The sequence below is a fragment of the Hordeum vulgare genome, chromosome 3H, assembly GCF_904849725.1.
Source record: "Hordeum vulgare subsp. vulgare chromosome 3H, MorexV3_pseudomolecules_assembly, whole genome shotgun sequence".
NCBI lineage: Eukaryota > Viridiplantae > Streptophyta > Magnoliopsida > Poales > Poaceae > Hordeum > Hordeum vulgare.
In genome coordinates, this window is record NC_058520.1 from 606,300,813 (window position 1) to 606,372,901 (window position 72,089).

Below are 72,089 nucleotides of genomic sequence, written 5' to 3' on the forward strand. Positions count from 1 at the left end.
AATACTCCCACCATAAAGAAATGTAGCGATCTAAACGCTCTTATATATTAGGGAGTACTCCATATCGCCATCATGTGGTTCATCCGGGCAGGCTGTTCGTCCCTACCCTCTCGGACCTTGCAATTAATTAGTTATGATCCATAAAGACACATGATTAATTAATTTGTTAATTACGATCCCCAATTTCCCCATAGAGTTTTTTTTTGTGTGTGATGCCAACGCCGATGTTCATTACCAATCAAGACAGTGAGAGAAAAGGGCAGCATTGGAATTTATTAAAGATGGTATATATAGGTCACATGTCAAATGAACTCCAGAGGACCAGATAGAATTTTCAGATGAGATGTAGGCATCTGTCCAATTGTTTCTTTTAATGTATAGTGGTATTACAGTATCAAGTTCTCCGAATTTAACAGCAAGCGGCTAGTGTGTTGAACTTACTTGACCCACATAGCCACATTTGTTGAGAAGTCGTTGCTACAGTCCTACGACAGTTTTAAATTTGAATTTTATTTTCGCCAGGCACACGGCACTACAAGACCACTGTCTCCTTTTACCAGCGCAGACACCAAAATACATATACAACATATGACATCTCAAACAGGTTCACTTTTTAATTTTCTGTTCATTGCAACGAAGGCGATACCCAAAATTTCAAGAGACAAAAAATGGAACTTAAGAACATGGTCTGAAAGGAACAGCAAAACGCAAGCATACAGCCCACCGTGTCTCGCACAAATTCAGATTTTTCGTACAATAAAGCTTCAGGTTTTTACACATTGCAGAGTAGGCAATGGCAAAATAGACAGATTTTTTTGCATGGAAACAAGTTCTTGCACTGGTACTACACATGTAAGCAGTGCTTCCTGTAGATGTTAATCATGTTGCTCATGTAGGATTAGGAAAGAAAGCCAAATCGAGTCCTAGTAGTATTAGGATTCCTAGTCCTAGTCTATTTCCATAGTCCCTTGTGGACGTGTATAAAAGACACCCTAGGGGTGTTGATTGTAACACCAGAAAAACGAAAAGCAATACAAAGCAAAGGCTCGACACGGACCTTTAGCCATCAAATCCATCGATCAGTTTTATTCGTGTCGCTAGTTACGCAAGTTCTGTCAAGTAGCCGGCCGAAGCAAGAATCGCGTAGGCACGCCTGTACAGCTGCATACGCACGTTCAAAAGCCAACAATTGGTATCAGAGCCTCGACGATCTACGATCTACGATGACGGACAACGACGTTGAGTCGGTTAAGTCCGGCAAAGGCGGTGCCAAGTCGAACAAGAACGGTGACAAGGTGAAGAAGGGCGTCAAGTCAGCAACCAGTGGTGGAGGAACGAGCGGCACCAACGTCCAGGCGCATCGCAACATCCCCATCCAGTACCCGATGCTCACCGACGCCAACTATGGCGTGTGGGCGGTGAAGATGAAGATTATTCTCCGAACCCTTCGAGTGTGGCAGGCAATCACGGACGACGACGTCGATGACGAGTCCGACGAAGGTGCCATGGCCGCCATAGCCCAGTCCGTGCCGGATTCCGTGCTAATGACATTGGCGGAGTTCGAGACGGCAAGAGAGGCGTGGAACGCACTCAAGGAGATGAGGATAGGAGAAGATCGCGTCACCAAGGCTCGGGCACAAGTGCTGAAGCGCCAATTTCACAAGTTGCAGATGGAGGAAACTGAATCGGTGAACGACTATGCCATGCGTCTTACTACTTTGGTGGGAGAGATCCGCGCGCTTGGTGCAAAGCTCGAGGAGACCGAGATTGTGGAGAAATTTTTCAGTTCAGTGACTGACAAATTCACGTACATCATCGGCACGCTCGAGCAGCTTTACGACATCGATGACATGACCATAACGGAGGCGATTGGACGCCTGCGGACGTGGGAAGAGAATGCTCGTGGCTGTCGAAAAGGCAAAGGAGGAGGTAGTGACCAACTCATGTACTCGCGCGCAGATTGGGAGGCCCCAAGTAGCAAAGGAAGGCGTGATGGTGGCGAAGGCTCAAGCAACACGAAGGGCGATGGACAAACCGGAAAAGGCAAACCACAAGGTCGTGGTAAGGCGGGCCAATCTAAAGAGCAGAAACCACGGAACTTGGACTTGTCCGAGGTCTAGTGCTACAACTGCAATAAGATGGGTCACTTTGCGAAGGATTGTCCAAAGCCTAACAAGCGGGAGATCAAGGCAAATTTGGCAAAGTAGGAAGACGAAGGTCCAGGTCTTCTGATGGCCGAAGTTTGTGATCTCGCTGAAACGGTGGTTGTGAAACCAAGCCGGAAGGTGCTACTTCATGAGGAAAAAGTGACACCAAAGTTATCCGGTGATCAGAACGTGTCGTGGTATCTCGACACGGGTGCCAGTAACCACATGACGGGGTGCAAGGAGAAATTCCTCAAGCTGGAATACGATGTTGAAGGCTCGGTCAAGTTCGGTGATGGTTCAGCTGTGGAGATTTGCGGCCAAGGATCTGTCCTCTTTGAGGGTCTCACAGGCGAACATCGCATACTCACCGGAGTGTACTACATCCCACGGCTGCGAAACAACATCATCTCTATTGGGAAGTTTGACGAGAATGGATGGAAGGTGAATATCGAGAGCGGAGTGATGACGATCTTCGACAACCTCCGAAACGTGCTAGCTCGTGTTAATCGCACACGGAATAGGCTATATGTCCTAAACCTTGACCAATCTCAACCGGAGTGTTGGCTCGCCAAGAGTGATGATGATTCGTGGTTATGGCATGCTAGATTTGGACACGTTAACTTCTATGCCTTGAAGAAGATGTCAAAGATGGAGATGGTATCCGGGATGCCAGTTATCGACCATGTTCATCGAGTATGTGATGGGTGCTTGGTTGGAAAACAGCACCGCAGGCCATTCCCTGCTCAGTCTACCTATCGTGCAAGTGATGCACTCGAGCTGCTCCATGGTGATCTATGTGGCCCTATCACCCCGGCAACTCACGCTGGAAAGAAGTATTTCTTCCTTGTGGTAGACGACTACTCGAGATATATGTGGGTCGTTCTCCTACGGTCTAAAGATGAGGCGTTTGAAGCATTCAAGAAGCTGAAGGCTGCAACAGAGATGGAACACAAGCTGAAGGTTCGCGCTCTACGGACAGATCGCGGCGGAGAGTTTACGTCGAATGAGTTCAACGACTACTGCGAGAAGATTGGCATAAAGAGGTTCCTCACGGCACCTTACACGCCGCAGCAGAATGGAGTCATTGAAAGGCGCAATCGAACTGTCGTTGACATGGCAAGGAGTTTACTGAAGAGCAAGAACCTGCTGGGGACTTTTTGGGGAGAAGCTGTCTCGACGGCCGTCTATCTTCTCAACCGGGCTCCAACGAAGGCGGTTATCGGCAAGACTCCGTATGAAGCAATTTACGGACGTAAGCCGAATGTGTCTCATCTACGGACATCCGGGTGTGTGGCACATGTGAAGACGGCGGAGCCGCACCTCTCAAAGCTTGCCGATCGTAGCACCAAAATGGTGTTCATCGGATACGAGAGAAGTTCCGGCACCAAGGCATACCGCTTCTATGATCCACAAACCAAGCGTCTACGGATTTCACGCGACGTCGTGTTTGAAGAAAACCAAGCATGGAATTGGAGCGCCGCAGCCGACGATGCTCCAAGCAGTAACATATTTGCAGTTGAATTTCCAACTGATGATGATGCAGGGGAGGATGTCCAGGTGATTGGCAAGACGCCCAACCAAGGTGACCACAATGGTAGTGATCATCATGGTGCCGACACCGACGACGACGCGCATAGGTCGCAAGGAGATAGCGACAACGCCGCGCACGACACAGGCGGAGATCTCGACGACAACATCGACAACGAGGCGCATAGTGACGACGACAATCAAGATGATGGTCACGGTCACGACGACTACGCCGACGACACGGATGTCGATGACACACCAGGGTCTCAGCCGTCTTCCTCAAGTGCATCCACACCGACACAATTTGTGTCGCCTCCTTCGCAAGACACAACGGACTCCTCAGGGCCTCGTCGCTACAAGACCCTCAAGAAAGTCTACAAGTACACAAAGCCAGTTACGCTCGAGTACTCCAGACTATGTCTGTTCGGAGTTGAGGAGCCGGCGAACTTCGTAGAGGCGAGAAAAAGTCCTAGCTGGACGCACGCCATGGATGAGGAGATGAAGGCAATTGAGAGCAATGGCACGTGGACTTTGGTAACCCGACCTCCAAACCAAAAGACGATAGGTTTGAAGTGGGTTTACAAGTTAAAGAAGGACACGGAGGGTGCCATTGTGAAGTACAAGGCAAGGCTCGTTGCAAAGGGCTACGTTCAACGTCAAGGAGTTGACTATGATGAGGTGTTTGCACCGGTTGCTCGAATCGAGATGGTGAGAGTGCTCCTAGCTTTGGCAGCACAAGAGGATTGGAAGGTTCATCATATGGATGTTAAATCCGCTTTCCTCAGCGGCGATCTCACAGAAGAAGTGTACGTGGAACAACCCCTCGGCTACGAGAAGAAAGGCGAAGAAGGGAAAGTTTACAAGCTCAAGAAGGCACTTTACGGGTTAAAGCAAGAGCCAAGAGCTTGGAACTCAAAGTTAGACCGAAGTCTGGTCTCGCTCGGGTTCAAGAGATGTCCCCTCGAGCACGCAGTCTATACAAAGAACTCCAAAGGCTCAAACCTGCTAGTTGGAGTTTATGTCGACGATCTGATTATCACCGGAGATAGCGTACAAGAAATTGAACGTTTCAAGGCGCAAATGAAGAACAAGTTTAGCATGAGTGATCTGGGATTACTCAGCTATTACTTGGGCATCGAAGTGAAGCAAAGCTCCGGAGAGATTTCCCTATGTCAATCGGCTTACGCGGTCAAGTTATTGGACAAGTGTGGCATGTCAGATTGCTACGCGACACAAGTTCCAATGGACCAACGTCACAAGTTGAGCAAGCGTAGCTCAAATCCGCCGGTGGACACCACAATGTATCGAAGCGTTGTGGGCAGCCTAAGATATTTGGTGCATACCCGACCTGACTTGGCTTATTCAGTCGGGATCGTGAGTCGTTTCATGGAGAATCCGACAACCGAGCACATGAGCGCGGTCAATCAAATCTTGCGCTATGTGAAGGCACCATTAATCTTGGTTGCACGTACAGAAAGGGAAAGGAAGGATTGATCCTTCGTGGATATTCAGATAGCGACATGGCAGGTGATGTTGATGACCGAAAGAGCACAACGGGCATGGTTTTCTACCTTGGCCCGAATCCGATTAGCTGGAATTCTCAGAAGCAAAAGGTGGTGGCACTGTCTTCATGCGAGGCAGAATACATAGCGGCAAGCACGGCGGCTTGTCAAGCAGTGTGGCTGAGAAGACTCCTAGCTATTCTTGCAAAGCGGGAGGTGCAGAAGGTATCACTGAAGATCGATAACCAAGCTGCAATCTCGTTGTGCAAAAATCCGGTTCATCACGAAAGGAGCAAGCACATAGATACCCGGTTCCACCATATCCGGGAGTGCATTGAAGAAGGGTTGATCGAGGTTCAACATGTGAACACGAAAGACCAACTTGCCGATATTTTCACCAAGTCCCTCGGTCGACAGAAGTTCATCGAGATGAGGAGGAAAGTCGGAGTGCAAGAAGTGAAGTCAAGCAACAAGATTAAGGAGGTGAATGTAGATGTTAATCATGTTGCTCATGTAGGATTAGGAAAGAAAGCCAAACCGAGTCCTAGTAGTATTAGGATTCCTAGTCCTAGTCTATTTCCATAGTCCCTTGTGGACGTGTATAAAAGACACCCTAGGGGTGTTGATTGTAACACCAAAAAAACGAAAAGCAATACAAAGCAAAGGCTCGACACGGGCCTTTAGCCATCAAATCCATCGATCAGTTTTATTCGTGTCGCTAGTTACGCAAGTTCCGTCAAGTAGCCGGCCGAAGCAAGAATCGCGTAGGCACGCCTGTACAGCTGCATACGCACGTTCAAAAGCCAACACTTCCTTTATTCTAACATAATCAACTCCATATATAGGTTGATTCGCAAAAAACAAAAACTCCATATATAGGTTTCATGATGTAGGCATCAAGTAGAATTAGGCCACATCCACGGGCGGTTCCTTACTTCGAGCAAAACCAAATCTCAACTCCTGAATCTTGCACGCTCTCACATTCTACCTTGCATACAAACACAAAATCGTTTGAATTATAATTCATGCAAATCAAGTTAAAAGACAAATGAAAAAATGTATTGGTTTTCCTGACGCTAAGAGAATAATTACTGATACAAGATAGTAGTAAACATAAACTAGAAATGGTTTTGATAGGCAAACAATCATGTACCCATATTATTAATGTGGAGTATATTACAAGTCTCTAAATGCAATATTTCCTCATATAATCAAAGGTGAAGTGGTACCACCAGTACTCATTTTATAGATGGTCAATCCATGAGAAATATAATTGACAGCTTGTCAGCACTTTCATGATTATAGGATGAAAGGGAGGCCAAAAGACTTACAAAATATATTTTCTCCTTGTCTCACTAGGAGGAAAATGTTGGAGCAAAGTAGGGAACAAATCTCCCCGAGCAAGTCTGATTCCACCATTCTTCGCTGCAATCTATTTTGATCATATCGTGCTTGTACTTATGAGTTTGGATATCCTTCATCTTGTTGCACTGAGTTATACAAATGTAAGACAACTCTTCAAATTCACAAGCTTGCTTGCATATTATGGCTAGCTTGGGCATCTCTTCCAATTTAAGCTTTTTTAGTTGAGGAAAATTTATTGTCGCCGTTCGATTCATACTGACACCTTGTGATGATTCTCCAGTTTCAATCAACACTTCCATTTCCTTGCAGCGCGCAACTGTGAGCTGCTCAAGCAATTTAAGCTGATGAACCCATGTCACATCTTTTAATTTATCACATTTATAGATACTAACCACTCTGATCTCCATCCCTGCATTTTTCCACTTCACTTTCTCTAGCCTGAGAAGATTGTTCAGTTCAAAGATCTCCAAGTAAGGGAGTAGCCATTGATCACAATTAGGGCCACCTTCAGATACCAATACCTTCTGACTGTGAGAGCTCTCTACAATGGATAATTCTCGTAGCTCTTGTAGTTCAGATAAAATTTGCAAGTCAATAATATCTGGATGTCTCTCGTCTTCAAAGTGGTCCATGCAGAGTGCCTGTGTACACACCCTTTTCAATTGTCCCAATTGTGTTATGTCTCCTATTGTTTGCACAGTGTAGCCGAGCATATCCAGATCTAAGGTAGATCTTGCTAATTCTTGCAGGACGTTAAGGAAACTAGCACCAGTATGGAAAAGATCTAGCCCTCGAAGACTTTTCAGTCCTAAGATAAGCCCTTCTGGTATTGTTTGAAGAACCATGTTATTTCTGATATACAAGTACTTGAGTTTTGAAAGCGTTCTCAGTAGTAGAGGCAAGAGAACAATTGCTGTTGCAGAAAGATTGAGATGTTGCAGTTCGGTCAATGAGCATATCTCTAAAGGCAATTCGATTATTTTCGTCCCCTCCAAGTCTAAAAAGGTTATATTTCGGAAGGAATGAATGAGTTTAAGAGGGAAGATATGTTGAGCCACCAACACCTTGAGTTTTGGGAAACAAACCTTGGAAGACCATTGACACCATCTTGATGTATCTTCCTCTGATACCCAAGCCTTCTCCACAGTGTGCCAGTTCTCTTCGGCCAAGGCTGCTCTATATGGGGAATTTTGTAACCACTTGGTCTTGTATCCACGTTCATTTGCAATCCAAATAGCCATCAGTCGCATCATGGTGTGCATCTTGACATGTGAATTTTCTGTGGAGTCAATGCTGGTGTCACCTTTTTCCAACATGGATGCACGCACTAAGTCATTAATGAGGGTATAACCGACGTCACTAGCATTAGGACCACGTAACAAACCAAGTCCTATCCACCACCTTATAAGCATCTTCATTGGTATGTTGTTATTTTCAGGCCATAAAGAACATAACAAAAAACGCTTCTTCATAACAGCTGTCAGATTATTATAACTTTCTTGTAGATGTCCGAATAAATGTTCATGGGTATCAGTGATTTCATGGAGTTTTGAATTCCTCAGCAGATCTCTGGCGGTTCTCCACTCCCTGTGATCTTCCTTGGGCGACATAAATTTACCGAGTGTGCATAAAGCTATTGGTAAGCCGTTGCACTCCTCAACTATCTGCCGAATATATAGTTACATAAGTAAGATATGGTTGTACAAAGTGGATGTGTTAAGCTACGTTATTGTCTTATACATATGCAATTAGAAGAAAATAAAATTGTACTACAATCATAGGCAGAAACGTTGCTCTGCAGACACCACTATCAGGCACAAAAGGCCTACTTTATATGCATATACTCCCTTCATCACAGTTTATAAGACATGCACGTGTATCTAGATCGTCAATTTGACTTATATAAAATATATTGTTTAACATAAAAAATTATATCATTAGAAAATAGAACATCTAAAGTTTGTAATGATATATTTTTGTAATATATGCCTCTTATTAAGTTGGTCAAATTGATGACCAAGATACACGTGCCGGACTTATAAACCGAAACGGAGAGAGTAGTATTTTAAGTTAAACCCATTGTTTAAAGATATTAATTTATATAGTTTAATTAGCTTTAAAGAATTATAATATGTTTATATCCTTGGAAACCTTTCTATTTCTACAAAGAATCGTTAGTTTGGTCAGTGAAATCTTCTGCTGTAAAATGACATATATATTAGAAAACTTTGTCTCATAGCAAACCAGCGCTTTATAGATGTGTCTGCGCCTCTGCGGTACGTGATACAATATATACATATTTTTGTACGCAGTTCTTACATGTGCTCACACTTCATCACATTATAATATAGTGACTTTTGAGAAAATTTGAAATGTACAAGCACTTGATCAGACCAAATGGGTTTAGATATAGGACATCCAGCATTTAGGAAATTAAATTGCGCAACCAACTACCAGTACCCTCTCTCTCTCTCTCTCTCTCTCTCTTCACTTTCTATTTTCTTAGTTCTTAAAAATCCTGGATGTTGTTAGGAAAGCAACTTGTCTATATTGAAGGCCCAAGGGCATATATATATTACACATAACTAGAGGTGCAAGGAAAGTAAACATAGACTAATAAAAACTCCTAGACTAATACTAATACTAATAAGGACTCCTAGACTAATACTAATACTAATAAGGACTCCTAGACTAATACTAATACTTTCTAACACCCCCCTCAAATGCAAAGCGTATGCAATAGCATTGGATTTGAAGAAGTGTAATACTAAAAAAAATGATAATCCAAATCCGCGTCTTGAGAGTGTCGTCGTAGCATGAAGAGTCTTCAAAACTTGTCGAGTCGCTGAAGGAGATAACGAAGAGATGACACATCAGAGGTAGACACCGCATCACATGAAGATACAACAAAAGTATCAGGAGAAGATGGGTTGTCAAAAGAAGATGGCACATCGAGAGGAATAAAGCATTGTGCAGAAAATCATAGTCCACGACAACCGTCAGCGAAGGAAGCTCGGCGGATAAGGCATGATGGACGTAGATCGACAATGCAAAAGAAGTCCAGAAAATCCTATAGAAAACAACAAGGGCAAATAGGCCACAAAAGTTGCATAGAAAGGATCATGACCGGAGAAAGGCTCACGGACTAAGTTATGGTGGACTCGCATGGCATGAGAAAACACAAAATATCAACGGATTTGGTGGACGCAGCGAAAAATAAAGAGAACTAAAAAAACTAGGAACAACTGGGACATAAGCAACACGTAGTAGCAGGAAACATCAGCACGTATAGGAGGAAGCAGCTAGGAGCAACACGTATAGGAGGAAGCAGCTAGCAGCAACACGTAGCAGCAGAAAGTTTTTTTTTTTTTTTTTTAGGAATCAGCAGTAGCAAGCCGGATCCAATCGAGATCAGGACGGGATTGGGGCGGCGGCTGCCGGTTGCTGCAACAGGAGGCAGATCCGAGTCGGATCGCGAGAAGTAGCCGAGCCTCGATCTGGTGCGGTGGCTGCAGGGAAAACAGCTCCTCCCGATGGGACCCTGGAGCTGCTTCGATCCAGTCCAGGGGAGACAGCTCCTCCCGATGAGACCCTCGAGCCCCTGTCCAGCGACTGGATCGGGAGGAAATCGATTTGGCGGACGGGAAGCAGCCACCTCGATCTGGCTGTGGGGAGGAAACCGCCTCGATCTTGGTCGGGAGGGAGCCGCTCGAGGCATGGGAGGGAACCGCCTCGATCGGCCTCGATCTGGCGAGCGACGGGAGAAACGCGGAGGGAGCCGCTCGAGGCACGGGAGGGAACCGCCTCGATCTGGCGAGCGACGGGAGAAAACAACGGCGCTCGGGATCTCGTCGAGAGTAGAAGGAGATCGGCAGCAGCTACTAGACGAACAGCGGCTGCGTGGAGAAGATCGGAGCACGAGTTGCGCGTGCGAAAAAAAAACCTAAGACTCTAATACCATGTTAGGAGAGCAACTTGTCTATATTGAAGGCCCAAGGGTCATATATATATTACACATGACTTGAGGTGCAAGGAAAGTAAACATAGACTAATAAGGACTCCTAGACTAATACTAATACTAATAAGGACTCCTAGACTAATACTAATACTTCCTAACAGATGTAAGTCAAGCTATTATCATGTACACATACAAAAATTCATCCATAAATATGACTATTTGTGATCTAAACATAGCAGAGTACGCACAAAAAATATTGTAGTGGAAACTACTTCAGCAAAATCAGCTTTCACATTCTAACTTTGGCAGCCTCAACTAAAAAAAACTTTGTTGGCCTCTCTTATCATCTTATGTTCTCATAAATGATTAAATTACCAGAAGATCATTAGTGCATATGTAGACAATGTATATTTCACTGATCAATTAAATCTTCTACAACCTAAATTAATGATTCCACTATCATTGACAAACTATTATATAAAAATGCTACACTAGTTAAATTCAGTAACATCATTGACTTGGGCTGGAGTTAATGTGGAACGAACCTCTTTTGCAAGATTATGAATTTTCTTATCATCAAAGATTTTACTTCCCACCTTTTGCGCAAAGAGATTCCACGCGGCTTGTTTACTCAAGCACTTCATTTGGATGGTATCCTTAGGGCAGCAACATCCCATCTTGCTACACACATACATGCTTCTAGTTGTGAACACAACTTTGCGCCGGTGTGGCTGTACTACATCAAGCGAGGGGATGCCTAGTTCGTCCAGATTAAGATCCTCCCATAGATCATCCACCAACAATAAGAAGCTCTTATCTCTGAGGTGGTTATGAATGATATTTGCTTGGGAGATTTGGTTGCCTATCTGAGGTATTGCTATACTAATGGCGATAGCTTTTTGCAGATCAGCAACTGTAGAGCATCCCTTGCCAGCTTGAACAAACAGTACTTCGGCGAAATCATCATGATACTTCGAACGAGAATCACTTACCAGATTGATAAGGGTTGTCTTGCCCACGCCTCCCATGCCCCAAATCCCAAGCAATACAGACTGTGCATTATTGTCCTTAATGAAATCAAGCACCTTATTATACGAGCCCTCCATCCCGGGCAATGGAGCTTGCAGCTCTTGTGGCTGGACATGGCGGACAGGACGTGGGCTTGCCTTTACCTCTGGCATCAATTTGTCGCCTTGGATGATGAGTTCATTTGCTTTGTTGAGCTCCCTGTGGGCTTCCCTACCGATGTAGCACCTCTTAAAATAAGATAGGCTGTACTTGTCAAGCCTAATCTTGATCTCTTCCTCTTTGTTTTGCAATTCGTCCACGCCCTGGAGCCATCTGATGCGCTCTTCAGAAGATGGCAAGGGATCCTGGGAGCGGAGGTCGATTTGCATCGCGGTCAGCATGTTCACCTTTCTTCCAAGATCCTCCACATGGAGCTGAACGCCGAAGGAGTATCCAAGATAAACTGCTATGGGATTCCACCACTTGATAGCCACGAGAACCGAAGCACAGATAGCAGCAATGCTGATCCATGTTGCTGCGTCAAGCTCCATCTTCTGCAAACTTACTCCTTACTCTCCTCTAAATTCTGTTAATCAAATTTAAATATAGGGCCCTGCAAACAGTAGACTATGCACTTAAAGGAGAGTTTATACATCTATTGCTACTTCCAATTGTTGCATTCTTCTTGTTAGTAGCGGCTTGGCACCACTGTATTAGAAAAAGCACAGCTTGATACCAGTTTGGGTTTTAGCCCGGTGGTTAGGTTGTGACGGACAAACCGAGGCTTTCGCTGCATAATTAATTATTCCAGGGAAAATGAATGTTGCACCTTCTGTAGCAATAAATGAACAACAAATTATTTTTCAGCATCTCAAATAGACATACAATAATTACAAACACAAAATACAATTCGTCCTGACAGCTTCTTCATGGCTTAGGCTAAGCTACTTAATGGCCCAGCATATATTTGGGCGGCACATTGGTTTTGTCGACCAGGCCTCAGAGTTGGTTTTAAAAAATTGGTTTCAGAAAATATTTTGGCCATATTCAGCGATTTTGGTTTATTACAGATGGATTACAGTCTGTTCCCAGCCGAATCTGGCCTAACCAAACAATGCCTCCTACAGGCGTTATTTAGGCCTTGTTTCCCTCTTTTGTTTAGCTCGCCGGCCGGTCATAGGTCAGTGTCATGCCAGGCTTTCTTTCTTTCTTGATAGCATTTTTTATTTTTACAGCATGCATGGCTGGCTTCATTAATCTAGAGCCTGGCTTAATGCCATATTCCGGCCATCCGAATGCAAAGGGCACGATCGAGACCTGGTCGTACATTGTACAGAACAAATCATGCAGCAGGAGCAGTTGGTAACATATTCAAGTAAACCAGCCATAACACAAAAGCCACCAAGCATATCACCTTTCTCTTGTGAGAAAATAAGCAAGTCACCATAGACATTAGAGTTTCAAGAACTAGGTTGGATACATAGATCTCATCTTCTCCCAAGAACGTTCCTGATGCACGTAAGTATTACCTGCCTTCCTTCTTGCATATACGTCTCTTTAGTTGTCCCTTTTTTCTCGCAAAATTCCCACGCCTCCTCTGTCCAAGCTTGCCAATCTGCTTATTTGATTGCAGAATGCTTTGTTCGGCGCTTTGGCCTATGCCAATGTATGAACGCTCTGAGCATCAAGCAGTTTGAAGAAGATGAAGCCCTTTGAAGTCGACGAGGCGCGAATGTTGAGAGGAGAGAGAAGAGAATCAAGCAGTTTGAAGAAGATGAACCCAGCAGTGTGGGTCATCATTTTCGTTCTTACTCTCATACTCATCAACAGCATGTATGGGACGACTACAGGAATGGTTTACCTAGTAGGATGGAGCATAATTTTCGTTTCTGTTGTTATGCTTATCATCCGGATGTATGGGATGATTCCAGAAGTAGCACGGGACGTCCTTGCGAATACGTTCGGCTCCATTTTTGGCATTTACGGTCATACTCTTGTTGTTATATTCTATTATCGCTACGTGGTGGAGGATCTTGCTGTTGCAGTCGCGAAGCTATGTCTGATGCAAATGGCCATTCGTCATCTGGATCTACTCCCTTGTTCTGAACAATGCATTTATTGGCTGAAGAGTGTGGACGAGTTGCAACACAATGAGGGAGACATTGGGGTTGCGTATGCTCTGTGTGACTTGAATTACTTAGGCAAGAAAGCACGGCAGCTGCTCAACAAGGCCAATAGTCTCCTCATTCAAGGAGACAGCTTACTGCACCCGGAAGATAATTTGCAGGGAACAATGAACTTCTACATGAAGAAGGTGATTGGTTTCATTAAGAATACAGGTGACGACTCTGACGGATTGCTGGGGATTTGGGGCATGGGTGGTGTGGGAAAATCATCCCTTCTCAAGCTCATTAGTGATTCTCGTTCAGAGGATGATCACCATTCCTTAGAAGTTATGTTTGTTCATGCTGGCATTGGATGTACCGTTAGTCAGGTGCAAGAAGCTATTGCCACTAGTATGGGACTATCTATAACGCACAATGAGACTTCCCAAGCAAATATCATCCGTGACCACCTCACTGATACAAGCTTCTTATTGCTGTTGGATGAACTGTGGGAGTATCTTGATTTGGGAGTTGTGGGCATCCCCTTTCCACTGGGGAGGGTTGTGGTCTCCCTCCCGAGTGGTTCGGCACACAAAAAATGGCGTAAAGTTGTGTTAACAACACGGAACATGTACTTGTGTCACAAGATGAAATGTCGCCGTGAAAATATCATTCGAATGGAGTGCTTCAACGAAGAAAAGGCTTGGGAACTCTACCGTGAAGGTTGGCCTGCAATCATCAATAGGGATGATGAGATTGATATTTTGTTGCCACAAAAGGAAAATCTATCTCCCCGGAGCGATGCAAAGAGACAGGTGTTGCAGCTGCAACGGCGCACCATCTTCCCTGACCAGCCACAGTACCTAGAAGATGACGAGTTGCCTGAAATAAACTGCTCTGAGAAGGTGGGATGTTTCATTGAGGCCAACGACACCCAGTCCCTATTGATGGGGATTTGGGGCATGCGAGGGGTGGGCAAGACAACTCTGCTCAGGCTCGTGCGTGATTCTTACACAGGTAAAAGTGGCTTCGACCACATTATGTTTGTTGGGGCTGGAACCGGATCTGTGTTGAACAATGTGCAACATGCTATCGCCATCAATCTAGGCTTTGATTTGGCCATGATGTCATCACTAGATGAGTTGTCCCGAGCCACACATATCTTCAAGTATCTTCAGTACAAGAGCTTCTTGTTATTATTGGATGACATAAGAGAGCCCCTTAATTGGTGGGCTGTTGGTGTGCCAATATTATCGCATAGGCGGCAGAAGATTATCTTCGCGACAAGGAGTCAGGCTGCATGTGCCCTTATGGGATGTCATGCCACCAACATCATCCAGATGCATTGTTTGCAAAAAGAGGATGCATGGAGCATCTTCAAAGACAAGGTTGGGATTGGAATCATCGACGATCATCCTCAAGTTCATCATATTGCAAAGAAGGTATGCTGATCAAATACTTGTGTATTTTGTTTAGGTCTGGCTATTTAGTTTTTTACATTCTAGAAAATACCACTTTTGTTGCAACAATTGCTCCAGGACTTACTTGCAACTTGGGTTGTGTATCATAAGCAGATGGTTGCACAGTGCGGAGGCTTGCCCCTAGCCTTATGCACGCTTGGTCGAGCCATGTCGAATAAGAGAGACCTGAGGGAATGGAGAAGCGCTTGCAGTCAGCTCACGGCTATTAGCTTGGAGCCATGTGAAATCGACGACAAGATAAGCACAATAATCGCCGACCCTCCGTATAGATGGAGAGGCGACACCATCCTCCCAATTAAGCCTTTTCTAAGAAAAATCCTCCCAATTAAGCAGATCAAAGCCAAGACTGCTGTTGGACAGGAAGATGCAGAACTGCCAGCTGAACGGATCTAACTCAAGACCGCTGTTGGACAGAAAGATCTAACACTGCAAGCTAAAAGGCTCCGATTTCGAAAGGAACACTCGGCCGGGTTCGAATTGTGATCGTGTAGCCTAACATCGCAGCTGCCAAGCAGGAGAGTTGGTGTCCTGCTTTGTACATCCCTTGCATTGGTCTTCCACGAACTCAGTTGAATTCAGCATCGCCTTGAGGAGTTGAGGTATTGCCCGGCTGATCCTCTGTTTTGGGAGTATGTTCTTGATCTGCATGTTATGTTGTACACTGTTCGTTTCCTTGACAATCAATATATCAAAATGTCTCTGGTTTTTCATTTAAAAGGAGAATATATTATCCATCTGTCTGAAGTTTGGTTCAGTAATCCACAGATTAGTGTATGATTCAAAAATAGATGACACCTGGTTTGCCCCAATTAGATTATTGCACCTTTCCTATGTAAGTTACTTACAGCTATGCTGGCTCAAGATTTGATCAAAATCATTCACATGTTACTATCACTGAACCTTCTTTGACGGCCATAACACCCAACCATTCACGATAGAGCTCTATTTAGATGGTGGTAATTTTATTCCTTGCAAGTAGAGACGTAAAATACATACTCTCCCAGATCCGAATTCATTGACGCGACCTCTGTACAATACATCTATCGATCAGATGCAGTTGAAACTGCAGCATAAGAATAATCAACATTAACGGTGTTGCCATCTTTGGAACGGTGTTCTCTCCAGCTGATCTTCCACATCTGGAGTAAGCTTATTCTGCAGAAACGAAAAAAAAAAGATTAGTCGCACTCATACAGAGATGCAAGGCTTTCTTTTCTTTTAGAAAAGGAGGCGTAGCTCCGGCCTCTGCATCGAGGGATGCATGCGGTCATATATTGAAAACGATCTCAAGTCATCGAATAGTATAAAATATTTGAAACGAAAAAAGAAAAAGAAAAAGATACACGGCATCTAAAGCGTCACAACCAGGGATGCACATAGGCCTAGATGACTAACCACCTATCTATTAATATGACGCCATCGAAACCGGTTGAAGATAGCCTTTCATCGGACACACCCAGTAACCATAGGCTCCCTGGCTTTCACATGAGTGAGTAATGACCATGTGCGGATCAAGGCAATAGCCCTGAAAATGACCTGCAAAAAGTGAATATGTTGATGTTTGTTAAATACCAAGTCATTTTTACAATTCCATGTAGCCCATAAAAGTGCACAGGTTCTTACTCGGATAAGTTTAGCAGTTTTAACATCAACCCCCTTTAACCACATCCCAAATAATGTGTTTAAACTATTAGGTGGCTTGATGTTGAAAACAATAAGAAGCGATCCTCATAAAAGTTTAGCCATAGGACAATCAAGAAAGAGGTGCTTAATCGTTTCATTGTTCTGACAGAAGCTGCATCTATTACCTTTCCAGTTATGTTTTGCCAAATTATCCTTTGTTAGAATAACCCCCTTGTGAACAAACCACATGAAGATCTTAATTTTAAGTGGAACTTTGACCTTCCAAATACTAGTAACAGTGCACGTGCAACACACGTGTAATCAAATAAATTTCCTCATTCATTAGGTTGTCAACCAGTTAATATGGGATGGAAACAATGGATATCTAGCATACACAAGTAATGAGCTACCCTAGAAATTAGAAACTTAAGCCTAATGAAAATAAGCCTAAAAAGATGCATTGTATTAACATGAGGGACCCCTATGAAGGCCAGAACGGTCAGTGCAGCAGGAAAATTTTGAGTTTTTTGAAGCAGCATGGGGGAACCTTGGGGTCTCATGGGGATCACCGATTCCATTATAGTGGGTGTCGAGAACGATGGAGATGGGGGCGACAAAGATGTAAGATATCTGAATTTAAGTACAATTACTTCTCCCTTATATCTTCTGCAACAACATGCATCATGTAGTCTGAAAATTACTGCATTTATCTTTCGATGAGGTGAACTAAAAAAACCATCTCCCACGTATTACAGTTGAGAATGCAAATGGCTCCTTGAAAATTCGTTGAACTAAAAAAATACTGATTGAATAGAGGAAGCATCAGTCTAGTATCATGGATCCGTGCTGAACATACTGTTGCTCCCGTTCCTACGTTGGCCGGGGTTTCGTCCTCGTCTTGGCCTAGTGCGACTGTTGGGCAGACACAGAGTGGGAGAGACAACAGGGCGGGCCAGGCAAGCAATGATGAACAATATTGGAAAAATAATAATGGCTGACAAATATCATGATGCATATGAACCGAGCTTAACCATTCTCAAAAAGAAAACTGATAAGAACCATACTCACGCGTACTTCTGCAGCAACTGAACTAACCTCAAGCATCCACATTGCAGGGTTGTACTTATCTTTGATTTTAGGCACTCCAGGAATCGCCTGGTAGCATTGTAAGATTAGGCATAAACAATATTTATTTTAGTTATTTAGATTAGACATAGGAATGTCCTGAATTAGTTGGACTTGAGGGCGAGGAATTTCTTCCACTTGCGTGCGAGGAGATGTACCCCCAAATTCGAGATTTGCGAGTGTATTGTTCAAATAATAAGTAGTACACGACAGAACAGTCAAAGCGACATCTCAATTTAAAAATTCTAAATTCTAGCAGTGCTTTCCTTTAACCTTCTCATATATGGAGCACTATCTCACAAATTTCAAAACCAATCCATCATTATGCCATTGATTTTTGAAGTTTTCCACAAAAAATGAGAAAAATAAAATGCAAGTTTTTTCTTAAACACACGTCAAAATGCATGACATGCCAGAGTGCATGTCAAAGTGCGAGTGTGAAATCACCGATCATTCTAATGTCAAGTCAGCCTAGCTTACATGGCACTGCTGAAGGTTCAGTTCAAGCAATGGCCCAAACCAAAAACAGTAAATTTTGCCTCCATTTATTCTCACCTAATCATTTCAATACTGCATAAATAAAACATGTAAATGTAACAGAAGTCGGAACCGACAAGGATTATTCAATCCCACATTATGCTTGTCTACTAATTCAGGAGTGACACATGCATTACAATTGATTATTGAGTAGATGTTATTTCCATCTTCATAACCACCTAACGCCTCAAGTCACACTCATATAAATGACTTAGGCAGGAATTTTGCACTTCAACACTAATAGAAACAACAGCAATAAGGCGGAAAGCTAGAACCATATTTGTTTATATCATGTATGCACTATCGAGATCAAATTGATCATAGGGTACTCTGCAAGCAAATAAGCAAGAGATATTATCATTGATACTTCATACAGCATTACAAGTTTACAACAGGGTGCGCGGCATGATGCAAGGAACTTCCAAGCGACCGCACAAGGGCGCCTCATCGGGAATTTTACACATGTGTTGTGTGGATACTCACTTGCCCTCTACGGTGGACAACAGCCTTCTGCTGACCGGTGGAGCGAGCCCGGGGATGTCGGGAATGTCCTTGTTGTGCGGGTTCACAATCTGCAATGAAACACTCGTCATTATAAGGGCACTGCAAAACTGGAATGTGGTGAGATAAAAGCCCTATTAATGCAACACACACTAGTAGAAAAAGGGCCTTTTGTCCTGGTTCGTAAGGGTCTTCTGTCCCGGTTTCGGAACTGGGACTAAAAGGTCGTTACTAATGCTCTTGGCCTTTAGTCCCGGTTCTTACATGAACCGAGACAGATGGGCCTCCACGTGGCCTGTGCGGCGAGCCCGGGCAGGGGGGCCTTTAGTCCCGGTTGGTGACACCAACCGGGACCAAAAGGCATCCACGCGTCAGCATTTCAGGTGATGGGTTTTTTTAAAGGGGGGGGGGGTTAGGGGGTTTTGGGCGGTTAATTTAGGTGTTTCATATATTGTGTTAGCTAGCTAATGAATAGAGAGAAGTGTCCTCTCTTATCTCCGTGCTTGGTCGACGCTGCATACTATACGCATAGAGAGGACTAGACACGCTAGCTAGTAAGCAAATGAAGGAAACAGAAGATCGTCATGAACATATGCATACAAAGAGAAGTGATATCGACCACCTCTCCTTCTTTGAGAGATTGGTCGAACAACAAGTTCTCGTATATCTATCCGACGCTACTGGCTACATATATACAATATAATTATCTCTTACAATATAATCTCCTAATTAAAATTCAACTGATTAGGGTTCACATGGTATTCTCCGTCTTTAGCGATCACGTGGTCAAGAAAGAATGCCGCCAATTCCTCTTGAATTCCTCACATACGATCTGCTGGTAGGAGTTCATTCCGCATCCGATATATCTAATTTGAAGAAGGGGGTCAATACATATATATGAGTAAATGAAACTGAACACAAATGATGGTAATAAAATAAAATTGTGAATATTATTATTTACGCACGTCATATTGTTTGTCAGAGTAGCCCCGCTCACAGGTCACGTGGCGGATGAACTCGCAAATGTAGTATCCACAGTAATCATTCCCTGGTTCCTGCCACAACCACTTTACAAGAAATAGAGGTCAATCAAACTGATAATTAGCAAGCATGGTAAATGGTATTGATGAAACTAGCGCTTGAATCACTAGGAGATGCGTGGAACATGCTACTATAGTACTTACTTTCGGGTGTCTAAATTGCAGCTTCTTCGGCAGTCCCGGAGTTTTTGCGGTGAATTTTTTCAAAACCCTGTCAGACAAAGAAAACAGCTACTTGATATCAGGAAATGAACAAAGTTGCCGATATGGTGCGATAATGATCGATTTAACTTACTTCTCTAGAATTTCAGTCATGTCCGCATACTCGTTGGGATCTTTTCGTGTCGAGTCTAAGACGGTTACTAGTCCCTACTCAAGCTTAATCTCTAGGAGAATATAGTGAAAGCTGCGCACGCATGCATAACTCATCAATTACATTACTATAACCTTGACTAATAAGGGAAACCGAATATGCATAACACTCACTGGAATTCGTAAGGGAAGAGTATTATAGCTTTGTTTTGATTCAATACAAACGATTGTAGCAGGTTGGCCTCGGTATCTTTGGCCTGAGATTTAATCATAAATGCATCTACGAGATTTGTGTTAATGAACCCAATATCACCAATTTGTCTTTTCTTCAATTCGACGATCTTCAATCTGCATATAATATAGTGAGGATAATTAAAAATACATGCAATGAAAGAGCTGGCCTATATATAGAGACTTAATGACAGAAGTAGTACTACTTACAGGCACTAGCAAGTGATCATTAATTTATCGAGGGTCTTTAGATTGAAAAAGGGGAAGAACTCCTCAAATGGAACCATCAACAGTTCAAGTCCAACGAGGTCATGCTCCTTTCTAACTCTCAGCGTTAAAATATTACTCCCCCAGACTCTTTGCAAGTTTTCATGTATCAATCATGGAATCTTCGCATCATCGTTATTAGCGATCTTTCATCTTTGACGAGAGGCTTCCCGTACACGTATTTGTGTTCGTCCACCTCCAATAAATCAAAATGTGCATCATCGGGCAGGTAATCTACAGGATTGGTACCGGGCAACAAGATCCCCGGATGATTAGCGACGATATCGCTAGACACCTTGAGCGGGGGGAACGATTGGTTCGCTTGTTCGCCGAGCTGGGCAACTTTTTTCCCAGCTCGTTGTTCTGCTAACCTTTGATCACTGATAGTACTTCCCGATCGCTGCGCTTCGATAAATGACTTTGTAATAATGCGCTCATAGTTGCCTTTCGTCCGAGACTTTGGTGGTTTCTTCAGGGCAGCCAGAGTACGCTTTGCTTTTATCGGATCTATCTTCTCCTCCGTAGGTGGATGTTTTTTTGCTTTCACCCCTTCAAAGAAGTTCTTCACTCCGGCTTCCACGATCTTCTCGTTTTCCTTCGGGCTCCTCTCGTATGGTAACTTCTCTAGAGGCTTCATAGAAGGACCGTATTTGTATTGCCTGCCTCTGGCTGTACTGCTACACGTCGGAGCAGACGGAGCGGCTGCGACTGTCTTTCCTTTCTTACCAGGCGGAGGAGAAGGACTACGCGCCGGAGGAGCCGGAGCGGCGGCGGGTCTCTTCAGCCCTTGTTGACGAGGCGAAGAAGGAGGAGGCAGCTGGCTGCTCGGGCGCGCCGACGCAGGCGGAGAAGGAGGCGGAGTGCCGTCACGCGCCGGAGAAGGAGGCTGAGTGCCCTGATCACTCGCCGGAGGAGGCGGAGGAGGAGGCGGGCCCTGACTCGCCGGAGGAGGAGGAGGAGGCGGAGTCGTCCAGTTCGGAAGGTGGATGAGCTCCTTCCGCCATAGGCATGGAGTCTTCAGAGAAGAACACAGCCGAATTTCCCCTTCACCCGTAGGGTGGTCAAGCTCAAGGTCCTCAAATCCTTCCGTTATTTGATCCACCATCACCCTAGCATATCCTTCTGGAATCGGCTGGCCGTGGTAGGTTGAGCCAGGTTCATTAGGTATAACAGAGCCAACAACCGCCTTGACTTTGAATGTCATCCATTGCGTCATAAGGTGGCAATGTTGAGACTCTGTGATAGCATCCACGGGGTAGCACGTGAAGACAGGCTCCAACTGACTCGGTGGAAGCCATGCTGCTTCTCCGCTGAGATGGCGGGGTAGCTTCAGGGGAAGCTTCGGCAGGTCGTTTGCTGCGATCTGCTTCTCGTTCCTCTAGCCCTTGTACCCTTTCGTGCAGCGCCTACAGTTGGCTATGCTCCGCTTTCTTCCTCCTCTCCTGGGTTTTGTAACCCCGTGCGTCCGGAAACCCAGCCTTCCACGAAAGGGAGCCTGGCATGCCTCGTGTCCGTCCAGGGTGCTCAGGATTCCCGAGGGCCATTGTGAGCTCGTCATTCTCTCTGTCTGGAATGAATGCCCCTTCCTGTGCTGCAGCGATATAGTGCTGAAGCTTCCTGACGGGTATTCGCAGTTGCTCTTCCGTCCAAACGCACTCCCCTGATACAGTGTCCAAGGTTCCGTCAACCCCGAAGAACCAAGTCCGGAAACGGTCTGGCCATCTCAATGTCTCTGGTTCGACCCCTTTAGCAATCAGGTCATTCTCAGCCTTGTCCCACAAAGGTCGGGCTTTGAGGTAACCAGCTGACCCCGTGCGATGGTGATGCTTCTTCTTTGCAACATTTTTCTTGTTTGTCGCTGACATCTTCTTACTCTTTTCCGATGTCTTGTGGGCCACAAATGCGGGCCATTGATCTCTGATCTTCTCAAACCGGCCGGTGAATTCTGGTGTCTCTTCTTTGTCGACAAACGTTTTAAGCTCATTCTTCCACCTCCTGAATAGTTCTGCCATCTTCTTAAGAGCATGAGACTTGATCAATTCCTCTTTAACTGGCTTCTCTGTATCCTCCTCTGGCGGTAGGGTGAAATTTCCCTTAAGCGTTGTCCAAAGATCTTCTTTCTGTTTATCGGAGACATAAGACGTCGGCACCTCAGGGTCTTCCTGCTTTGGCTTTAACCATTGCTGGATACTGATCGGGATCTTGTCCCTAACAAGAACCCTGCACTGAGCACGAAATGCACCCCTTGTCCGGATGGGTTCAATCGGCTTGCCATCGCGCGCGATTGTTGTGATCTCAAACCTTTCATCCGAGCACAACTTTTTCTTCGGGCCTCGTTTCTTTACCGAAGTTGAGGTCGATCCGGAGGGCTAGAGAAAAAAGAAGAAAGACGAGAGTTAATTAATATGTGTACATATGAACACAATGAATGCATCAATTAACTAGTCAGCACGGGCCTAACTAATATATATATACCTGGCCGGACTCGGTTCGGTCAACGGAGCCGTCATGAACGCCCTCTTCTTCACCCGGTCCTTCCAGATCATCATGAACGCCCTCTTCTTCACCAGGTCCTTCCAGACCATCATGAACATACCCCTCTTCTTCACCCGGTCCTTCCAGACCAGCGGTGTCTCTGAGAAACGATGCAACGACATCACTTCCTTGTGCGATTATCTCCCCCAACATCGCTTCTATTGCTTCATCTCGGGAGTGATCCATAGTTTCTGCAAATATTTACAACATGTCAATTATTATTCAAACATGGTACAGATGGATATATATTAGTGGCAAACGTAGAACTAGCTAGCTAATCACAATAAGGAATCATGTTAGTGGCCTCGACGCTGCTTCTCTAGGGTTTGGGGTGGCCTAGACAACGCTTCAAGGGTTTGGGGTGGCCTCGACACAACGCTTCAACGGTTTGGGGTGGCCTCGACGACAACGCTCTTTTAACTTGGTAAATTTGGGTGGCCCCAAGAGAGTTTGTCGGGTAGGGGCGCGGCGGGAGGGAGTTGGAGACCAACATCATTTTTTCTCTAGGGTTTGGGTGTCCTCGAGGGTTTTGGTCGAGCGAGAGGGCCGAGGGGGGGGTGCTCCCGTGGTATAAGTTATCACGGTCGAGAGTGGGTATATATATCGACCGCCCCTCATGTCGAAGTTATGCGGGAGGGGGTTATATCGACAACGACGCGACATACATATACATGGGAAAATAATGTTATCGGGGATGGGGTATATCGGTACCCCCCCTCGTGTTGAAGTTCGATCGGGAGGGGGTATATCGAGAACGACATACCCGATAAAAAATAAGAAGACAAAAGAAGAAATAAAAAGAGGAGAAGAAGAAAGGAATAGAAGAGAAGCAATCAAAGGAAAAAAAAGAAAAAAAGGAAAAGAAGAAAGGAATAGAGGAGAAAGAAGAAAAAAATAGAAAATCTCTATTCATTTCTTCTTCTACTCTTCTTTTTCTTCTTTTTTCCTCTTCTTATTTATTTCTCCTCTTCTTCCTCTCCTCTTCTTCTCCTTTCTTCCTCTTCTTATTTTCCTTTTTCTCCTCTCATTCTTTTTCTTCTTCTTCGTTATCTTCCTAGCTATATATAATACTTTTCTAAAAATGTAACTTTTGCATATATAAAACCTTTTCTTCTTCTTCCTTCTTCCTTCTTCCTGCTCTTCCTTCTTTTCCTAAATATATAAATTTTTCTAAAAATGAAACTAACCTAAAATGTACTAAATCAGAGAACATATATAGATAAAACTAAACTAAAATGTACCAAATCAGAGAACATATATAGATAAAACTAACCTAAAATGTACCCAAATGTACTAAAAATCTAACTTTTATATGCACAGAGAACATACATACATATATACATTTTTATAAAAATGCAAAAAACAAGTCATCATTTATATGAACAAAGGAGAGGACAGGGTGGGTGGCGCCAGCCCGACCAAGGAGAGGCACGGTGTCGGCGTCGGTGTAGAGGGCGGCGACGGCGGCGTGGTCGGGGTAGGGGCGACAGCGATCGACAGGGCAAAGGGCGGCGACGACGTCGACGGGGCGGGTAGGGGCGCGGTAGAGGCACGGCGAGGGCGCGCGATGTGGTCGGGGGGCAGGGGCGACGACGGCGTGGTCGGGCCGGGCAACGACGGCGTGGTCGGGGGCAGGGGCGACGACGGCGAGCTCGGGCAGCGTGGCGTCGTCGTCGGAGGAATCGAAGAAACTGACGAAATTTTCACAATAGCTCGCTTATATAGCAAAGCCATTGGTACCGGTTCGTGGCACCAACCGGTACAAATGCCCCCTTTAGTCCCGGTTGGTGCCGCTTCCCGCCCTTTGGGCTGCTGAAAAGTGACCTTTGGTCCCGGTTGGTGAGACCAACCGGGACTAAAGGGTGGGCATTGGTACCGGTTGGTGCCACGAACCGGTACCAAAGGCCCCTGTGCTGCCCGCGTCGCGGCCAAAGTTTAGTCCCAACTCGCTAGTTGAGAGGGGCGCGTAGTGGTTTATAAGCCCCACTGCCGCACCCCTCTCGAGCTCCTCTCCACTGCAGGCTTACGGGACTACTTGCTAATGCTTTGCCTGATGGGCCTTCTCGGCTACCGCGGGCCTGAATCCTGGCCCATGGATGGGTTTCTAGTCGTATTCAAGCCGTGGTGGCCCAGTTGGTGGCAATTTTTTATTTTTTTCCCAAATTTTTTGTTTTCTTTTTTGTTTTATTTATTTATTGCATTGGTACCGGTTGCCTGCCACAGCCGTGGTGCGGTTGAATGTTTAGTCCCACCTCGCCAAGCGAAGGGCTTCCGAGCCTGTTTATAAGCTCCGCCGCGGCTACAACGTGGAGAGGAACATCTATTTTTTATTTTTTTCCATTATTTTTGTTTTGTTTATTTTTTTAGTTAGCTTATTTTGTTTTGTTTCTCCTTACAACAAAATACTTATTTTTTATTTTTTTGTTTCTAATTACTTATTTATTTTATTTTATGATAATTCTTTTTGCCATTAAGACCATGAAATTGAAAAGCATTTGAAATGAACTCTGAAAAGGTTCCAAGTTGGCATGGTATCATCATTTCACCCACATAGCATGTGCGAGAAAGTAGAGAGGCTTATAGCAAAAACTGGATAACTTCGACATGAGGGGCGGTCGATATATATACCCACTCTCGACCGTGATAACTTATACCACGGGAGCACCCCCCTCGGCCCTCTCGCTCGACCAAAACTCTCGAGGACACCCAAACCCTAGAGAAAAAACGATGTTGGTCTCCTACCCCCTCCCGCCGTGCCCCTACTCGACAAACTCTCTCGAGGCCACCCAAATTTACCAAGTTAAAAGAGCGTTGTCGTCGAGGCCACCCCAAACCCTTGAAGCCTTGTGTCGAGGCCACCCCAAACCCTTGAAGCGTTGTCTAGGCCACCCAAACCCTAGAGAAGCAGCGTCGAGGCCACTAACATGATTCCTTATTGTGATTAGCTAGCTAGTTCTATGTTTGCCACTAATATATATCCATCTGTACCATGTTTGAATAATAATTGACGTGTTGTAAATATTTGCAGAAACTATGGATCACTCCCGAGACGAAGCAACAGAAGCGATGTTGGGGGAGATAATCGCACAAGGAAGTGTTGTCGTTGCGTCGTTTCTCAGAGACACCGATGGTCAGGAAGGACCGGGTGAAGAAGAGGGCTATGTTCATGATGGCTCCGGTGACCCATTAATGCCGGTACAAGAAGAGGGCTATGTTACATTATGGCTCCGGTGACCCAATGGAGGTACAAGAAGGAGACCGTGATGACGGCTTCGGTGACCGAACCGAGTCCGGCCAGGTATATATATATTAGTTAAGCTTGTGCTGACTAGTTAATTGATGCATTCATTGTGTTCATATGTACACATATTAATTAACTCTCGTCTTTCTTCTTTTTTCTCTAGCCCTCCGGATCGAGCTCAACTTCGATAAAGAAACGAGGTCCGAAGAAAAAGTTGCGCTCGGATGAATGGTTTGAGATCACAGCAATCGCACGCGATGGCAAGCCGATTGAACCCATCCGGACAAGGATTGCATTTCGTGCTCAGTGCGGGGTTCTTGATAGGGACAAGATCCCGATCAGTATCCAGCAATGGTTAAAACCAAAGAAGGAAGACCCTGAGGTGCCGACGTCTTATGTCTCCGATATGCACAAAGAAGATCTTTGGACAACGCTTAAGGAAAATTTCACCCTACCGCTAGAGGAGGATCCAGAGAAGCCAGTTAAAGAGGAATTGATCAAGTCTCATGCTCTTAAGAAGATGGCAGAACTATTCAGGAGCTGGAAGAATGAGCTGAAAACGTTTGTCGACAAAGAAAAGACACCAGAATTCACCGGCCGTTTTGAGAAGATCAGAGATCAATGGCCCTCATTTGTGGCGCACAATACATCAGAAAAGAGTAAGAAGATGTCAGTGACAAACAAGAAAAATGCTGCGAAGAAGAAGCATCACCATCGCACGGGGTCAGGTGGTTACCTCAAAGCCCGACCTTTGTGGGACAAGGCTGAGAATGACTTGATTGCTAAAGGGGTCGAACCAGAGACATTGAGATGGCCATACCGTTGCCGGACTTGGTTCTTCGGGGTTGCCGGATCCTTGGACCCTGTATCAGGGAAGTGCGTTTGGACGAAAGAGCAACTGAGAATACCCGTCACGAAGCTTCGGCACTATATCGCCGCATCACAGCAAGGTACGACGTTCGTTCTAGACAGAGAGAAGGACGAGCTCACAATGGCCCTCGGGAATCCTGAGCACCATGGACGGACACGAGGCACGCCAGGCTCCCTTCCGTGGAACGTTGGGTTTCCGGATGCAGGGGGTTACAAAACCCACGAGAGGAGGAAGAAAGTGGAGCATAGCCAACTACAGGCGCTGCACGAAAGGGTACAAGGGCTAGAGGAACGAGAAGAAGATCGCAGCAAACGACACGTCGAAGCTTCCCCTGAAGCTACCCCGCCATCTCAGCGGAGAAGCAGCGTGCTTTCTACCGAGTAGACTCAGCAGCTGGAGCCTGTCTTCACGGGCTACCCCGTGGATGCTATCAGAGAGTCTCAACTTTGCCACCTTATGACATGATGGATGACATTTAAAGTCAAGGCGGTTGTTGGCTCTGTTATACCTAATGAACCTGGCTCAACCTACCACCGCCAGCCGATTTCAGAAGGATATGCTAGGGTGATGGTGGATCAAATAACGGATGGATTTGAGGACCTTGAGCTTGACCACCCTACGGGTGAAGGGGAGATTCGGCTGGGTTCTTCTCTGAAGACTACATGGCTATGGCGGAAGGAGCTCATCAACCTTCCGAAGTGGACGCCTCCGCCTCCTCCTCCTCCGACGACGAGTGAGAGCACTCCACCTCCTCCTCCGCATCCTCCGGCAAGTGATCAGGGCACTCAGCCTCCTTCTCCGGCGCGTGGCGGCACTCCGCCTCCTGCGCCGGCGCGCCCGAGCAGCCAGCTGCCTCCTCCTTCTCCGCCTCGTCAACAAGGGCGGAAGAGACCCGCCGCCGCTCCGGCTCCTCCGACGCGTCATCCTTCTGCTTCGCCTCATAAGAAAGGAAAGACAGCCGCAGCCGCTCCGTATGCTCCGGCATCTAGCACTACAGGCAGAGGCAGGCAATACAGATACGGTCCTTCTCTGAAGACTCCAGAGAAGTTACCATAAGAGAGGAGCCAGGAGGAAATCACGAAGATCGTGGAAGCCGAAGTGAAGAACTTCTTTGAAGGGGTGAAAGCAAAAAAACATCCACCTCCGGAGGAGAAGATAGATCCGGTAAAAGCAAAGCGTACTCTGGCTGCCCTGAAGAAACCACCAAAGTATCCGGCGAAAGGCAACTATGAGCGCATTCTTACAATGTCATTTATCGAAGCGGAGCGGTCGGGAAGTACTATCAGTGATCAAAGGTTAGCAAAACTACGAGCTGGGAGAAAAGTTGCCCAGCTCGGCGAACAACCGAACCAATTGTTCCCCCCGCTCCAGGTGTCTAGCGTCGTTGCGAATCATCCGGGCGTGATGGTGCCCGGTTATAACGATCTTGGAGATTACCCGCCCGACGATGCACATTTTGATTACTTGTAGGTGGACGAACACAAATACGTGTACGGGAAGCCTCTCGTCAAATATGAAAAATCTCTAACAACGATGATGCGAAGATTCCATGATTGGTATATGAAAACCTGCAGAGAGTCTGGGGGGAGGAATATTTTGACGCTCAGAGTTAAAGAGGAGCATGACCTCGTTGGAATTGATCTGTTGAATGTTCCATTTGAGGAGTTCTTCAAGTTTTTCAATCTAAAGGCCCTCGATAAGTCAATTATCACTTGCTACTCCCTGTAAGTAGTACTACTTTTGTCATTAAGTCTATATATAGGTCAGTTCTTTCATTGGATGTATCTTTAATTATTCTCACTATATTATGCAGATTGAAGATCGCCGAATTGAAGAAAAGACAAATCGGTGATATTGGGTTCATTAACACAAATCTCATACATGCATATATGGATAAATTTCAGGTCAAAGATACCGAGGCCAAGCTGCTACAATCGTTTATATTAAATCAAAACAAAGCTATAATACTCTTCCCTTACAACTTCGAGTGAGTGTTACTGTCTTGTGCACATTCGGTTTCCCTTATTAGTCGAGGTTATAGTAATGTAATTGATGAGTTATGCATGCGTGCGCAGGTTCCACTATAGTCTCCTAGAGATTACGCTTGAGCAGGGACTGGTAACCGTCTTAGACTCGAGACGAAAAGATCCCAAGAAGTACGCAGACATGATTGAAATTCTAGAGAAGTAAGTTAAATCTATCATTATCGCACCATATCGGCAACTTCAATTTGTTCATTTCCTGATATCAAGTAATTGTTTTTTTTGTCTGGCAGGGTTTGTAGTAAATTCACCTCAAAAACTCCGGGACTGTCAAAGAAGCTGTAGTTGAGACACCCGAAAGTAAGTACTATAGTAACATATATGTTCCATGCATCTCCTAGTGATTCAAGCGCTAGTTTCATCAATACCATTTAGCATGCTTGCTAATTATCAGTTTGATTGACCTCTTTTTCTTGTAAAGTGGCTGTGGCAGGAAGAAGGGACTAATTACTGTGGATACTACATTTATGAGTCCATCCGCCACACGACCTGTGAGCGGGGCTACTCCGAGAAATAATATGAAGTGCGTAAATAATTATATTCACAATTTTATTTTATTACCATCATTTGTGTTCAGTTTCATTTATTCATATATATGTATTGACCCCCTTCTTTAAATTAGATATTTCGGATGCGAAATGAACTCCTAGCACCAGATCGTATGCGAGGAATTCAAGAGGAATTGGCGGCATTCTTTCTTGACCACGTGATCGCTAAAGACGGAGAATACTATGTGGACCCTGCATGGTTCAATTTTAATTAGGAGATTATATTGTAAAATATACTTATATTGTATATATGTAGCCAGTAGCGTCGGATAGATATACGAGAACTTGTTGTTCGACCAATCTCTCAGAGAAGGAGAGGTGGTCGATATCACTTCTCTTTGTATGCATCTGTTCATAACGATCTTCTGTTTTCTTCATTTGCTTAACTAGCTAGCGTGTGTAGTCCTGTCTATACGTATAGTACGTAGTGTCGATCAAGCACGGAGATAAGAAATGACACTTCTCTCTATTAATTAGCATGCCAACACAGTATATGAAACACCTAAATTAACCCTCCAAAACCCCCAAACCCTTCCCTCCCCTTTCAAAAAAAAACAAAACCCCCAGCACGTGAGATGCTCACGCGTGCCAGCCACGTGGAGGCCCATCTGTCCCGGTTTATGCAAGAACCGGGACTAAAGGTTTAGGACATTAGTACCGACACTTTAGTCCCGGTTCGAAAACCGGAACAAATGGCCCTCACGAACCGGGACAATAGGTCAACATGATTGCGCATGGATGGCCACGCGTAGGCGATTTACGTCAACATGATTATACTACGTCTGTCGTTGTTATTTTTTTTACTATACATAATGGATAAACGGGCCGCATCGTGTGGGCGCTAAAAAGAATTGAGAGTCAAATTGGTCAAGTAAACTATTACAGCCCAACAGATCGACACCAACGGGAAAAAATGATTAATGGAGATGCGGGGGATCGAACCCCGTGCCTCCCGCATGCAAAGCGGGCGCTCTACCATTTGAGCTACATCCCCGTTGTTCAAATTTTCAATACCGAGGTTCCACTAGTAATAGTAAATACGGTTGCTAATCACAGGATCCAGTGCGTTGCCATCAGCAAGAACACTACTAGCAGCTCGTTTGTCCAATCGTATTCACCCAACGCAAACAAGATCTCAGGCGGGGGAATATATGCTACGCACATAGAAACAAAAGAAAATCAACGTAATGCAGTGCCTATTTTTTTTTAGACAAAGCCGTTTAAAAATACTTGTCATAGGAATATATGTTTCTAGATATATTTTAGTTCTACATACATCCATCTTTATCCATTTCTGCGACAAGTAATTTCAGATAGAGGGAGTACTATCTAATTTCGAGCAAATTTTAAGTATCAAATATATATCTAACATCTCTCATGTTATAGTGATAGTGTACCAAACCATAGAAGTGTCACAAACAGTCGAACTCGGGATAATCGGAAGGTAAAAGCTGATCGGCTGACATCCTCTAGTAGTAATAGTTGGACCATCGTGGACAATAGCGAAGGGCGGCAGGTTGATGCAGTTTTTGTTGGGGTCGACATTCTTCACATAGAAGAAGACTTTCTGCCACTTCTTCATAGAGTCCTGCAGGGGGAGCTTCGGGAAGCCGGACGCGGCCCAGTGATGGACAAGGGCTCCGCCCCAGTCAGACATCTTTTTGCCCTTGGGGGTCCCGTCTGACACAGATTGCTGCTTGAAGTAGAAGAATTGGCGCCATAGATCCAGGCATGGCTCTATCCCCAAGAATCCATCGCACAACGAGACGTACGTGGCTAGTTGCAGCACGGCGTTCGCCGCAAGGTGATGCAACTGTAGGTCGTAGTGAACCAAGAAACAGTTGAAGAAGTTGCTCGCCGGCAACCCGAACCCGCTAAAGAAGTGTTCGAGGAAAACACCACCACCTTGCAGGCCTTCGGGGCCGAAGAGCCCTCTCCCTCTGGGACGCGCGCAGTGACGAGCTCTACCGGAGGCAGCATGCGGTGGAGGCGGAGGTTGTCGATGTGCTCCTCCACAACGATGCTGCCTTCCCAGGATCCATGGGGCCCTTCCTCTTGGGGGCGGTGCGAGACATGTCGAGGGAACCTTGAAGGTAGACGAATATGCGCGTGGCGACGGCGGCGAGCCTGCGACCAGACGTCTCTCTCTCTCTATGCGGGAGGGTGTTGGAAATATGCCCTAGAGGCAATAATAAATTAGTTATTATTATATTTCTTAGTTCATGATAATCGTTTATTATCCATGCTATAATTGTATTGATTGGAAACACAATACTTGTGTGGATACATAGACAAAACACTGTCCCTAGTAAGCCTCTAGTTGACTAGCTCGTTGATCAAAGATGGTCAAGGTTTCCTGGCCATAGGCAAGTGTTGTCACTTGATAACGGGATCACATCATTAGGAGAATCATGTGATGGACTAGACCCAAACTAATAGACGTAGCATGTTGATCGTGTCATTTTGTTGCTACTGTTTTCTGCGTGTCAAGTATTTGTTCCTATGACCATGAGATCATATAACTCACGGACACCGGAGGAATGCTTTGTGTGTATCAAACGTCGCAACGTAACTGGGTGACTATAAAGATGCTCTACAGGTATCTCCGAAGGTGTTCGTTGAGTTAGTATAGATCGAGACTGGGATTTGTCACTCCGTGTGACGGAGAGGTATCTCGGGGCCCACTCGGTAATACAACATCACACACAAGCCTTGCAAGCAATGTAACTTAATGTAAGTTGCGGGATCTTGTATTACGGGACGAGTAAAGAGACTTGCCGGTAAACGAGATTGAAATAGGTATGCGGATACTAACGATCGAATCTCGGGCAAGTAACATACCGAAGGACAAAGGGAATGACATACGGGATTATATGAATCCTTGGCACTGAGGTTCAAACGATAAGATCTTCGTAGAATATGTAGGATCCAATATGGGCATCCAGGTCCCGCTATTGGATATTGACCGAGGAGTCTCTCGGGTCATGTCTACATAGTTCTCGAACCCGCAGGGTCTGCACACTTAAGGTTCGACGTTGTTTTATGCGTATTTGAGTTATATGGTTGGTTACCGAATGTTGTTCGGAGTCCCGGATGAGATCCAGGACGTCACGAGGAGCTCCGAAATGGTCCGGAGGTAAAGATTGATATATAGGAAGTCCTGTTTTGGTCACCGGAAAAGTTTCGGGCTCATCGGTAGTGTACCGGGAGTGCCGGGAGGGGTGCCGGGGACCATCGGGAGGGGTGTCACGCCCCAAGGGGTCTCATGGGCTATGGGAAGAGATAAACCAGCCCCTAGTGGGCTGGAATAAGTTCCCACTAAGGCCCATAAGGTTTGAGAAGGAAAAAACACAAGGTGGAAAGAGTTTCCAAGTGGGAAGGTGGAATCCTACTCCAAGTAGGATTGGAGTAGGACTCCTCCACCTCCAATTTCGGCCAAACCTTGAGGGTTTGAGGCTGCCTCTTCCCTCCCCCTCCCTCCTATATATACGGAGGTTTTAGGGCTGATTTGAGACGACTTTTCCACGGCAGCCCGACCACATACCTCCACGGTTTTTCCTCTAGATCGCGTTTCTGCGGAGCTCGGGCGGAGCCCTGCTGAGACAAGGTCATCACCAACCTCTGGAGCGCCGTCACGCTGCCGGAGAACTCTTCTACCTCTCCGTCTCTCTTGCTGGATCAAGAAGGCCGAGATCATCGTCGAGCTGTACGTGTGCTGAACGCGGAGGTGCCGTCCGTTCGGTACTAGATCGTGGGACTGATCGCGGGATTGTTCGCGGGGCGGATCGAGGGACGTGAGGACGTTCCACTACATCAACCGCGTTCACTAACGCTTATGCTGTACGATCTACAAGGGTACGTAGATCACTCATCCCCTCTCGTAGATGGACATCACCATGATAGGTCTTCGTGCGCGTTGGAAAATTTTTGTTTCCCATGCGACGTTCCCCAACAGTGGCATCATGAGCTAGGTTCATGCGTAGATGTCTTCTCGAGTAGAACACAAAAGTTTTTGTGGGCGGTGATGTGAGTTTTGCTGCCCTCCTTAGTATTTTCTTGATTCCGCGGTATTGTTGGATTGAAGCGGCTTGGACCGACATTACTCGTACGCTTACGAGAGACTGGTTTTATCGTTACGAGTAACCCCGTTGCTCAAAGATGACTGGCAAGTGTCGGTTCTCCAACTTTAGTTGAATCGGATTTGACCGAGGAGGTCCTTGGATGAGGTTAAATAGCAACTCATATATCTCCGTTGTGGTGTTTGCGTAAGTAAGATGCGATCCTACTAGATACCCATGGTCATCACGTAAAACATGCAACAACAAAATTAGAGGACGTCTAACTTGTTTTTGCAGGGTATGCTTGTGATGTGATATGGCCCAACGATGTGATGTGATATATTGGATGTATGAGATGATCATGTTGTAATAGAAAATATCGACTTGCACGTCGATGGTACGGCAACCGGCAGGAGCCATAGGTTTGTCTTTATAACTAACGTTTGTGCTTGCAGATGCGTTTACTATTTTGCTAGGATGTAGCTTTTGTAGTAATAGCATGAGTAGCACGACAACCCCGATGGCGACACGTTGATGGAGATCATGATGATGGAGATCATGGTGTGACGCCGGTGACAAGAAGATCGTGCCGGTGCTTTGGTGATGGAGATCAAGAAACACAAGATGATGGCCATATCATGTCACTTATGAATTGCATGTGATGTTAATCCTTTTATGCACCTTATTTTGCTTAGAACGACGGTAGCATTATGAGGTGATCTCTCACTAAAATTTCAAGACGAAATTGTGTTCTCCCCGACTGTGCACCGTTGCTACAGTTCGTCGTTTCGAGACACCACGTGATGATCGGGTGTGATAGACTCAACGTTCACATACAACGGGTGCAAAACAGTTGTGCACGCGGAACACTCGGGTTAAGCTTGACGAGCCTAGCATGTGCAGACATGGCCTCGGAACACATGAGACCGAAAGGTCGAGCATGAATCGTATAGTTGATATGATTAGCATAGAGATGCTTACCACTGAAACTATACTCAACTCACATGATGATCGGACTTGAGCTAGTGTAAGTGGATCATGAACCACTCAAATGACTAGAGAGATGTACTTTTTGAGTGGGAGTTCTTAAGTAATATGATTAATTGAACTAATTGTCATGAACATAGTCTAATGGTCTTTGCGAATTACGATGTAGCTTGCGCTATAGCTCTACTGTTTTTATATGTTCCTAGAGAAAATTTAGTTGAAAGTTGATAGTAGCAAACTTTGCAGACTAAGTCTGTAAAACCGAGGATTGTCCTCGTTGCTGCGCAGAAGGCTTATGTCCTTAATGCACCACTCGGTGTGCTGCACCTCGAGCGTCATCTGTGGATGCTGTGAACATCCGACATATACGTTTCTGATGACTACACGATAGTTCAGTGCAAAATACTTAATGGCTTAGAAGCAAGGCACCGAAAATGTTTTGAAACGTCGCGGAACATAAGTGATGTTCTAAAGAGATGAAATTGTAATTTCATGCTTGTGCCCTTGTTAAGAGGTACAAGACCTCCGACAAGATTCTTTGTCCACAAAGCACAGGAGAAAAGGCTCAATCGTTGAGCATGTGCTCAGATTGTCTCAGTATGACAATCGCTTGAATCAAGTGGGAGTTAATCTTCCAGATGAGATAGTGATAGTTCTCCAAAGTCACTGCCACCAAGCTGTGAGAGCTTCGTGATGAACTATAACATATCAAGGATACATACAATGATCCTTGAGCGATTCGCGATGTTTGACACTGCGAAAGTAGAAATCAAGAAGGAGCATCAATAGTTGATGGTTTGTAAAACCACTAAGTTTCAAGAAAGGCAAGGGCTAGAAGGGATACTTCGTGAAACGGCAAAACAGTTGCTGCACTAATGAAGAGACCCAAGATTAAACCCAAACCCGAGACTAAGTGCTTCTGTAATGAGGGGAACAATCACTGAGGCGGAGCAACTCAAGATACTTGGTAGATAAGAAGGCTGGCAAAAGTCGAAAGAAGTGTATTTGATATACATGATGTCTATGTGTACTTTACTAGTACTCCTAGTAGCACGAGGTTATTGGATACCGGTTCGGTTGCTAAGTGATTAGTGACGCGAAATGAAAGCTACGGCATAAACGGAGACTAGCTAAAGGCGAGGTGACGATACGTGTTGGAAGTGTTTCCAAGATTGATATGATCAAACATCGCACGCTCCCTCTACCATCGGGATTGGTGTTAAACCTAAATAATTGTTATTTGGTGCTTGCGTTAAGCATGAACATGATTGGATCGTGTTTATTGCAATACGATTATTCATTTAAAGAGAATAATGGTTACTCTATTTTCTTGAATAATCACCTTCAATGGTTTATTGAATCTCGATCGTAGTGTTACACATGTTCATGATATTGGTGCCAAAGGATACGAGTTGATGATGATAGTACCACTTACTTGTGGCACTGCCGCTTGAGTCATGTTAGTATAAATTGCATGAAGAGGCTCCAGATGGATCTTTGTACTCACCTGATTTCGAATCACTAGTGACATGCAAATCATACCACATGAGCAAGGCCTTGTTTTCATTGAGATGAAATAAGATAGTAACTTGTTGGAAGTGATGCATTTTGATGTATGCAGTCCAATCGGTGCTGAGGCACGCAGTGGATATCATTATGTTCTCACTTCAATGACGATTTGAGTAGATACTAGAGTATTTGCTTAATGAATCACAAGTCTGAAATATTGAAAAGTTCAATTCTGTTTCGGAGTGAAGTTCGTCGTAACAAGAGGTTAAACTGTCTACGATATGATCATAGAAATGAATATCTGAGTTACGAGTTTTGGTACGCAGTTAAGACAATGTGGAAATTGTTTCGCGGTTCATGCCACCTGGAACATCATAGTGTGATGATGTGTCTGAACGTCATAGCCACGCACTATTTGGTATGGTGCATACTATGATGTCTCTTATCGAATTACCACTATCGTTTATGGGTTAAGCATTAGAGACAACCGCATTCACTTTAAATAGGGCACTACGTATTTCCGTTGAGATGACACAGTATAGACTGAGGTTTAGAGAAATCCAAACTGTCATTTCTTGAAAGTTTGGGGTTTCGACACTTATGTGAAAAAGTTTCAGTCTGATAAGCTCGAACCCAAAGCGGATAAATGCATCTTCATAGGATATCCAAAACAGTTGGGTACATCTCCTATCTCAGATCCGAAAGCAAAGTGTTTGTTTCTAGAAACGGATCCTTTCTCGAGGAAAGGTTTCTCTCGAAAGAATTGAGTGGGAGGGTAGTAGAACTTGATGAGGTTATTGAACCATCACTTCAACCAGTGTGTAGCAGGGCGCAGGAAGTTGTTCCTGTGGTGCCTACATCAATTGAAGTGGAAGCTGATGATGGTGATCATCGAGCATCGGATCAAGTTACTACAAGTCTCATAGGTTGACAAAGGTCGCGTACTACTACAGAGTGGTACGGTAACCCTGTCTTGGAGGTCATGTTGTTGAGCAACAGTGAACCTACGAGTTATGGAGAAAGCAATGGCGGGCCCAGATTCCGACAAATGGCTGGAAGCCATGAAATCCGAGAGAGGAACCATGTATGAAAACAAAGTGTAGACTTTGGAAGAACTACTTGATGGTCATAGGACTATTGAGTAAGGATGGATCTTTAAAAGGAAGACAGACGATGATAGTGATAAGTCACTATTAAGAAAAGCTCGACTTGTCGCAAAGATGTTTTCGACAAGATCAAACAGTTGACTATGATGAGACTTTCTCACTCGTAGCGATGCTAAAGGTCTGTTAGAATTATGTTAGTTGTTGCTGCATTATTTATGAAATATTGCATGTAGGATGTCAAAACGTTGTTTCCTCGACGGTTTCCTTGAGCAAACATTGTATGAGATACAACCATGAGGTTTTGTCGATCCTAAAGATACTAGCAAGTATGCAAGCTCCAGTGATCCTTCAATGGACTGGTGCAAGCATCTCGGAGTTGGAATATAAACATTGATGAGATGATCAAAGATTTTGGGTCTGTACAAGGTTTATGAGAAACTTGTATTTCCAAAGAAGTGAGTGGGAGCATTATAGAATTTCTGATAAGTATATGTGGTTGACATATTGTGGATCAGAAGTAATGTAGAATTTCTGTAAAGCATACAAGGTTGTTTGAAAGGAGTTTTCAAAGGAATACCTGGATTGCGCTACTTGAACGTTGAGCATCAAAGATCTATGGAGATAGATCGAAAGCGCTTAATGGAAGTTTCAACAAGAAGCATGCCTTGACAAGTTTTTGAAGGAGTTCAAAATAGATCAGCAAAGAAGGAGTTCTTGGTTGCGTTGTGAGGTGTGAATTTGAGTAAGACTCAAAACCCGACCCCGGCAGAATAAAGAGAATAGACGAAGGTCGTCTTCTATGCCTTAGCCGTAGACTCTAAAGTATGCCATGCTGATTACCGCACCTTATGTGTGCCTTGCATCAAGTCTGTTGAGAGGTACAGAGAGTGATCCATGATTGAATCCCTAGCAGCGGTCAAAATTTATCCTTAGTAACTGATGGACTAAGGAATTTTTCTCGATTATGGAGGTGGTTAAAGAGTTCGTCGTAAAGGGTTACGTCGATGCAAGCTTTGACACTAATCCGAATAACTATGAGTAGTGAAACGGATTCCTATAGTAGAGTAGATATTTGGAGCATTTCCGAATAGCACGTAGTAGCAGCATCTATAAGATGACATAAAGATTTGTAAAGAACGCACGGATCTGAAAGTTTCAGAACCGTTGACTAAAACCTCTCTCACGAGCAAGATGTGATCAGACCCCATAACTATATGGGTGTTGGATTCGTTGGAATCACATGGTGATGTGAACTAGATTATTGACTCTAGTGCAAGTGGGAGACTGTTGGAAATATGCCCTAGAGGCAATAATAAATTAGTTATTATTATATTTCTTAGTTCATGATAATCGTTTATTATCCATGCTATAATTGTATTGATTGGAAACACAATACTTGTGTGGATACATAGAAAAAACACTGTCCCTAGTAAGCCTCTAGTTGACTAGCTCGTTGATCAAAGATGGTCAAGGTTTCCTGGCCATAGGCAAGTGTTGTCACTTGATAACGGGATCACATCATTAGGAGAATCATGTGATGGACTAGACCCAAACTAATAGACGTAGCATGTTGATCGTGTCATTTTGTTGCTACTGTTTTCTGCGTGTCAAGTATTTGTTCCTATGACCATGAGATCATATAACTCACGGACACCGGAGGAATGCTTTGTGTGTATCAAACGTCGCAACGTAACTGGGTGACTATAAAGATGCTCTACAGGTATCTCCGAAGGTGTTCATTGAGTTAGTATAGATCGAGACTGGGATTTGTCACTCCGTGTGACGGAGAGGTATCTCGGGGCCCACTCGGTAATACAACATCACACACAAGCCTTGCAAGCAATGTAACTTAATGTAAGTTGCGGGATCTTGTATTACGGAACGAGTAAAGAGACTTGCCGGTAAACGAGATTGAAATAGGTATGCGGATACTAACGATCGAATCTCGGGCAAGTAACATACCGAAGGACAAAGGGAATGACATACGAGATTATATGAATCCTTGACACTGAGGTTCAAACGATAAGATCTTCGTAGAATATGTAGGATCCAATATGGGCATCCAGGTCCCGCTATTGGATATTGACCGAGGAGTCTCTCGGGTCATGTCTACATAGTTCTCGAACCCGCAGGGTCTGCACACTTAAGGTTCGACGTTGTTTTATGCGTATTTGAGTTATATGGTTGGTTACCGAATGTTGTTCGGAGTCCCGGATGAGATCCAGGACGTCACGAGGAGCTCCGAAATGGTCCGGAGGTAAAGATTGATATATAGGAAGTCCTGTTTTGGTCACCGGAAAAGTTTCGGGCTCATCGGTAGTGTACCGGGAGTGCCGGGAGGGGTGCCGGGGACCATCGGGAGGGGTGTCACGCCCCAAGGGGTCTCATGGGCTATGGGAAGAGATAAACCAGCCCCTAGTGGGCTGGAATAAGTTCCCACTAAGGCCCATAAGGTTTGAGAAGTAAAAAACACAAGGTGGAAAGAGTTTCCAAGTGGGAAGGTGGAATCCTACTCCAAGTAGGATTGGAGTAGGACTCCTCCACCTCCAATTTCGGCCAAACCTTGAGGGTTTGAGGCTGCCTCTTCCCTCCCCCTCCCTCCTATATATACGGAGGTTTTAGGGCTGATTTGAGACGACTTTTCCACGGCAGCCCGACCACATACCTCCACGGTTTTTCCTCTAGATCGCGTTTCTGCGGAGCTCGGGCGGAGCCCTGCTGAGACAAGGTCATCACCAACCTCTGGAGCGCCGTCACGCTGCCGGAGAACTCTTCTACCTCTCCGTCTCTCTTGCTGGATCAAGAAGGCCGAGATCATCGTCGAGCTGTACGTGTGCTGAACGCGGAGGTGCCGTCCGTTCGGTACTAGATCGTGGGACTGATCGCGGGATTGTTCGCGGGGCGGACCGAGGGACGTGAGGACGTTCCACTACATCAACCGCGTTCACTAACGCTTCTGCTGTACGATCTACAAGGGTACGTAGATCACTCATCCCCTCTCGTAGATGGACATCACCATGATAGGTCTTCGTGCGCGTAGGAAAATTTTTGTTTCCCATGCGACGTTCCCCAACAGTGGCATCATGAGCTAGGTTCATGCGTAGATGTCTTCTCGAGTAGAACACAAAAGTTTTTGTGGGCGGTGATGTGCATTTTGCTGCCCTCCTTAGTCTTTTCTTGATTCCGCGGTATTGTTGGATTGAAGCGGCTTGGACCGACATTACTCGTACGCTTACGAGAGACTGGTTTTATCGTTACGAGTAACCCCGTTGCTCAAAGATGACTGGCAAGTGTCGGTTCTCCAACTTTAGTTGAATCGGATTTGACCGAGGAGGTCCTTGGATGAGGTTAAATAGCAACTCATATATCTCCGTTGTGGTGTTTGCGTAAGTAAGATGCGATCCTACTAGATACCCATGGTCACCACGTAAAACATGCAACAACAAAATTAGAGGACGTCTAACTTGTTTTTGCAAGGTATGCTTGTGATGTGATATGGCCCAACGATGTGATGTGATATATTGGATGTATATCACTCATCAACCGCGTTCACTAACGCTTCTGCTGTACGATCTACAAGGGTACGTAGATCACTCATCCCCTCTCGTAGATGGACATCACCATGATAGGTCTTCGTGCGCGTAGGGAAATTTTTGTTTCCCATGCGACGTTCCCCAACAGAGGGGTGGGCCGTCGCGAAGATGAGGAGCAGGGGCAAATGTCTACTTCGGCCCCTCCGCCTGCCCCTTTAAACCCAAGACTGGGTAGTGGGGAAGGGGAACCGGTGCGCACGATCCCCATTCCCCGTGCGCCACGTGGAGAAGTTAAGGTGCATCGGGATGCCAACCACCACCCTGTTTTCCGCAGAAGATCCCCACGCGCGGGCCGCGGCTGCGGCATGGCGGGTCACCCCCGCAGCAGGCCCAGTCCTATCATGCTCGTGGCCTGTCAGGGCACGACCCCCGAAACCCGACGCGTGGCGTACCGCCACATTACAACGGAGAAGGCGAGGCTTCTCGCAGAAGCCGACTGGCTATTAGCCCGGCCACCGGCTCTGGCGACCCACAGGCGCAACCTCCAAGCTGGCGAGGCCTTCCCCCTTGAGCCAGCGGGCCTCCCCTGCTTCGGGCACTACTGACGGGGGGATAACCCCGGGGTAGGCTCATCGAGCCTACTCTATAGCCTTTCGGCATAACTTGGGAAGAATGCATGCTCAAGTGCTGGCACTTCCTGGCCGGCTACGCAACCCGTGCCAGCTCGGGGTACTGCTGTCTACACCCTTGCCGGCTACGCAACCCGTGCCGGCTAGGGGCACGGCTGTTTACTCTCTAGCCGACTGTCTAGCCGTCAGCCGGCTGGGGATCACCTGTCATCTCGACCCCTTGGACACGACAAGACCCTTCGCTTGAAGGTGAAGGAACGTCAGTCCAGATATGATGGCGAAGGATACGCGTGGCTACAACGGTGGTAGCCATACCGCTGACCGGTGCCGGCTACGACCTGTCAACCGCACACTGTGTACGCCCGTCACCAACCACTCCATTACCTGGCGAAGTGTGGCTACAATGGAGGCGATCGTACTGCTGACCGATGCTGAATCCCGCAAGACGACGGCCAACGTACTTTCCGTCCCGCGCGTGGAGAGCACGCGCCTCTTCGATTGGCTGGCCGGCGGATGCCAGAGCCTGATGGGACCCTACAGCCGGCGGGCCCTGCGAAAAACAAGACTGCTCGACAACGGACCCACTTGCTAGCCGGAGAGGCTGCCAGCCGGGTCCCCCTTTAGTACCTCTTATCCATTTTTTAGGCTGGGGGGTTCGATTATAAACCCCCCGGCCCACTCCATGCAGAGGGTCGGCCATTCTGATACACTCCCACCCATACAGGAGAGGTAGAACGCCAGCCGGCTGCTCCTTCTCCCTCCTCCGCTGAACACTACTGGTTCATCAACCATTCCGGTAGGACTGCAGGTTTTACCTTCCACGGAGGACCCTGAACCTGGGTACATTGTGTGTCTTACATCGCTAGTTACCAATCCGGTTACCGAAGATCACCGGTGCCACTTCGTTCTTCACCTCTCTCGATTAGCCTATCCATGACGTTCTGTTGTGAGAAAACGACGGCACAAAGGGAGAAAAACTGACTGGTTGGGCCCGGCTAACGTGGCAAAGACTAACTGATGGGGTTACAGTGCTAGGGTAGGGTCATAGGCCTGCCCTGTGGGGCCTACCCAAGGACTACCCTTCATAAAGGACAAGGCCCTTAGTCAGCTCCGACTGAATTAAGGACTTCCCATCATCCAGTCGGTAACGATTCCTCCATCATCCAGTCGGAGATGAGCATTCGGAGCGTATCAAGCTTACCGACTGGATTCCACTCTGTACATCGTAACCCCCCTGGAGGGCAACGGTCATACGTTTCCATATACCTTTATTAGCATAAGACATATGTAACCTGTAACGTATGCAGTTATTCACCACTACTCCACCCCTGTGCACTGAACCGTTGTGAAGGGTAGCGCACTCTATATAAGCCGCCCTTCCCCACTAGTGCAGGGCTTAGCAATTCACTATAATCCATATTCCACTCGACAACAAGCTCCCAAGAGTACTGAGACGTAGGGATTTTACCTCCACCGTAGAGGGGCCTGAACTCATACAACCTCGCCGTAGCTAAGGCTCTGCCCATCCTTTTATACCCTACACATCTACTGTCAGGCTTATACCCACGGCAGTTGGCGCCCACCTGGGCAGGCGTCTAAGCAACTTCCGGCGAGTTTGCGACTACATCTTTTCATCATGTCATCCGGTGGAGATTTGAGCATGGGTCACGAGATCCTCTTCGGCTCTCTCTCCTTCATCGTCGACGATTCGGCATGGCTCCGGAATGCCCCTCTCGACGTCGAGGCGCTCCCCGGTCACGGGGCTACGCACTTTCGTGCCGGCGCCCGCGGTATTCTTCTTCTCCAGCAGTCAGCTCCGGAATCGACCTATGCCGCCATCGCGCGCCGCAACAAGCGGTCCCGCCGTCCGCGGCTCCAGCGTTGGGTGCAACACGCCCAGGCGCGCCAGAACGCGTCCTCACAAGTGGCGGTCCTAGAGTCGGTTGTGGTTGCGCCGCCGTCCCAGCGCTCGGACTCAGTTCTGACTGAGTTTCCTTCGGAGTACTTGGGTCGCGGGCCTGCAGCTGAAGTGCACATGGCCAACTCCCATGAAAGTCCCCGCCAAACTGGCCGGAACGAGCACGAGGTCGGCGAAACATCTGGCGCTCACCGTCAGCCCCGCCGTTCTGCCAGTCGGCACACTCGGCGGAGCAACGTGGAGGTGTACCGCACACCCGTCCTCAACCTGGCTGCCGCCGCCAAGATAGCCGATTCTCTCCAGCCGACTGATTCAGAGGCTGGCAGAGGGATCGAGCAAATCCGTGCCCTGCTGCACACGCGCAGTAGCAAAATTCAGCGGTCTCCCAGTCGCACAACAGGATTCACAATAGTTCTGTTCACGCGAACACGCATCGGTCCATTCACAGCCCCGGTTCTCATCAGCGACACACGAGAAGCAGTCGTTCCATGAATCCCGAAGATCGTCACCGCTCACGCACCCCTCCGCGGGGTGGGCCCTATGGGCCCTGACATCATGATGATCGGCGTTCAGTCGGTGACACTTATGATCCAAGGCCCGACGCGAGAGGGCATATCGCCCAGAGGAGGGTCGACAGGGGCCAAGCCCACCGCGATGGTCACGATATGGACCGTCCGAGTGGAAGCAGGACCATCGTCTCTGGCCCCGAGTGTTTCAGTCGAGCCATCGGTTCGGCTGACATCCCTTCCAACATCCGATTGGCGACGGGGATCAGCAAGTTTACAGGAGAATCCAAGCCAGAAACATGGCTGGACGACTACCGAGTGGCAGTCCAGATCGGAGGAGGGGACGACCACGTTGCCATGAAACACCTCCCTCTAATGCTCGACGGCTCGGCGCGAGCGTGGTCGAACCAGTTGGCTCCCTCAAGCATCTACAGCTGGGCAGATCTGGCCCGAGTCTTCATTAGGACCTTCGAAGGGACGTGCAAACGCCCTGCTGACCTCGTGGAGCTCCAGCACTGTGTCCAGAAGCAGAATGAGCCCCTGCGCGGTTTCATTCAGCGTTGGACGACCCTCTACCACACGTGGAGAACGTCACAGAGCACCAAGCAGTCTGCGCATTCAAGGCAGGCGTGCGGTACAGAGATTTGTACCTGAAGTTCGGTCGAACAAGCGACATCTCCATGAGTAAAATGATGGAGATAGCGGCACTCTATGCAAATGGCGAAGAAGAGGACCGCATTCGTAGCGGCAAGCACAAAGCAGTCGCCGATGGAGATGGGAACAACACTCGGAAGCAGAAGCAGAAAGCTCCGTCCACTCCGCAGGCAGAGGCCGCAGCCGTTACCAATGCCAAGTTCAAGGGCAAGGGGAAGGCTCAGTTCACCCCCAAGAAGAAGCAGTTCGAAACCCCATCCTGGACCAGCCATGTCCAATTCACACGAAGATGGATGAAGAGGGCAACGCCATATATCCGAAGCATACCACTCGGCAATGTCGCCTCCTGATCCAGGGGTTCGGCGAAGGACAGCCGAGTGAAAAGGGCAATGAACAGGATGAGGAAGACAAGGAGGATCCATTCCCCCAAGTCCATGCAACATTGATGATTTTTGCTGACATTGAGAGCAAGAGTCGACTGAAGCTGGTGAACAGGGAGGTGAACATGGCCACGCCGACCAACCTACGTTCTTCAAATGGTCTCAGACTGCGATCACCTTTGACCAGTCGGATCATCCAGCACACGTACCCACCCCAGGGAGGCACGCCCTGGTCGTCGACCCGGTGGTGGAAGGAGTCCGACTCCGCAAAGTCCTCATGGACGGCGGCAGTGGCTTGAACATCATGTACGCTGACACTCTCAAGGGGATGGGCATTCCGATGTCCAAACTTAGCGAGAGCAGCATGCAGTTCCATGGAGTCGTCCCTGGACGAAAGGCCAAGTCACTCGGCCAGATCGCGTTGAATGTCGTCTTCGGCTCCGACAAGAATTTCCGCAAGGAAAAGCTGACGTTCGAGGTGGTGGACTTCCAGAGTGCGTACCACGCAATTCTGGGCCGCCCGGCGTATGCGCGTTTCATGGCCCGTCCATGTTACGTGTACCTGAAGCTGAAGATGCCAGGCCCAAAAGGTGTGATCACCATCACAGGCAATCGGTAGCGTGCCGAGGAGTGTCTGCAGCAGGGATCGAGGATCGCCGATCAACAGATGGCTGTCCTCGAGCTTGACGAGTACAAGAAAACAGTCGACCCCGCTGACTTGATGCGTTCGAAGAAGCCAGCTTCGGAGTCCGCATTCCAGTCGGCGGGAGAGACGAGGAAGGTCAGCATCCACCCGACGGACGACACCGCTGCCCCGACGAACATCTCCACCACCCTCGATCCTAAATAGGAAGCCGAGCTCACCCAATTCCTCTGTGAGAACTGGGACATCTTCGCATGGAAGCCCGCTGACATGCTAGGTGTACCCAGGGAGTTGGCTGAGCACTGACTGCATGTGGATCCCGCCGCTCGGCCTGTCCGAGAACGCCTGCGTCGGTTCGCCGCGCACAAGAGGAAGGCAATCGGAGAAGAGGTGGCTAAACTTTTGGCAGCCAACTTCATTCGCGAGGTACACCACTCCGAGTGGCTCGCCAATGTTGTCATGGTGCCCAAGAAAGACAAGTCGCTCCGAATGTGCATCGACTTCAAGCATCTCAATAAGGTCTGCCCGAAAGACCATTTTCCGCTCCCCCGCATCGATCAAATTGTCGATTGGACTGCGAGTTGGGAGCGGTTGTCATTCCTTGATGCCTACTCGGGCTATCATCAGATCCGTTTGTATGGCCCCGATGAATTAAAAACAGCCTTCATCACCCCATTCGGGTGCTTCTGCTACATCACTATGCCATTTGGTTTGAAGAATGCAGGAGCAACCTTTATGCGCATGATCCAAAAATGCCTCCTCGACCAGATCGGTCAGAATGTGGAGGCGTATATGGATGATATCGTAGTCAAGTCACGCAAAGGTTCCGACCTGCTGACTGACTTGGCAGAAACATTCGCCAACCTTCGTAGGTACGATATCAAGCTCAACCCAGCCAAGTGTTCATTCGACGTTCCCAGCGGAAAGTTACTCGGTTTCTTTGTTTCCGAACGAGGGATCGATGTCAACCCCGAAAAGATCGGGACCATCGTCCGAATGGAGCGGCCGGTCAGAATACACGATGTTCAAAGACTCACATGTTGCCTAGCGGCTTTGAGCAGGTTTATCAGTCGACTCGGCGAGAAGGCACTTCCTCTGTACCGACTCATGAAGAAATCAGATACTTTCGAGTGGACAGACGAAGCCCAAATCGCATTCGACGACCTCAAAGTCCTACTTTCCACCCAGCCGGTTCTTACTGCTCCGCTCAGTAAAGAACCCCTTCTTCTGTACATCGCGGCTACGAATCAAGTCGTCATCACTGTTCTGACGGTCGAACGGGAAGAAGAAGGCAAAGCATACAAGGTTCAGCGGCCAGTGTATTATGTCTCCGAAGTCCTGACTCCTTCCAAGCAGAGGTATCCCCATTATCAAAAACTTATCTACGGGATTTACATGACTACGAAGAAGGTGGCTCATTATTTTCAAGACCACTCGGTGTCCGTCGTTTCTGATGCTCCGTTGTCGGAAATCCTACACAATCGGGACGCATCGGGCCGAGTGGCGAAGTGGGCAATGGAGATGTTATACTGCGACATTAGGTTCGAGGCCAAGAAAGCTATAAAGTCTCAAGCTCTGGCTAACTTCATAGCAGAATGGGTAGAACAACATTAACCGACCCACATCTACTCGGCTCATTGGACAATGTTCTTCGATGGGTCCAAGATGTTGAATGGCTCCGGCGCTGGCGTTGTGATCATATCGCCAAAGGGTGACAAACTCAAGTATGTGTTGCAGATACACTTTGATTCCTCCAACAACGAGGCAGAGTATGAAGCTCTCCTTTATGGATTGCGCATGGCCATCGCACTCGGCGTCCGTCGCCTGATGGTCTATGGCGATTCGGATTTGGTGGTTAATCAAGTGATGAAGGAGTGGGACGTCAGGAACCCCACCATGACCACATACTGCAATGCAGTGAGGAAGATCGAGAAATTTGAAGGTCTGGAACTCCACCATGTTCCGCGACTGAAAAACCAAGCAGCTGATGAGTTGGCAAAACTCGGATCCACTCAGAGACCAGTCCCGAGTGACGTCTGCCTCGAGCACCTCCACCTTCCCTCAGTTAAAGAAGATCCTTTCACAGAGGAACCAGTACAACCAAAGAGCTCGACAGATCCGACTTAAGTCGAAGTCCCTGCTGTGGTTGATTTGATCATGGAGGTTCTTGCTATCATCCCCGATTGGATTGTGCCATTTATTGCATACATCCTGAGGCAAGAATTACCAGAAGACGAAGTCCAAGCAAGACAGATCGTCCGAAGGTCAAAGTCGTTCACTGTCATTGATGGCCAGTTGTACAAAGAAAGCGTTTCAGGCGTCCTTCAACGATGCATCTCTCCTGAGGAGGGATAGTTAATCCTGGAAGAAATTCACTCGGGAACCTGTGGTCATCACGCCTCCTCAAGGGCAATCGTCGCCAAAGCATTCAGAGCTGGCTTCTTTTGGCTGCAGGCGAATGAAATGGCGAAAGATATGGTCGACCAATGTGAAGGCTGTCAGTTCTACTCTAACAAGTCCCACAAACCAACATCTGCGTTGAAGACAATCCCTCTTGTTTGGCCGTTTGCAGTATGGGGATTAGATACAGTCGGTCCATTCAGGACAGGCCAAGGGGGATTCACACATCTATTGGTGGCAGTCGACAAGTTCACAAAGTGGATTGAAGCCAAGCCCATCAAAAAGCTCGACGCCCTTACGGCCATCAAGTTTGTCAGGGACATCATCTCCAGATTCGAGGTACCCCATAGCATAATCACTGACAATGGAACAAACTTTGACTCGGACAGATTCAAAGGTTTCTGTACATGCCAAGGTATCCGAGTGGATTTTGCATCTGTGGCGCATCCCCAAACAAACGGGCAAGTAGAGCGGGCGAATGGACTTATTCTACAAGGTTTGAAGCCTCGACTCCTGCGAGAAGTGGGGCATGCCGCCGGCGCATGGGTCACCGAGCTGCCTTCGGTGCTTTGGGGTCTCCGCACAACCCCAAATAGATCTACAGGGCGATCCCCGTTCTTCCTCGTTTACGAAGCAGAGGCAGTTCTTCCGAGTGACTTGCTTCACAATGCTTCACGAGTTGAACTCTTCTCCGAAGCTGAAGCAGAGCAAGCAAGGCAAGACGGAGTGGATCTTCTAGAGGAGGAGCGTGAGATGGCACTGACTCTCTCAACCATTTATCAACAAGACCTGCGGCGGTTCCACGCGGGACACGTCAGGAGTCGTACATTCCAAGCAGGCGACCTGGTGCTCCGAGTGGATCAGCAGAGACCTCACAAGTTGGCTCCCGCCTGGGAAGGACCCTTCATCATCTCCAAGGTGCGGAACAACAGAGCATATCGACTCTACAACCTTGACAGGGAAATGGACGAGCCGCGAGCATGGAACGGAGATCTCCTGAAGCGCTTCTACACGTGACCGTCGACTGAAGCAATGTAAAGAACAAGTATCGTTGAAGTAATACAAAGAAGATTGAGTTTTTGCAGATTCAAAATTCTTCCGCGGTCGCAGACTCCGGTCTCAAAAACAAAAACTTAGCTACGATCCAGAATCGCCTAAGTACAAACTTTCTCCGAGTGTGCACTAAACGTCACACTCGGGGACTTAGCTGCGATCAAGAATCGCCTAAGTACAAACTTTCTCGGAGTGTGCACTAAACGTCGCACTCGAGGACTTAGTTGCGATCAAGAATCGCCTAAGTACAAATTTTCTCCGAGTGTGCATTAAACGTCGCACTCGGGGACTTAACTGCGATCAAGAATCGCCTAAGTACAAACTTTCTCCAAGTGTGCACTAAATGTCGCACTCGGAGACTTAGCTGCGATCAAGAATCGCCTAAGTACAAACTTTCTCCGAGTGTGCACTAAACGTCGCACTCGGGGACTTAGCTGCGATCAAGAATCGCCTAAGTACAAACTTTCTCCGAGTGTGCACTAAACATCGCACTCGGGGACTTACCTGCGATCACGAATCGCCTAAGTACAAACTTTCTCCAAGTGTGCACTAAAACGTCGCACCCGGGACTTAGCTGCGATCAAGAATCGCCTAAGTACAAACTTTCTCCGAGTGTGCACTAAAACGTTGCACTCGGGGACTTAGCTGCGATCAAGAATCGCCTAAGTACAAACTTTCTCCGAGTGTGCACTAAAACGTCGCACTCGGGGACTTAGCTGCGATCAAGAATCGCCTAAGTACAAACTTTCTCCGAGTGTGCACTAAACGTCGCACTCGAAGACTTAGCTGCGATCAAGAATCGCCTAAGTACAAACTTTCTTCGAGTGTGCATTAAATGTCGCACTCGGGGACTTAGACGCGATCCAGAATCGCCTAAGTACTAACTTTCTCCAAATGTGCACTACACATCGCACTTGGGGACTTGTCTGCGATCAAGGATCGCCTAAATAGAAAGCTTCCTTCGAGTGTATGTTACAGATCCACTCGGAGACTTAGCAGACCCTCATCGAAGCTCATGTAGATGTCAAGACAACTGACAATTACATGAGTAGCAGAACCTCATTGAGGCTCATGTAGATGTCAAGACAACTGACAATTACACGAGTAACAACTCGCTCTGAGTATGACCTTACAGTCGCACTCGAAGACTTAGCCGCGATCACGAATCGCCTAAGTACACAATTGCCTTCGAGTGTATCCTACAGATCCACTCGAAGACCCAGCAGACCCTCAGTGAGGTTCATGCAGATGTCAAGACAACTGACAATTACATGCTCCGCATGTTTGCCATTGGCTTCACCAAGAAACGCCAAACAAAAACCACGAGCCAAAATCGTGTCAACAACTTTTTGGCAAAGGAAGAGCAAAAGATTCGATTCAAATTCAAAGTTCGTCTAAAGATAGTTGGTTCTGTGTAGATCAAGCTTATCCACACCAAACCACAAATGTGACGGCCAACAACAGTGGCCAAAGTTTCATACAACTAACACTCGGCATACCGAGGTAAAAGTTTTCTCAAGAGTCATCAGGACTGGCACTGGGACTGGCAGGCTCCACGAAAGTGTCGAGGTCGATCCCGTCTGCGATGCGAGTGGTACTCTCAAGGAAGGTCTCAATGAAATCTTCGAATCGAAGCTTCTTGGTGTTTGCGACCTGCAACGCCTTCAACTTCTCTTCGTGAGCCTACTTGCAGTGCACTCGGACCAGCGACAGCGCCACGTCCGCACCACAGCGAGCCGCAGACTTCTTCCACGCCTGCACTCGGTTCGGGACCTCCTCCAGCCGAGTCATCAACCCTTCCATCTCTTGCCGAGACTCGTCTTCGGGTCCCAGCTCCTTGTCGATTCGGCCGACGACCTCTCTTAGTCGACCGATGAAAGGTCCCACTTTACCCAGGCGAATGTGCGCTCAGAGCATGTCTCGATTGGCGTCGTCGCCGAGTGGAACGTTCGGAATAACCGACCGCTCAACGTCAGGTGCTTCAACCTCAGCGTCCATACAAAAATCTACAAAGACAAGACGAGCAACAAGTAAGCGCAGAATGAACTACACAGTCAACAAACACTCGGAAAAAACAGAACTTACCACCGAGAAGCGCAATCATCTGCCTTGCCCAGTCACTGACGTACTTCTCCTGTGCTATGTGCCGCCTGTTCATCACCTGCATCTGTCCCATCAGCTCAGTTCTTTGTTTCCCCATTTTCTCCACTTCGGCCACCAATGCCTTGTTTGCCTCACGGGACTCCTCCAAGGACTTCAGACCCCTGTCAATGCAAGCAATCGACAGCGGTCTCGGGGACTACACCCAGTGGGTTCACTAAGAGTGACCCCACTGGCATGACGCTCAAACATGTCAGCCCTATTGAGATACATAACAAAATCAAGCCTATGAGGCTACTACTACCCGACCTGAGTAAAATTACTCTCGGGGACTAATCCAGTAGGTGCACTCGGAATGCCCCCACCGGTAACATTCGAACAGATTAGTTTTGATCTGATCAAGTTAAAAAAAATTATATAAAGACAACTGCCGGTGCAAGCACTCGACAGAAGTCTCGAGGACTACACCCACTGGGTTCACTAAGAGTGAACCCACCGCAAACTAATCATTCTGTATCCGAGTATCTGGCTTAAACACCCAGTGGGTTACAAGGGGAAAGCAAATACATACTAGCCCACTTACTCGGATATCGTCCCGGAGTTCCAAGCTTCGCTTGTACACAGACGCGATGGAGTCGTACGCTCTCTTGGCATCACCCGCCATCAACTCTGCCTGCACCATGGCCCCCTTGGCAGCTCCCACCTGATCTTCCGGAAGGCGCCGGGCGTCGAACTGGACGATCGACGGACCTGGCACCACAAGAGACTCCTTGGGCATCCCAAGTCCTGCTCCAGTCGGTTCCACAACGATGAGCGCCGTGTTAGTCGACGACATCGTCTCAGTTGGCGGCGTTTCCATGGCAGGAGTGGTAACAGACGGAACGGCCTCAATGACGGGCGCCGCAGCTTGCTCGGACCTCTTCTGATCGTCCTCCTCCACATGGATCACCTCTGAAGGAAGCCCGACCAAACGACGTGAGACCACAGGAAAAAGGACAAGACCAAAGACAGAATTCGTGAAACAATAATGTAAGCTCTCGGAGTCGCAACGACGTACCTTGCTGGGACGTGACAACATTGTCTGTATCCATGGGATCGTCTTCCTGGCGCGGCAGAGAAGTGGCAGAGGTGGCAGCTCTGTCAAGTTAAATTCATTCGACCAATAAGCATGAGTTCAATCAAATACTGGAAGAAGATAGAAGAACAATGCACTTACGCTGAGGCGACGGGAACGGCGATCCTCATCCGCGGCAAAACCTTCCGAGGCTTGGATCCACTCGGTTTGGCCACCTTAGAGGGCTGGCCCGCGGGCTCAGCAGCAGAGTCCCTGGTCCTCTTTGTGCTCCGAGCACTCGGAACCACGGGAGTAGCTGGCGAGGCACTCGGAACCACAGGAGATGCTGCGGGGCACTCGAGGCCGCTGGGGGAGCCGACGGAGCCACGGGTTCGTGGCGGCGTTTAGTTCGAGGCTCTGGTGGTGGGGGTGGCGAGTTCTGTTCCTCATTTTCCTCCTCTTCTTCTTCGGACTCCCCCTCCGTCTCCCCACTGTCGGAGACGTACTCGACGCTCTCCACGCTGCCCTCCTGGCTACCTTCCTCCTCCTCGGCCGGATTCCCGTTCGAGACAGGAGAAAACCAGTTGGTCCACGCCTGCACGAGATACAGTCGACAACATCAGACGTCACACAGTAATACAAGAAAAAGCGATAAATCTAAAACAATTGGGTGCACTCGACAAGTTATACTCACCTCATTCGGAGGAGGGTTGTCCGCGCGGAAGGGCTTCACTCGCCGGGCTCCTCTGGGATTATCGCAGGCGCCTGTGATGTTGAGGACCCACGACGCCACCAGCTCCCCGGTCACGCACTCGGGGTTAGTCCGAGTGGAGTCCTCAGGCCCCGTGTAGTGCCACATAGCGTGGTGTCGAGCTTGCAAAGGCTGGATACGCCGACCCAGAAAAACCTCCAGCAAATCTATGCCAGTGACTCCCTTTCGGACGACCTCTACAAGCGCATCGACCAGAGGCTGGATCTGGATCTTCTCCATCTTCGTGAGCGCGAGCTGCCTAGGCGGAGCTGGTCGGTCTAAGCTAAAAGGTGGTAGTCCAGTGGCAGCATTTGGGCCAGCAACGTCTTGGCAGTAAAACCAAGTCGACTGCCAGTTCCTAACGGATTCAGACAACTGAAGAGCGGGATAGCTACTTTTACTTTTCTTTTGGCAGCCTAAGCCTCCGCAGAGCTGGAGGAAGTGAGTTTTGTCATCCGACTGGCTCAGCCTTTTGATGGTTTGAGATCTAGCAGAGAAGATGTGCTTAAAAAGCCCCCAATGGGGAGGACAGCCGATAAAACACTCGCACAGCACGACGAAGGCAGAGAGATGAGCTATTGCGTTGGGAGGAAAATGGTGGAGCTGCGCCCTGAAGTGGTTCAGTATACCTCTGAAGAAGGGATGAGGAGGCAGAGAGAAGCCTCGGTGCACGTGGCTGAGCAGCAAGACGCCCGGCTCGGTCTCGCCCTCCGCCCGCAACCTCCACGTCTTGTGCTCGATCATGCCGTGCTCCACCAGCTCCAGCATGTCCTCCTCCGTCATCGTGGAGGGGAGGAAATCCCCCTGGATCCAACCCGTCGGCAGTGCTCGCTGCCGCCGCTGAGCAGGAGCCGCCGCCTTCCCCTTCTTCTTCCGCGCCTCGAGCTTGCTCGTCTGCCCCTTTGTCATGGTGGAGGCTGCAGACCCGCGGGGGAGAAGGAGAAGCAAGGAGCTTGAGATGCGCAGGAGGTGACGAGAGAAGCGGGGCAAGTGTGAGCTATCAGGCGAGTGCAACGAAAAACCCTCGCTGTAGAGGTTTAAATAAGGTTCCGACTGAGTCACTAGCAGGTGGCCCCGAAATCTCATCCCCGACCGGCCGCTGCGATATTAGTGGAGGAGATGAAGGCGCGGAAATCGAGGCGGCATATACTACTCGATTACGATGTCGTCACCCCCGCTAAGCGCGCGGCAACCGAAATTTGAGTATCCCGGAAAATCCGCCGCTGTCAGTTGACTGGTCACGTCAAAAGATACCACAGAAGCATTCGGTCCCTGACGGTTCGTTTCACAAATACATCCACTCGAATCACTGGTCAAGAAGATAAAATGGATCGAGGCAAACAACGCCAAAGTCGCATCCGTACCAGTCGGATCCGTACTCCAAGCATCGCCTCGTCGTTCCAACCCCAATCCATTCGGGGACTAATGATGGGGTTATAGTCCTAGGGTAGGGTCATAGGCCTGTCCTGTGGGGCCTACCCAAGGACTACCCTTCATAAAGGACAAGGCCCTTAGTCAGTTCCGACTGAATTAAGGACTTCCCATCATCCAGTCGGTAACGATTCCTCCATCATCCAGTCGGAGATGAGCATTCGGAGCGTATCAAGCTTACCGACTGGATTCCACTCTGTACATCGTAACCCCCCTGGAGGACAACGGTCATACGTTTCCATATACCTTTCTTAGCATTTAAGACATATGTTACCTGTAACGTATGCAGTTATTCACCACTACTCCACCCCTGTGCACCGAACCGTTGTGAAGGGTAGCGCACTCTATATAAGCCGCCTTCCCCACTGGTGCAGGGGTTAACAATTCACTGTAATCCATATTCCACTCGACAACAAGCTCCCAAGAGGACTGAGACGTAGGGCTTTTACCTCCACCGTAGAGGGGCCTGAACTCATATAACCTCGCCGTAGCTAAGGCTCTATCCATCCTTTCGTACCCTAGACATCTATTGTCAGGCTTATACCCACGACACTAACCAAGTCAATGTTTGATCCGGCTAGGTTGATGAGTTCCCACCAGTCATCCACTCATCTTTTCCCCCCATTTTTCGCCTTCCTTCCTCCTCATCTCTCTCCCACGGTCCTCCATTCACCAGCTCTATCCCCGCCGACCATCACCTCAACCGTGCACAACATCTGACGCATGCTCGCCGCCCTTTGCGCGTGCACAATCACATAGGCAACCCTATGCCTATGACTAGTAACTTCTACCCCGCTGTTCCCCCACGCTAAGAAGCCCTCCTTGCAGCTGGGCGTGGTGCTCCGTTGCACGCTGGCGTCTGAGACTCCAACACGCTGTGGACTCGAGGAGTAGCAGCTCCTGGGACAAGAGAGCGCACAATCGAGCAGCAATGGGGTCCTGCCCGTCCTCTAGAGTCGTCTCATCTCCCGTCCATTTTAGTGGCAAAGGCGGTTGAGGGAGGCGTGGAATTGAGCGGTGACGGCGTCCCCTAGAGCCTGGAATCGGGCGGAAGCAGGCAAGCAGCCCACGCAGTACCTGCTACCAGCGTGACGGGGGCGGGCGGGCGGTCCGTTCCGTAGGTGGACGAGGGTGGCGCGAGCTTGCCTAGGGGTGGCAGCTGGGGCGGCTCCATCATCATGTGGTTCTGGTGGCTGCGCGTGTCGCGCTAAATGGCATTTGCGATGTCGAACGCGGGCAAGCAGAAGGGGCCGGCGAGGAGTAGTAGGTTTGGCCAGCTCCAGGCATGATGAACACTTGCGAGCCTAATTCGATCCGATCAGCGACTATGTCCCCCTACAGTCGGTATGGTTTTGCTGGAACTGGAAACGCAGCCTAACTCTGTTGGACGGCTCACGGCTGCATGCATGATGGAACCTCTATCAAATGAAGTTGACTATGTTTAGGAATAAATCACGTACGACTTACATGTGTACTATTTTTCATCTTGGTACTGTAAAAATACTATTTTTCATCTTTCTGTTAGACCATGGCATGTTTTGTAATGCGTAAACCCTGAACGCCTTCTTTTCAATGAGAGCAAAATGAACTAGATCGACTTCTGTTAGAGGATGCAGCGTGCTATGTGCATGCATTTCGATGTTCCTCGTAAACCATGCTTGTGATGTGTAAGTTCTCTGAGAGTTTCAGTATTGCGGAGAGTAGAAACACAAGAGGTTTCCATATGCATTTCGTTGTTTGCGCTGATTTTTTTTTTCCGAACCGGGCTCCTCCCATTTCCATTTTATCATAACAGAAATACATTGTCTTTCGGATCAGAAATAGAAAGAAGGGAAAGGAAAGAAGCGAGCTCGTGACAATACCAGGAAACCCACCATCTACGTCTGTCATCAGGAACGATATACTGTGGAGCGAAAACCTGGTATCATCAACCACCACGCACAACAAAATAGCCTACCAACTCAGAAGTACCACTGGAACATCCTCACACAACATATCGCCTTGTTTGCGCTGATGAAGTTGACATTGGTCTTCAAGTACCCATGTTGCCCATGGGGAAACTAATAGGGAAGCACTTCGAGTGGTGGCTGCTCAAAGACAAGTAATTGTGATTGAGTAGAGCAAGTGCACCGCACTCAACGCATTCGACCATGAGGACGTGACAACCCAGGAGCATAGGTTCACAAATATTGTGAAGTAAAATGTGCTCTTTATATTGGTTTACTCTAATATCTCAGAAACAAAACTGTGGAGTATGGACTGTTTCACCCACCCAGCAGAGGACCTCCATATATGCATCGTGTTGTGGTATATAAGCTGCCGCTTGCATATATATAGTGTTGATTCCCCTGCTACCAAAGAGCTCATCAGGTCATGATATTGCCATGATCATTTGCATTACTATGGCATGGTATATAATCATGCTTATTGTGTTCCTTGAAATGCATTTTTTACCCGAAAGGAAAATGCTCTTCCTATCTGAACCCAGAGCTCCCAATCCATGACAACAGTTTCATCTTTCATGACAAAACAAGGGAAATGCCAGTCGAGAGCTCGCATACCAAATTGCAGTTATGTACCCTGTTCTACACAAGGAACCGTGCACGCGCTCCACCATCGTCAACAGTCAACAGTGAAGGAACACAATATAAAGTCATAAACGACGTCCCTCGGACTCAGAAAAGAACCGGGGATTAGCATTTGGATTTGCATTTTCTCTTGACTTCATTAGGTTTATAAATGGAACAGGTACTGCTTACATGCGTGCCCAGTTGTACGAACTTGTTTCCGTAGTGAATACCTAAACCATTTTTTTCTACAATAAGAAACCTGAACCTAGAGTGATTTATGCATTTTGCTGTTCCTTTTGAACCATATTTTTACATGCCATCTTTCTTACTCGCATGGCAATAGTCTGTGCTGCAATGGGTAAAAACTGAACTTGTTCACACAATCACACACTAAACTGGGACATGGAGTTTTTTCTCCCGAGCTCATATGCTCTCTCATGAACAGTAAATTAAAAAAAAATAGTAACAACATTCAAAAAATTCTGAATTGTTTTTGTGCTAAACTTTGACAAAAGTTTTGTATGCTTAGAAAATTTCAGCTCGAAATAACATTTATGGACGTTGTGGCGAAAAAAACAAAATCGCTGCTCCATAAATGATTGTTTTGGATACATTTTGAACTGTTGATTTTGTTTTTTCGCTGCAACTTTCGGGAATATTATTTCGTGCTGAATTTTTATACACATGTAAAACATTTGTCAAAGTTTATCACAAAAAAAGTTCAGAATTTTCTGAATTATTTTACTATTTTTTTGATTTTACTGTTCACGAAAGAGCTCGGGAGTAGAACATGACTTTTCCACTAAACTGCCGTTTCCCTAGTGAGAATGGCCATGACAGACGTGCAAGAAATCTGACACTTAGACAAGCAAGTGTCACCTGCGTGAAGAAGTTAAGGTAAGCTCCTTGTCAGAAATGCACCATTTCCCACGGGAGTATGGCCTATGGAACGACACTCTCTCATACTAACTCAGATTGCCGAAGCCGGCGACGATGCTTTGTGGTTATGGAACTGAAAACATTTCCCTTTTTTAGACGCCCGGCAATGTTTGTAGGAAGGATCCCTCACCGCGGGACTCACTGACAGCTTTGGTATCAATTTCTGGTGGTTCACTTCCGGCGGACATTATGGAGGCAGGTCAGGATGCATTTCTGATATTCTTTCCTAATCAGGGACGATTCTAGGGGGACGAGGGGGGGGGGGGGGGCTAGACCCCCCTAACAAATTGTTTTTTCTATTATAATAGTGATTGTTGTAGCAAAAAAATCATTTCATATGAACTTTGCCCCTTTCATGTACAAACTTGCCCCCCCTATGCCTGCATGCTGCCTCCGTCCCTCCTAATGAGGAGGTTTTGCATTGGTGTCCGGCTTTGCAGTTTCCCTCAGGTCTTACAATGTCATTATCGAGTTTAAACCTTAGAAATCAGAGGAGATACCACATCGATTGAATCTACTACGTATTTGGGTGCATGTGCATGGTGTGCCTCATGCTCTTCATCACTTCTTGGCAATGACTTTGGCCGGTCGGCTTGATGGTTATGGTGACTTTGGATGTTGACCTTCATTGCTTGCATCGCAGAGGAATTGTTCGTATTCAAGTAGTTGTGTTGAACCTCGATCTTTTAAAAGGATCACAATTAATTCTGATTGTGTTGTGGTCATTGAGAGCAAGGGTTATGAGTTCTGATACAACCTAGAAATATCGGACTTCCGTACTGATGCTGCTTTTATGTGTCGAGTCTGGGAGCATGGAGATGATCTAGGTGGAGACAAGGGACATTCCAAGGAGAACATAGTGGGGTGCACTGATCCAACTAAGAGTCCCAAAACCACCTTGTGGTCCAACGATTCTTCCATTATTCCTACTTTGCGTGGCACGACGCCCATGAAGTTTGCGATGCCTTCACGTATTTCTGGGGGGGGGGGGGGGGGGTGTTCCATCACTGCCAAATAAGATCAACATCTTTGTTACACCGTCAAACCCTCATATCGACGTTCGTCTCCTAAGGCTGACTCTATGTCACATGAGGGGTATTGTCCATCGGCCTCGACACCACCGGCTCATTCAACTATGGTGCCCTTGGTAATCACACCGCCAGTTTCTATGACGACTTAGACACCCTGGTCTTTGATGCCACCTACTTTGCCACACCCGATGGCGCCACCTCGCCTCGACGAGTGGCATTAGTCATGATCTAAGCTACTAGAGGAAGCACCTGTGGCGGAAGCTGCAAGCACATCATCGCCACTGTAGGGACGGTCATCCGCACTTGCGTCACTCACATGATGGGGACTGATCTTGTCCCGTCTGTTCGAGCTGACCATGAGTCGGATATGGCGGAGCTATGCATCTTGTCCTCTCCGCCTCAGACATCTGGAGGAGCGACATCGTCCAGGGCTTTAATGCCACCCATCTACAGCAGAATTCGAGGGCGAAGGGGTTGAGGTGCAACCCCTCGGTCTTCTTCAGTGTCGCCGTACCCATCTACTCCGTCGCTAGGGGTACCGGGGCAGTTGATGATGCCGAGTTCATTCCTTCAATGCTGAGGCACAACGGTCGTCACTCTGTCTTCAATGCTAAGGCCATGCGTAGGATGTCAGCCCGTAACCTCGACTTGGAAGGTACTTCCTCTCGTTAATCTTTTTTTCTTTGATAATTCCAGGGTTCTTCAACTATTGCTAGCATTGGAGTTTCCTTATGGCATAATGAAAATTGAGTAAAATTTCCTGTTAGGGATTTTAAGCAGCTTGAGTTTGACCGTCTTACGGTTTCTCCTCAGTGTGAGATGAGGAAGATGAACATGTTGATGCCAATCACGATGACAAGTTTCTCTCCCATCTGGTTAAGGACACGATTGAAGTACATTTGGATGATAGTATACATGATATTATGCTATGTGAGCTTGTCCCGTCAGTATGAAAAAACAAGTCTACCTGAGTGAAGAAAAGATGGCAAATGTCTCTAAACAAAAAATGGTTCATCACGAGAGGCATGTTTTGAAATAGCAAAGGTATTGCTGACTTGGCTAAACACAAATACATTGCCGAATGTCTAAAGGATCATGTGTTTGGAGTTTGTGGCGATCACCGAGTTGGGTAAACATGATTTCCACACACAGTATTGTTATACATGTGAAGGTGAAGAAGGGCTTGTCTAAAAAAAGATTTTCCTGTTTTATAAGTCACAATTTTACTACTCACCATCACATGTCTAGATTTCAAGATGTATTAAATCAGTGCATGAAAGGATCAAGAGAAAACTTAACGATGCATGTAGACATTCTTCATCATTTACTGGCCATGTAAGCATATATTATAATTAATGCATCGGTAAACACAACTTCTTGAAGAAAAAAAGAGTGTACTAATTAAGTACTCTCTCTGTTTCTAAATATAATTCTTTTTATAGATTTTACTAAGGGACTACATACGGAGCAAAATGAGTGAATCCACACTTTAAAATATGTCTATATACATTCATATGTAGTCCTCGAGTGGAACCTCTAAAAAGACTTAAATTTTGGAACGGAGGAAGTACTTATGTAAACTACAAAATTTATTCCACTACTCACCATCTACATTGGTTGAATAGATTTCAAATTGAGACCTATAAACCACAAAGGAGGGAGGGAGTACTATCTCTTGCCCAAAATAAGTGGCATTGGTTTAGTATAACTTTAATACCCCCTCTGTAAAAAATATAAGATTATTTAGAGGACCTGGAATTTTGGCTCTGGGAACATATTCTCCCTAATGAACATTAACATCAAAATAAATAGTATTTAGAAATTAAAATTTCTGATTTTCTTTAGATGTTCGTATTAGTGTGGCAAGTGTGCTTGACAATTTTCATGCCATATGGGATAGTAGTGCTTCATCGCTGAAAACAAACAAAATTTAATGTAACATTTGGAGGAAACATTTGGCGTTTGACTTTTTTTCACAAGTCAAAATGCTTAAGTTTTTCACGTGCCAATTTGCATGTACCATTTGGATGGGACAATGATGTTGGAAATATACACTAGAGGCAATAATAAAGTGGTTATTATTATATTTCCTTGTTCATGATAATCGTTTATTATCCATGCTAGAATTGTATTGATTGGAATCTTAAATACATGTGTGGGTACACAAACAACACGTTGTCCCTAGTGAGCCTCTAATGGACTAGCTCGTTGATCAAAGATGGTCAAGGTTTTCTGGCCATACACATGGGTTGTCATTTAATAAACGGGATCACATCATTAGGTGATGGGGTCATAGTCCTAGGGTAGGGTCATAGGCCTGCCGTACATGTCCTACCCAAGGACAACCCCACACAAAGGACAGGACCCTAAGTCTGCCCCGACTGAATTAAGGAGTCCCCATCATCTAGTCGGTAACAGGCCCTGAATCATCCAGTCGGAGACTAGCATTCGGATGACACCAGGCTAACCGACTGGGCACACTCGGTACATCGTAACCTCTCCGGAGGGAAACTGCCATACGTTTCCGGGTGCATTTATTAGCATTTAGAGCATACGTTACGTGTAACTTACGCATTCAGTCGCCACTACTCCACCCCTGAACCAGAACCGTTGTGGAGGGCAGCGCACTCTATATAAGCCGCCCTCCCCCACTGATAAAAGGGTTAGCAAATCATTGTACTCCATATTACACTCGGTAACAAGCTCCGAGGGCACTGAGACGTAGGGCTGTTACCTCCACCGCAGAGGGGCCTGAACTCATACAACCTCGCCGTAGCTAGGACTCTGCCCATCTCATTCGTACCCTGCACATCTACTGTCAGGCTTATACCCACGACAGTTGGCGCCCACCGTGGGGCAGGCGTCTAAGCGACTTTCGGCGAGTTTGTGACTACTTCCTTTCGTCATGTCGTCTGGTGGAGATTCGAGCATGGGTCACCAGATCCTCTTCGGCGCTCTCTCCTTCACCGTCGACGATTCGGCGTGGCTTCGGGAGGCGCCTCTCGACGTCGAGGCGCTTCCCCGTCGCGGGGCACGCACTTCCGTGCCAGCGCTCGCGGCGTTCTTCTCCTCCAACAATCGGCTCCATTGTCGGCTTGCACCTCCGTCATGCGCCGCAACAAGCGATCCCGCAGTCCGCGTCTCCAACGTTGGATGCAACATGCCCGAGCGCGTCAGATCGCGTCCTCTCAAGTGGCAGTTCTGGAGTCTGTTGTGGTTGCCCCGCGTTCCCAGTGCTCGGGCTCGGTTCCGACTGAGCTCCCTTCCGAGTACACGGGCCGCGGGCCTGCAGCATAAGTACACATGGCCAACACCCATGAAGATCCCCGTCAGGCCGGCCGGAGCGAGCGCGAAATCGGTGAAGCATCCGGTGCACGCCGTCCGCCTCGTCGTTCTGCCAGTCGGCACACCCGACGGAGCAACGTGGAGTTGTTCCGCACACCTCTCCTCAACTTGGCTGCAGCTGCCAAGATCGCCGATTCCCTCCAGCCGACTGGTTCAGAGGCAGGAAGGGGAATCGAGCAGATCCGTGCTCTGTTGCACACGGCGCAGCAGCAGAATTCGGCAGTCTCCCAGTCGCACAATCGGATCTACAATAGTTCCGTCCATGCAAACACGCATCGGTCGGTTCACAGCCCTGGTTCCCATCAGCACCACAGGGGAGGCAGCCGTTCCATGATCCGTGAAGATCGCCGTCGCTCGCGCACCCCTCCGCGGGGTGGGCCCTATGGGTCCCGACATCATGATGATCGGCGTTCAGTCGGCGACACTTACGACCCAAGACCCGACGCAAGAGGGCGAATCGCCCAGCGAAGAGTCGACAGGGGTCGAGCCCACCGCGATGGTCACGATCTGGATCGTCCAAGTGGCAGCAGGACCATCGTGTCCGGCCCCGAGTGTTTTAGTCGAGCCATCCGCTCGGCTGACATCCCGCCCAACTTCCGATTGGCAGCGGGAATCGGTAAATTTACGGGGGAATCCAAGCCTGAAACATGGCTAGACGACTACCGAGTGGCAGTCCAGATCGGAGGAGGGGACGACCATGTCGCTATGAAGCACCTCCCTCTGATGCTCGAGGGCTCGACGCGAGCTTGGCTGAACCAGTTGGCCCCCTCAAGCATTTACAGTTGGGCAGATCTGGCCCGAGTGTTCATCAGGACCTTCGAAGGGACGTGCAAACGCCCTCCAGGCCTTGTGGAGCTTCAGCACTGTGTCCAGAAGCCGAATGAGCCCTTGCGCGACTTCATCCAGCGATGGACAACTCTCTACCACACGGTGGAGAACGTCACCGAGCATCAAGCGGTCTGCGCATTCAAGGCAGGCGTACGGTACAGAGAACTGTACCTAAAGTTCGGCCGGACAGGCGACATCTCCATGAGCAAGATGATGGAGATAGCGGCTCGCTATGCAAATGGCGAGGAAGAGGACCGCATCCGGAGTGGCAAACACAAGACAGTCGGCGATGCCGACGGAGGTAACACTCGGAAGCAAAAACAGAAAGTTCCGCCCACACCGCAGGCAGAAGCTGCAGCTGTGACCAGCACCAAGTTCAAGGGCAAAGGGAAAGCGCAGTCTGCCCCCAAGAAGAAGCCGTTCAACAATCCCATCCTGGACCAGCCTTGTCCGGTTAACACGAAGATGGACAAAGAAGGCAACCCCATATACGCAAAGCACACCACTCGACAGTGTCATCTCCTGATCCAAGGGTTCAGCGAAGGGCAACCGAGTGAGAAGAATCCTGAACAAGATGAGGAGGATAAGGAGGATCCGTTCCCCCAAGTCCATGCAACCCTCATGATTTTTGCTGACGTCGAAAGCAAGAGTCGACTGAAGTTGGTGAACAGAGAGGTCAACATGGCCGTTCCAACTGCTCCCAAGTTCCTTAAATGGTCTCAGACTGCGATCACCTTTGATCAGTCGGATCATCCAACGCATGTCCCCACCCCAGGAAGACAGGCTCTGGTCGTCGACCCGGTGGTGGAAGGAGTCCGACTGCGTAAAGTCCTCATGGACGGCGGTAGCGGACTGAACATCATGTACGCTGACACTCTCAAGGGAATGGGCATTCCGATGTCCAGACTCAGTGAGAGCAGTATGCAGTTCCATGGAGTCGTCCCTGGACGGAAGGCCAAGTCACTCGGCCAGATCGCGTTGGACGTCACCTTCGGCTCCGACAAAAACTTTCGCAAGGAGAAGCTCACATTTGAGGTGGTGGATTTCCAGAGCGCTTACCATGCAATTCTGGGCCGCCCGGCATACGTGAGCTTCATGGCACGTCCATGCTATGTGTACTTGAAGTTGAAGATGCCAGGCCCAAAAGGCATTATCACCATCACCGGCAACCGCCAGCGAGCCGAGAAGTGTCTGCAAGAGGGATCAAGAATCGCCGACCAGCAGATGGCGGTACTCGAGCTCGACGAATACAAGAAGACAGTCGACCCTGCCGACCTGATGCGCTCAAAGAAACCAGCTTCTGAGTCCACGTTCCAGTCGGCGGGGGAGACGAAGAAAGTCAGCATCCACCCAACGGACGATTCTGTCGCCCCGACGAACATCTCCACCACCCTCGATCCTAAATAGGAAGCCGAGCTCACCCAATTCCTCCGTGAGAACTGGGACATCTTCGCATGAAAACCATCTAACATGCCAGGTGTACCCAGGGAGTTGGCTGAGCACCGACTGCATGTGGATCCCGCCTCTCGGCCCGTCCGAGAGCGCCTGCGCCGGTCCGCCGCGCACAAGAGGAAGGCAATCGGAGAAGAGGTGGCCAAGTTGTTGGCTGCCAACTTCATTCGCGAGGTTCACCACTCCGAGTGGCTCGCCAATGTCGTCATGGTGCCCAAGAAGGACAAGTCACTCCGAATGTGCATTGACTTCAAGCATCTCAATAAGGTCTGCCTGAAAGACCATTTTCCGCTCCCCCGCATAGATCAAATTGTCGATTCGACTGCGGGATGCGAGCGTTTGTCATTTCTTGATGCTTATTCGGGCTATCATGAGTTGAAAACAGCCTTCATCACCCCGTTTGGGTGCTTCTGCTACATCACTATGCATTTCGGTCTGAAGAATGCAGGAGCTACCTTTATGCGCATGATCCAAAAATGTCTCCTCGACCAGATCGGTCGCAATGTGGAGGCATACATGGATGATATCGTAGTCAAGTCACGCAAAGGTTCCGACCTGCTGACTGACTTGGCAGAAACATTCGCCAACCTTCGTAGGTACGATATCAAGCTCAACCCAGCCAAATGTTCATTCGGTGTTCCCAGCGGAAAGTTACTCGGTTTCTTCGTTTCCGAACGAGGGATCGACGTTAACCCCGAAAAGATCGGGACCATCATCCGAATGGAGAGGCCGGTTAGAATACACGATGTTCAACGGCTCACAGGTTGCCTAGCGGCTTTGAGCAGGTTCATCAGTCGACTCGGCGAAAAAGCACTTCCTTTGTACCGACTCAAGAAGAAGTCAGATACCTTCGAGTGGACAGACCAAGCCCAAGTCGCATTCGACGACCTCAAAGTCCTACTTTCCACCCGGCCGGTTCTTACTGCTCCGCTCAGTAAAGAACCCCTTCTTCTATATATCGCGGCTACAAATCAAGTTGTCGGTACTGTTCTTACAGTCGAGCGAGAAGAAGAAGGCAAAGCATACAAAGTTCAGCAGACAGTGTACTACGTCTCCGAAGTCCTGACCCCTTCCAAGCAGAGGTATCCCCATTATTAAAAACTTATCTATGGGATCTATATGACTGCGAAGAAGGTGGCCCATTATTTCCAAGACCACTCGGTATCTGTCGTTTCTGATGCTCCGTTGTCGGAAATTCTCCACAATCGAGACGCGTCAGGCCGAGTGGCGAAGTGGGCAATGGAGATGCTGTACTGTGACATCAAGTTCGAGGCCAAGAAAGCTATTAAGTCTCAAGCCCTGGCTGACTTTATAGCAGAATGGGTAGAACAACAGCAACCGACTCACATCTACTCGGCTCATTGAATGGATCCGGCGCTGGTGTTGTGATCATATCGCCAAAGGGTGACAAGCTCAAGTACGTGCTTCAGATACACTTTGATTCCTCCAACAACGAGGCAGAGTATGAAGCTCTCCTCTACGGATTGCGCATGGCCATCTCACTCGGCGTCCGTCGCCTGATGGTCTACGACGATTCGGATTTGGTGGTCAACCAAGTGATGAAAGAGTGGGACGTAAGGAACCCCACCATGACAACATACTGCAATGCAGTGAGGAAGCTAGAGAAGAAGTTTGAAGGTCTAGAGCTTCATCATGTTCCGAGACTGAAGAACCAAGCAGCTGACGAGTTGGCGAAACTCGGATCCACTCGGAGACCAGTCCCGAGTGATGTCTGCCTCGAGCACCTCCATCTTCCCTCAGTCAAAGAAGATCCCTTCACAGAAGAACCAGTACAACCCAAGAGCGCAACAGATCCGAATGAAGTCGATGTACCTGCTGTGGTTGATCTGGTCACAGAGATTCTGGTTGTCATTCCCGATTGGACTGTGCCGATCATTGCATATATCCTAAGGCAAGAACTTCCAGAAGATGAAGTCCAAGCCAGGCAAATAGTTCGCAGGTCGAAGGCATTCACTGTCATTGACGGTCAATTGTACAAGGAGAGTGTTTCAGGCGTTCTTCAACGCTGCATTTCCCCAGAGGAAGGACAGTTGATCTTAGAGGATATTCACTCGGGAACCTGTGGTCATCACGCTTCTTCAAGAGCAATTGTCGCCAAGGCATTCAGAGCCGGTTTCTTTTGGCTGCAGGCCAACGAGATGGCTAAAGATATGGTCGACCGATGTGAAGGCTGTCAGTTCTACTCCAACAGGTCCCACAAGCCAACATCTGCATTAAAGACGATCCCACTTGTGTGGCCATTTGCAGTTTGGGGATTAGACACAGTCGGACCATTCAAGACAGGCCAAGGAGGCTACTCACATCTGTTGGTGCCAGTCGACAAGTTTACAAAATGGATAGAAGCCAAGCCCATCAAGAAACTCGACGCCTCAACAGCTGTCAAGTTTGTCAGGGACATCATTTCCAGATTCGGGGTACCTCACAGCATAATCACGGACAATGGGACAAAGTTCGACTCGGACAGATTCAAAGGCTTCTATGCGAGTCAGGGTATCCGAGTGGATTTTGCTTCCGTAGCACATCTGCAATCCAACGGACAAGCTGAGCGTGCGAATAGACTTATCCTTCAAGGCTTGAAGCCCCGACTCTTGCGAGAGGTAGGACACGCTACTGGTGCATGGGTCACCGAGTTACCTTCAGTGCTTTGGGGCCTCCGCACCACTCCGAACAGATCAACAGGGCGATCACCGTTCTTCCTCGTTTATGGAGCAGAAGCGGTCCTTCCGAGTGACCTGCTTCACAATGCCCCACGAGTCGAACTCTTCTCCGAAGCTGAAGCAGAACAAGCAAGGCAAGATGGAGTCGATCTTCTAGAGGAGGAGCGCGAAATGGCACTTACTCGCTCAACAATTTACCAGCAAGATCTGCGACGCTTTCATGCGCATCACGTCAGGAGTCGCACATTCCAAGCTGGCGATTTAGTGCTCCGAGTGGATCAACAAAGACCACACAAGTTGGCTCCGGCCTGGGAAGGGTCTTTCATCATCTTCACGGTGCTGAACAACGGAGCATACAGACTCTACAACATTCAGAGGGAGACAGACGAGCCGCGCGCATGGAACGGGGATCTCCTCAAGCGTTTTTATACGTGATCGTCGACTGAAGCAGTGTAACGAACAAGTTTTGATGAAATAATATACACAACAGATTCAGTTTTGTGCAGATTCAGAGTTCTCCCACGGTCGCAGACTCCGGTCACACAAAAAAAAACTTAGCTGCGATCCTGAATCGCCTAAGTACTAGCCCCCTCCGAGTGTGCAATACACGCCGCACTCGGGGACTTAGTTGTGATCAAGAATCACCTAAGTAATCACCTCCTCCGAGTGTGCACTACACGTCGCACTCGGGGACTTAGTTGCGATCCTGAATCGCCTAAGTACTAACTTCCTCCGAGCGTGCATTACACGCCGCACTCGGGGACTTAGCTGTGATCAAGAATCACCTAAGTAGTCACCTCCTCCGAGTGTGCACTGCACGTCGCACTCGAGGACTTAGTTGCGATCCTGAATCGCCTAAGTACTAACTTCCTCCGAGTGTGCACTACACGCCGCACTCGGGGACTTAGGTGTGATCAAGAATCACCTAAGTAATCACCTCCTCCGAGTGTGCACTACACGTCGCGCTCGGGGACTTAGCTGCGATCCTGAATCGCCTAAGTACTAACTTCCTCCGAGTGTGCACTACATGTCGCACTCGGAGACTTAGCTGCGATCCTGAATCGCCTAAGTACTAATTTCCTCCGAGTGTGCACTACACGTCGCACTCGGAGACTTAGATGTGATCAAGAATCACCTAAGTAATAAATTCCTCCGAGTGTGCACTACACGTCGCACTCGGAGACTTAGATGTGATCACGAATCACCTAAGTAATATTTTCCACTGAGTGCGCACTACGCGTCACACTCGGGGACTTAGCTGTGATCAAGAATCACCTAAGAACTAACACCCTCCGAGTGTGCACTACGCGTCACACTCGGAGACTTAGATGTGATCAAGAATCATCTAAGTAATATCTTCCTCCGAGTGCGCACTACGCGTCGCACTCAGAGACTTATCTGTGATCAAGAATCACCTAAGTACTAACATCCTCCGAGTGTGCACTACGCGTCACACTCGGGGACTTAGCTGTGATCAAGAATCACCTAAGTATTAATCTTCTCCGAGTATGCACTAAGCGTTGCACTTGAAACAACATTCAGACAAAAGACTAAATGTTTTCATTCCGATTCCAAAAGTCTAGAAATGATAGCTGACTCGGTGCGGATCAAGCTTACCCGCACCGATTTAAAAGTATGACAGCCAACAGAAGTGGCTAGAGTATCTTACAGGTAAACACTCGGCATACCGAGGATAAAGTTTTATTATGCGTCAGCTGGGCCGGCGCCAGGACTGGAGGGCTCCACAAAAGTGTCCAAGTCGATTCCATCAGCGATGCGGGTAGCAGTCTCAAGGAACGTCTTCATGAAGTCTTCGAATCGAAGCTTCTTCGTGTTGGCGACCTTCAATGTCTTCAGCTTATCTTCCCGCACCTCCTTGCAATGGACTCGGACCAAGGACAGCGCAACATCAGCACCACACCGCGCTGCCGATTTCTTCCACGATTGCACTCGGCTCGGAATCTCCTCCAGCCGCGCCATCAGGGTCTCCATCTCCTGCCGCGACTCGTCTTCTGGCCAAAGTTCCTTGTCAATTCGGCCGACGACTTCTCTCAGTCGGCCGATGAAAGGACTCACTTTGCCTACGCGGATATGTGCCCGGAGCAGATCCCGGTTGGCGTCCTCGTCGAGTGGCACATTGTCCTTAATGGACCGCTCCACAGCCGCCGCTTCAGCTTCAGCGTCACCGCAAAAGTCTGCAACAAACGGGCAAGCAGACAATAAAAACCGAGTGTACAGCACACGGTACAAGCACTCGACAAAACATAAGACTTACCAGCCAGACGAGTCATCATCTGCACAGCCCAGTCGTTGACATACTTCTCCTGAGCTATACATCGTCTGTTCAGAACGCCCATCTGATTGTGCAGAGCAGTCCTCTGTTTCTTCATTCTCTCCACCTCCTCCGTCAACACCTTGTTCGCCTCCCGAGCCTCCTCCAGGGACTTCTCTCGTCCCTCCAGAGCATCCTTCATGCCGGCCATGGCGAGCATAGCAGCGTCAAGTTCACCAGCGAACTGGTTCCTCTCCGCCCTCAGGGCCTCATAGGCCGTTCCCATTTCACAAGTTTTCTGCCACCAAGAAACAAAGGGTAATCAGCAAGTTTATCAGTTCACAGTCTAAGTTCTTCAGACCCCTGCCGACGCAAGCAATCGACAGCGGTCTCGGGGACTACACCCAGTGGGTTCACTAAGAGTGACCCCACTGGCATGCACCTCAAGCAGGCCTGCCCTATTGAGATGCATATTTTCACCTACGCCTCAGAGGCCAATACTGCCCGACCTGCGTGCAACTTACTCTCGGAGACTCTTACCGCAAGAGCACTCCGACTGCAACAAGTACTCGCACTCGGAAATCCTGTCTACGGACACAACCAAACTAAAGGCAAAATGTATAAAGACAACTGTCGATGCAAGCACTCGACAGATGTCTCGGGGACTACACCCACTGGGTTCACTCGGAGTGAACCCATTGCAAAAAACACAAACACCCAGCGGGTTACAGGAGAAAAGTAAATACTTACTAGACTACTTACTCGGATATCATCGCGCAGCTCCAAGCTCCGCTGGTACAAGGCCGCAACAGAGTCATAAGCCCTCTTGGCTTCTCCAGCCATCAACTCCGCCTGCACCATGCCCCCCTTGGACGCTCCCACCTGCTCCTCTGGAAGACGCCGGATGCTGAATTCAGCATTCGACGAACCGGGAATCGTGGGAGCTTCCTGGGGCATCCCAAGGTCCGCCCCAGTCGGTTCCTCCCCCACCGGCACCGGTTCAGTCGGTGAAGGCGCTTCAGTCGGTGGAGCGTCGGCGGCAGGGGTGGCAGCAGGAGGAGAAGCCTCGGGGACAGGCTCTAGGACAGGCTCCACGGCGGGGTCGGCTCTCCCCTGGTCGTCCTCGTCCACGCAAATCGCCCCCGACAAGCCGAATGACATGACGTCTCAGAAAAAGAAAGAATGGCACAGTCCGCGGGGATAAAACACCCGACTCACCTACAACACACCTGGCTGGGACGAAACGACATTGTCCGTGTCCATGGGGTCGTCCCCTTGGCGGGCCGGAGAGGTTGCAGAAGTCGCGACCGTGTCGAGTGAAATCCATTCGACTTATAAAGCAGGAGTTCACTCGAATAACGGAAAGAGCCGAAAGTTAGATTCACTTACGTGGAGGTGACGGGGATAGCAACCCTCATTCGCGGCAGAGCCTTCCGAGGTTTGGGCCCACTCGGCTTGGGCGCCCTGGAAGACTGGCCTGCGGGCTCAGCGGCGGCGTCCCTGGCCCTCTTGGTGCCTCGAACACTCGGGACCACCGGAGCAGCAGGCGGAGCACTCGACGACGCAGGAGGAGCTGAAGGGACGGCGGGCTCGTGTTGGCGCTTGGTCCGATGCTCTGGCCGTGGAGGTGGCGAGTCTTGCTCTTCATCCTCTTCCTCTTCCTCGGCGTCCTCCTCCCCCGACTCCCCGCTGTCAGAGACGTATTCAGCGCTCTCCATGCTGCCCTCCTGACTGCCTTCCTCCTCTTCCTCCTCCGGATTCCCGTTCGAGACGGGGGAGAACCAGTTGGTCCACGCCTGCATGAAGTTCAGTCGAAAACATTAGGCATCACACGGAGATATAAGTAAGCGACTGGAATTAAGACAGTTCAATGCACTCGGCTAATGCCACTCACCTGATTCGGTGGAGGGTGGTCCGCGCTGTAAGGCTTCACTCGGCGAGCTCCTTTGGGGTTCTCACAGGGCCCCATGATTTGGTGCACCCACGAGGTCACCCTCTCCTCGGGTACGCCCACCACGTTGGTCCGAGTGGAATCCTCGGGCCCTGTATAGTGCCACATAGCATGGTCGCGAGCCTGCAGCGGCTGGATCCGTCGACCAAGGGAGACTTCCAGTAGGTCTATACCGGTGACCCCCCTCCTAACGACATCCATGAGTGCCTCAACCAAAGGCTGGATGTCGTTCTTCTCGGCCTTCGAGAGCGCAAGCTGCTTAGGCGGGGCGGGCCGGTCTAGACTAAACGGAGGCAGCCCAGTCGATGCATTCGGACAGGCGATGTCCTGGCAGTAGAACCACGT

At 48.0% G+C, this 72,089-nt stretch overlaps 2 protein-coding genes and 1 non-coding gene across 3 annotated transcripts; 1 reads left to right on the forward strand and 2 right to left on the reverse strand.

The window, feature by feature from the left end:
- Nucleotides 1-6,531: 6,531 nt before the first annotated feature.
- On the reverse strand, nucleotides 6,532-12,096 carry LOC123442231 (disease resistance protein RPS2-like). Its single transcript, XM_045118281.1, has 3 exons — nucleotides 11,045-12,096; nucleotides 7,691-8,205; nucleotides 6,532-7,558 (listed from the first exon to the last, which is right to left on the reverse strand). The coding sequence occupies exons 1-3, from the start codon at nucleotides 12,056-12,058 to the stop codon at nucleotides 6,532-6,534; spliced, it is 2,556 nt and encodes an 851-aa protein (XP_044974216.1). The 5' UTR covers nucleotides 12,059-12,096.
- Nucleotides 12,097-13,419: 1,323 nt separating this feature from the next.
- Nucleotides 13,420-15,486, forward strand: LOC123442232 (probable disease resistance protein At5g43740). The gene is made up of 2 exons (XM_045118282.1): nucleotides 13,420-15,054; nucleotides 15,187-15,486. Exons 1-2 carry the CDS (start codon nucleotides 13,420-13,422, stop codon nucleotides 15,484-15,486), a joined length of 1,935 nt encoding a protein of 644 aa, XP_044974217.1.
- Nucleotides 15,487-30,887: 15,401 nt separating this feature from the next.
- Nucleotides 30,888-30,960, reverse strand: TRNAA-UGC. Its single transcript has one exon. It is a non-coding gene; the product is annotated as a tRNA-Ala (tRNA).
- Between the last annotated feature and the right edge of the window lie 41,129 nt (nucleotides 30,961-72,089).

Coding starts and splice junctions, on each gene's coding strand:
- LOC123442231 (XM_045118281.1), bottom strand. CDS start 12,058: ATGGAGCTTGACGCAGCAACATGGATCAGCATTGCTGCTATCTGTGCT. Junction 8,206..11,044: donor TTCATAATCTTGCAAAAGAG/GTTCGTTCCACA, acceptor TATATTCGGCAG/ATAGTTGAGGAGTGCAACGG. Junction 7,559..7,690: donor TTGGCCGAAGAGAACTGGCA/CACTGTGGAGAA, acceptor CATTCATTCCTT/CCGAAATATAACCTTTTTAG.
- LOC123442232 (XM_045118282.1), top strand. CDS start 13,420: ATGTATGGGATGATTCCAGAAGTAGCACGGGACGTCCTTGCGAATACG. Junction 15,055..15,186: donor TTCATCATATTGCAAAGAAG/GTATGCTGATCA, acceptor TATCATAAGCAG/ATGGTTGCACAGTGCGGAGG.